Source organism: Eschrichtius robustus, chromosome 4, assembly GCF_028021215.1.
Source record: "Eschrichtius robustus isolate mEscRob2 chromosome 4, mEscRob2.pri, whole genome shotgun sequence".
NCBI classification, from domain to species: Eukaryota; Metazoa; Chordata; class Mammalia; order Artiodactyla; family Eschrichtiidae; genus Eschrichtius; species Eschrichtius robustus.
In genome coordinates, this window is record NC_090827.1 from 62,096,012 (window position 1) to 62,156,052 (window position 60,041).

At 36.9% G+C, this 60,041-nt stretch overlaps 2 protein-coding genes across 2 annotated transcripts; both read right to left on the reverse strand.

The window, feature by feature from the left end:
• Window positions 1–1,027: 1,027 nt before the first annotated feature.
• Window positions 1,028–22,867, reverse strand: AFM (afamin). The gene is made up of 15 exons (XM_068542165.1): window positions 22,780–22,867; window positions 20,586–20,634; window positions 20,144–20,276; window positions 18,064–18,275; window positions 17,131–17,263; window positions 16,399–16,496; window positions 15,485–15,614; window positions 12,943–13,157; window positions 9,739–9,871; window positions 7,572–7,669; window positions 6,414–6,546; window positions 5,450–5,673; window positions 4,509–4,641; window positions 2,594–2,655; window positions 1,028–1,900 (listed from the first exon to the last, which is right to left on the reverse strand). The coding sequence occupies exons 1-14, from the start codon at window positions 22,865–22,867 to the stop codon at window positions 2,620–2,622; spliced, it is 1,815 nt and encodes a 604-aa protein (XP_068398266.1). The 3' UTR covers window positions 1,028–1,900; window positions 2,594–2,619.
• An 8,970-nt stretch (window positions 22,868–31,837) lies between these two features.
• AFP (alpha fetoprotein) lies at window positions 31,838–51,996 on the reverse strand. The gene is made up of 15 exons (XM_068542166.1): window positions 51,882–51,996; window positions 51,346–51,397; window positions 50,266–50,398; window positions 47,764–47,975; window positions 46,552–46,684; window positions 45,513–45,610; window positions 42,032–42,161; window positions 39,997–40,214; window positions 38,281–38,413; window positions 37,646–37,743; window positions 36,926–37,064; window positions 35,082–35,305; window positions 33,821–33,953; window positions 32,239–32,293; window positions 31,838–31,872 (listed from the first exon to the last, which is right to left on the reverse strand). The coding sequence occupies exons 1-14, from the start codon at window positions 51,964–51,966 to the stop codon at window positions 32,249–32,251; spliced, it is 1,833 nt and encodes a 610-aa protein (XP_068398267.1). The 5' UTR covers window positions 51,967–51,996; the 3' UTR covers window positions 31,838–31,872; window positions 32,239–32,248.
• Window positions 51,997–60,041: the final 8,045 nt, after the last annotated feature.

Genomic DNA, 60,041 nt, shown 5'->3' on the forward strand with positions numbered 1-60,041 from the left:
CAGGTACGTTCTATTCATTGGTATGGCTTCTGTCTGAGCAATACAGAGTAAGTGTGACTTGCCCTTGTTCCAAATCCTCTCTTCTCCAGCAAAAGCATGACTTCTGAATAAAACATTCCTCTCCTTCCTTTCTTCACATCACACTGGTTACCCGCCTTCTCTCAGTGTGTTCTCTGGCACATCAGTGGAGAGAGTTGCACGGCAATTTCCTCTGTGATAATAGAGTCTTGTGATGGCAGAGTTTCCTGGGTCTCTGGTTTCATATCTGCTGCTCTTAACATAGCACTGGACACATAGCAGAATCCACTACTAGGTACAAAATTGAATTAGCAAACTATTCTCTGTTTCACTTCTGTTTGCTAAACTTATTATTCATGATCTAAGTAAAATTTTCTTCCTTATTATCCTTGTTAACAAACAAGAGTGCTTGGAAAAATGGTAAAAGGACAAAATAGCTTCATGAATTAAACACCTATTATCTGCTGGCCATTGTATTGGATACTTTATATAGTAATTTAATACATTTCTCTAAAGCCTTTGTGACGTGGGGATTATTCTTTCACCCTACACCAAGAAATGGGAGTCTTAGATCGTAGGGTACTTGTGTCTGAGGCCATACAGCAAGTTACTGGCAGAAGGAATATAATCACCCCGCTCCCCACCCATCTGCATCTTCAGCTTAGATTGAGTGCGGGTGTTATGTGCTCCCACAGCAGGGGCTGTTTCCATCCTGCACCTATGACACTGTATGCGATTGCTTACTATCCTTCTCCCCTGCCCAGCAGGACTTAAGAACCATGTCTAATTGCCTCATATTTGCATCTACAATGTCTGACACACAGTAGGATCTAATAAATATTTGTTGATAAATGAATGAGAATCCCAAACACTATGCTCTAAATGTTAAACCAAAAGAACTCTGAATATTTTCATGTATTTATCTCTTCGATGGTCATCATCTTTCATTTCAGACATTGAAATACTAAAAACCTTAAAAGTTTAGAGAACAGCCAGGATCATCAAGCCATGATCCCATGACCAACCTACATTTCCTGGCTTCCCAGTTCCTACCACTCCCTCTCCTTAGATGTCACTGCCAAGCTTACAGCTCCAGCATAATAGCAATTTTGGCATGGAGTGGGGATGTGGGGAGAAAAGAGTCACTGTCACAGATGGCTTGGGCAGTTTTCCCCTTCTTTTAATAACAGATTTTATAAGACACCCACAACACGGCCATACACAGGCAGTGTGTACAGTGGCTAAGAATATTCTTCTGAAATTAGAGGGCTCAAATTCAAACCTTGGTTCTGGCAATTACTAGTCATATGACATTGAACAGATTTGTTTATATCCCCAAGCCTCAGGTTCCCTATCTGTAAAATGGGAATAAAAAAGGTTTACTTCATAGAGTTGTTACAGTTAAATGAGGTAATGCATTAGAAGTACCTACGACAATGTTTTTACATTGAAAACATTCAATCCCAGCTAGTAATAGCAGTAGTAGTAGTAATAGTAGTAGTAGTAGTAGAGGTCATGCAGCATGCCCACAACTCCCCATTTTCTTCCCAGTAGCATCAAGAACAGAATCTGTGAGGATTCTGCCCTCACAGTTGCTATTTCAGAGTCCTGTCTTCCATAAAGTAGTAGATTTAGCCAATGAGCCAAAGATCCTGAAGGAATGAATGACTCTTGATTGTTTAATTTTGTTAACAAGTTGACACATGACAATTAGTCTTTGAGAAATAACTTTATAATGTTGTTGTTTATTGCTTGCTGCAATAACATGATCTCAGATAATGATTACAGGAGAATTTTTTACTGTGTTCTTCTCAGAAAATGAAATTCACCACAGGACAGATAGGAAGCAGGTATGTTGGTCTTCCTCTCTTTTCTCCGAAACCTGGAAAGAAAAATAGTATTTTGTGCAGCAAAAGAATATGAAATGTTATAACTTGGGTGATGGAAAGTCATGTATATAAAAAGAACTGTTAGTGGTAACTATGTTTTGCCTTTTGTAGATCCAAACCTACTCCCTGTGGAGGTCCAGGTCTCTCTTCCTGGACACTGAACATCCTTGCTATACCTACTCAACATTTTGTTCCTAAAGTTTGTGAATTCGTCTTACACAAACTGCAGGGAAGAAGAGATCCTTTATACACTTTTTTGAAATCCCTAACATATCACTTTTCTTTTATGTAAATACTGAAGCAAGAGACTCTTAGAACAGCTTTACTGAGGCCTGTCTGCCCATCCCAACTCCCTCCTCTCCCTGTCAACATTCATAGATTCGGTTGCCTTTCCTTCCTGGTCCAGACATCTGACTGTAGTAGCGGAAGGGCAGAAGAGTGGATACCTTTAGGTATTCAGAAAACTGCTGGGACAGTAAGAGGGTGCTAGCACAAATGCAGCTGTGCCATCCCATAAGGAGTGAATGATACTCAGAGAAACATTACAGGACCAGTACTGGGGTCTGTTAGGTGTAAGGCATGGGGGATGAGCCAGAAATTGACATTGAAGCATGAGAAGGGAAAAGCCAAAATGACCAAATAAGTTACCAATACATTTAACCTTTGATTGAGATAGAAGTTATTACCTTTGGTGAGTTTTACTTGATGTTTTTCAAGCAACCTGACTTTTGGCTGACAATTTTGGACCCTGAGAGAGAAAAAAAAAGAAATAAAAACACATAGGAAGACTTTTGAGAAACCTCCATACTGTTTTCCACTGTGGCTGCACCAATTTACATTCCCACCAACAGTGTATGAGGGTTTTCAAAAACTGAAAATAGAACTACCATACGACCCAGCGATGCTATTCTTGGATATGTGTCCAAAAAAAAAGCACTAATTTGAAAAGATACATGCACCCCAATGTTCATTCATATCAGCATTATTTACAATTGCCAAGATATGGAAGCAACCTAAGTGTCCATCGACAGATGAATGGATAAAGAAGATGTGGCACGTATATACAACATAATACTACTCAGAGATTAAAAAAAAAGAATGAAATTTTGCCATTTGCAGCAATAAGAATGGACTTGGAAGGCATTATGCTTAGTGAAATGTCAGACAAAGAAAGACAAATACTGTATGATATACGCATATGTGAAATCTAAAAAATACAACAAACTAGTGAATATAACAAAAAAGAAGCAGACTCACAGATATAGAGGACAAACTAGTGGTTACCTGTGGGGAGAGGGAAGGGGGGAGGGGCAATATAGGGGTAGGGGATTAAGAAGTACAAACTATTAAATATAAAATAATCTATAAGGATATATTATACAACATGGGGAATATCGTCAGTATTCCATAATAACTATAAATGGAGCATAACCTTTAAAACTTGTGACTCACTATATTATAGACCTGTAACTTATATAATATTGTGCAGCAGCTCTACTCCAATAAAAAAAAATGAAAAGAAAAATTTAAGACATTTTTATCTGAATTTAGAGAAGCATGTTGTCTTGAGTTTTGTAAAGAAAAGTTAAACCACTCCCATGTTGTACAGGAGACAATGAACAATTTCTTCTGGTGAACTTGGAAACAGACACCCCAGCCTTTTACAAACTGCCAGGGAATTCATCTCTCCCTTTATGTGGTCTCAATACATACACTCACCCGGATAAATGCTAGATGTTACTAATACCCTCTAATGAAATCAAGCATGTTTTTCAAAAAAACTAGTAGTCTGTGCCAAAAAAATTTCCCAGACTAAGCACTCACTCAGAAAAACAGAGGGCCCTCAACCAGAATGAAAGCTGTGTGTGTGTGTGTGTGTGTGTGTGTGTGCCTGTGAGTGTGCATGAAGCCTGTGAGTGTGAACGAAGTACGTGTGTGTGCACGAGTTGTGAGTGAGTCTGGAGGGGAGTGGGTGTCACTAGGAAAGAAACAGTGGGCAAGGTGCTTCCAAGGAGTATCCACTGGGGCCGACACTCACAGGTGCCTGAGGTTCCTGGAACAAGAACCAGCAGGGGACACATCTCCTCTCATCTTCTCTGCCACCTCCTCACTTCACACACAGGTATTCTCTAGCAGGGGATGTTGGGACAAGGGCCAGGAAGGTGACACAGACACCCCCTGAAAGACCTCATCACTTCCTGATGTCCTTCCTGCTCCCCTCCCTTTGAGACTGATATGATCTCCTTTGCAAGTCAGATTAACTATTTATTAACCAACTGGACGGTATAATTCAAGGATAATTATTACCGTCCTCATTTAAAGAAGATGAACCACAGTTCAGATTAAGTGACATGACCAAGACTGCTGGCATAGAACCTATGATTTCCTGACACCTTTTCTTACACCATGTTGTCACCAAGGAGATGGTGCCAAAACCCTGTCAGAGAGACGTCTGCATATTTAGTTGTGTAGCGATTGTGCTCTCAGGCCTCAGCCTGGGAGACATTGCAGGGAGGAAGCGGGGTCCTAAGGGGAGTTCTGGTTTCTTTTGTTTGACCAGGAATACCAGTTGGATTTCAGGGGGAAAAGAGCTGGAAGTACCTCTTCCTTGAAGCAGGCTTCAGGCCCCTGGGCCTGACAGCACTTCTTCACCACATTCGTGAAATCCGCCAGCAATGACTGCAGCTCCACCCCTGTAAGTTCAGGCTTCAGTTTCACTAAGTTGACAAGAAACCTGTGACCCAGTGATGTCAAACAGAATTAATTAACGATTTCTTTCTGCAGCCCTCTTCTCCAAAAGGCTAGTTATAGAATCATATGTCTTAGGAATCTCCATTTGGGTGAATGTAAAAAGTTAAAATACTCCACTTTTGAAAGGATGTCCTGAAACTTTCCTGTTAAACACACAGGATGGATTCCATTATAACAATCTTTGGAGAGTTACGTAGTCATGGACAAAATTGTATAAAATATGGGAACATATAGTAAGTCTTCAATATGCACAATACTGTAGAATATGTGACTACGTTTGCTGTCTCTAGAAAATTCATGTCCAAAGCAACATCTATTCCCCCTTTCTCAATAACTGAATTCTGTTTCCACTCCACTTGATACAGACACTGCTTAATCTAAAAAAAAAAAAAAAAGATCTGATTCCTTGGCATTTATAGCATTGCCTGAGAAAACAAAAGCAAAATTCGTGTTCCTTTTTGGCCTCTCTTATCTTCAGACATTAAGAGAGATTCTCAGAGCAAACATCTATGACATTCTCTCAAGAAAATCTGATTCATTATGACCCTTCTATGAGCTTTTTTATGATTACTCTCACCCACCTTTTCAAATACAGTCTTTTGGACACTCCAAGGCTCTAGCAAAGGAAAAGACTAGCTCGGTTTTAACTTATAATTGGACAGGCTGGACAGTTTGACAGAAAGAACAGGATTATAACACCAAAATCACATATCCATTACAATAAACCTTCTCATTAATACATGATATGTCTTCCGGCTGAGAAAAAGGTGAACAGTAGAGAACGTCTGTACCTGTCTTTCTTTCTCTGGAGCTCCTCGTTATGAGCCTGACACAAGTCTGCGTGAAAGATAAATAAACCTTGAGAGGTAGATGGAGGCACATATGTCTTATCGGCTTCCAAGCCCTCAAAGCAGGACCTTCTGAAGGCAAAGTTTGTTTTACAACAGTGGTCCACAGCAGGGTTGATACTTCGATTTTCATTTATTCCACATAACTCTCCAAGAACTAAGTCCACCTATACCAATGAAAGTTGCAATGGAGTTTTGAAATACAGCTAGATGAATTGTTAGTTTGTGCTAATATCACGGTCAACTTAGAAAACCCCATGCACTTGTAACATGAAACGACGTGCAAAGAAAAGTAGAGGCTGGGGTCCTAAATGGCATTATAACAAAAATTAAAGCCATAGCAATTTAAATGCCTAGAGATTAATTCTTGTTAACATATACACAAATTTGTGATTTTGAGCAGAGAGCTGCAAACAGCCAACTGAAAATGGCATCAGGACACTGTGGCCCTTAGATTTAGTCCCCTCTGGGATGTCCCCCGCGTACTGTGCACCCCAGACCTAAAAAGGTACACCCAACCCGAACTGGGCTGGAAGCAGCAATTCTCTTACTGACCTGGTGGGACAAGAGAGAGAATTTATCCCATTACTTAAGATTATGAAGTTTTCTCTATCATTCTGAAACAATTCTATGATTCCAAGTGGTTTGCTCTAACAAATTGCTTCTAATATAAATAAGAAGTAATAAAGATGATTTGGAGAACCCCAAGCAAATATTTAAGACTTCTCTTTTGCTTCTCAGGATTTTGACACAGTAAGCCAAAAATAAAACTTGACCTTCCTTGCTTAACAATCTTGAAAACAATGAAGAGAGGAAGACGGATAATCACTATAAATCAATGAGTGCAAAAGCATCCTTTTTTTTTTTTTTTCTTTTAGGAATAGTCAAGCACATGGGCCAGGCTCACCAAATTATCAACGCAGGCAAACTCTTCACTCAGTGTACAGCAGGTGGTCAAAGCTGTCACCATTTCCTTGCCAAGAAAGGTCAGTTCTTCAGTGGAGAGCTGGGGGGCTAGCTTTGTGAGATTGATGAGGTAGCTGAAAGAACATTTGTCTGTTTGTTCTGGACAAAAGCAGGTACGCATTTTCCCTTGTCTAGCCCCCTGAAGCCCCGACCCTGCCAGGCTAGGGACAACCAATGTAAGGGCAATGCGAACCTCAGCTCTCTCACAAAGTGGTAGAGAACTGTCCCTTCACTCCCTGTGTTCCTGCACCCTGCCTCCTAGATCGCTGTGTTTCAGTTTCCTTCTAATTTCATGATAATTCAGAAACTCTCAGATTTGCCCATCCTTCTTCACCTGTGAGTATAGGAGCTCCTTGGAAGAAAATATCTTGGCTAGTATGTAAAATCCTGCTTGAAATCCCTTGAGCAGTTAATAAATATTTCAAAGGGAAAATTTAATAGATACATGTTGGAAAAGGATAATCTGAGATGGAGGAAACAAAGATATTTAATGGGCTGAGTTGTCAGATAACAGCCTAATTGCAGAAATAGTGAAAATATATTTTTTAAGCTGTGTTTTGTTGTGACTTGAAGATGTTTGGTTTCAACACACAATACATTAGCATGGTAATTAATTAAGAAAATCCAGAACAAACTTCATATTATTCGTGAATGCTCACAAGAATACTTAAAAATGAATATTAAAGTGTTAAGTAAATCCAGAATTATTTTTTTTACTCAATAAGAATTATTTCCTTAAATAATTCTTCCTTGGGAAATTATAACAACCTGAAGTTTTCTCCATCCCACCCCACACTCCTGAAATGGGGTAAAATCCAGAAATTCTGGGCTGGGAGTGAGAAAGTCTAGTCCAAACAAAAACTAATGCATTAGAGAATCAATTTGTCCAGAATCCTGTATGTCTTCAATTTCTAGCCTCATTTCTGGTAAGCGCTTAATATGACAGCTTGATGCGCCTTCTTGACTTTTATGTTTTTATTCTTTCCCAGAGTTTATGAACTTGTCATAACTAAAAGACTGAGCTAAGATTTTGACACTTTGTGGCACTCTTTATTTTATCCTGGTCACCATCGTTAACCTACTTGTGCAAACAACTTACTGGTATTTCAAGTCATCCTTCCCCAAAATCTGAAAATGTTCACATTCTCGCTGTACTATCTTGAGGCTTTTCTCAGTTGTCTCATTGAATTTGTTTTCCTGAAAATACGAACAATCATGTTTATGAACATTTTATCTAAAATTTAATCATAAGCTTCAAGTCAACTTGTCTAATTGCTTTTTTAATTTATATAGCATTTTCAAACTCTCATTATCATACGCTATTCATTAAATTGAAGGTAGTTTTTATATATGTAAGAATTTGAATTTTTAAGTTATAGATATGGTTTTTGCTAAATTTGAAAGCTCAAAATTTTCATTATCATTACCTTGTAGAGGTATCATTACCTTATAGAGCTTTCCAGTCTGCAAAGTGAAATTCAAATCTGATGTTGACAATGATCATATTTTTTTTTTTTTTTTAGAAAGAGGTGACAAGCTGTTTATTTTTTTTATGTATGTATTTATTTAGTTATTTATTTTGGCCGCGTCACGGCATGTGGGATCTTAGTCCCCCGATCAGGGATCGAACCCGTGTTCCCTGCAGTGGAAGCCCAAGTCCTAACCACTGGACCGCCAGGGAATTCCCAGACAATGATCATATTGATTCTCACTTTGAAGTGGCCAGAGAAGTTATCTGGCCCTATGAAGTCAAGTGGCTTGCCTAGAATCACCCAGTGAGAAAGTATTGCTACAGAACATTTTTAATCACGTGTATCTTTTTTATATCTTCTTTTTCATCACTTAGAATTGGAACTTAAAACCTCCAATAATTGTCTTCAAATATTTGACAAACTCTCTCTCACGTGGCATAAAATTGGACATCTACTAAGTGACCACTAGAGAGAAAACTACACACCAGTGGATGAATGCTGTGGGACGAATTGTGTCTCCATATAATAAAGAGAATTTTCTAGCACTATGATTCATTTAAGGGTCAGGAACAAACCTCCTTGTTAGGGACAGTGGTAGAGCTGGATAAAACTTAAGTCTTCTTACTTCTTGCTCAAATATGAATGGGTGTAAACTGGCATTTTTGGCAAGTGGAGGTAATTTTTTAAGTAAAGCAAAAGCAACACTTATCAAATGAATGAGAAACAAATCAAAAATGACAAATAATTAATTTCTATAATACACAAAAAGTGCATATGAACTGATATTAAAAAATGCTAATTTCAACAGGAAAATGGGTAAAAAACGTGAACAAATTGTTCACAGGAAATTTATAACTACAGTAGCTAAAATCATATGGGAAAAGTTTAACTTCATTAAAAAAATTAATTAAATTTTTAAAACGTGCTCACTATTTAGCAAAGTTAATTTCTATGTGCAATGTTGGTGAAGGTGTAGGTAAAATGAGCATTTTCAAGCACTGTTATAGAACTATATGGTGGTAATAACTTTCTAGATAGTAACCTGGCCATTTGTATCAAATATTTTTTATTTTAAAGTCTATATAATTTGACCTAATAATTTTCCTTCTGATAATCTGTCTTAAGAAAATAACCATAAATATGAATAAAGATGAATGGAGTGAGATACTTAGGGTCACTTACAAATAAAATTTTTAAAAAAGCTAAATAAATGTCCAAAATCTCAAACATACAGTATGAGAGAATTTAAATCAATTATTATGATGGAATACCATCATGTAAAATAAAGTACATTTTTTAAAGTCTGTTTAATAACATAAAATGTTTTTTATGCCAATAAATAAAAACAGATCCAAAGTTTTCTTAAGAAAGTATTATTCCAATCTTATTTTTAAACACACATATAAATATATTCATATATGCAGAGAAAAGATGAAAAAATGTTAATTATAGCTATTTCTTGGTGACAGAATCAGAAAATTTTTATTTTTTTCTTTGTAAATTTTGATACTTTCTTAATCAGCTTTAATAATCATTTATCACTTTCACTATAACAAAAAACTGAATTGGCCCAAGAAACTACAGAGTACATAAATAAAAATATAAATGTTTAATGGGAAGAATTTTTTGCATCAACACACAGGATTTGTAGTTCAAAACATTATGAGTAACCCAAACCGATGATGTTGGTCTTCCCAATGATCAACTTACCAGAGTGAAACTGTGATAGTTTTTAAATGTTTGTTGTTTTATTTTGTTTATTTAATTCTCTGAGCCTACTAGGATGGAACTTACCGCATGTCTGTAACAGTCTGGAGGGTTTTTCGTGTTGCAACACTCTCTCAGGAGATCCTCATACACTCCAGCAATTCTTAACAACTCTGGTGTGGACAGTTCTGGATGTCTCCTTGAGTATTGATAAAGAAACCTGCGATGTGTAAAATATTTTGTATATTAGAACTTCGAGAAAGAGCAAAACATCAAATCCTGCTATCTTTTACTCCAGAGAGATCTTCTAATACTGAGTCTGTCTTCAAATGCTAAGTTCCTCCTCTGGTTTGGTCAGGGAGTGATTTAAGAGGACATTTTGACAACAGGAGATCATTTTACAAAGGCTCTCTTCCATATTATGTTTTAAACTAACAACCCGTTTACTTGGAGGGATAGAATGATTAAAGGTATTTAGCATTCACTGTTAGAATGATTTAATCCATAAAGCATCAGAAATAGTAGATCATGCCACCAATACTTTAGAAAATACATATCGAGTATAATTCTGTTGGAAAACGCATTCAGACCTCCATCTTGAGATGGTGGGAATATGGATTTCTCCCCACTCCCGGTGCCAACTTGGGGAGAGATTGTGGAGCAGCCTTTGCTCATTCCTTCATCCTGACACTTGTCAAATATGGGAATAATCACTCCTGCCACCCTAAGTCATTGCGAAGGTTTCCATGGCCTCGGTGAAGTATATGTGGGTGTGATTTAGGGAGAAAGTGAAAAAGGGAGAGAGAAGAGGCTAACAGTTATTAAGCCCTTAGTAGGTGCGAGGCACTGGATCAAGCCTTGTGCATAGGAGACCAAGATAGGCTTCCTACCCTTTATAAAACACTTTCTCATTTAACTTCACTTAACCCTCAAGATAAGCACTATTTTATAGCTGAGGAAACTAAGTCTCAGACCAGTTAAGCACCTGGCTGTTAATGGAAGTATAAAATTTGAACCTAGGTCCCATAGGATGCCTACTTCATTCTTGTTTAAACCAAGCTGACTCTCTTCTCAAAAGAGAGGTGTTTTCTTTAACTACCTCGACTGTGCTGTTTACAATCTTCTTCATAAAAGTATCTTCTCTATTCATTCAAATTAAGTAAAAATGATCTATGTTTTGAGAGAGCAATACCTCACAAGAGTTTTCCGAGTCCAAGGGACTTTTTTTAATCTCTTTTTGTTTTGCAACCTTTTTTTCTTGATTAATCTTGGTTTTTCTGACATCATCTCTCCTGCTTCCCCACCTGCCTTCTCAATCCCATTTGTGGGATACATTCCCATATCCTAAAGCAGTGGTGTTTAACCTTCAGAGAATCAAGTGTTCCCCTTAATATCTCATGTAAGCCATGGACCTTTCTCTAGGAATAAAATTACACCTAAAAACACACCACCAAAATATTGCAAACAAAAACCCCTGGGAGCCGACCCTAGCCTGGCAGATCCACTGAGGTCTTGCATCAAATGTTTGCATCCAGGAAAACTGCACCTGAAACATTTCTGGCTCAGCATGTTCATTGCTGCTCTATCATTTCTCCCCAGGCTTCAAACCCTATTTTAGTTGTCATAGTGATGGTGATGGAGATGATGAGGATGAGGACGAGGCTGAAAATTGCTTCCATTTAGCAAGCATATGTCAGGTACAAGTGAAACGCATTGCATCTATCATTTAGATTAATGTGACTTAGCGTCCATGACTCATGAGAAGCAATAGAGCACAGTGGTTATAAGAGCAGGAGTCTGAAGCCACACTGGTTACATTTGAATCCTGGCTCCACCACATATTAGTTGTGTGACTTTGTAGCAAGTTACTTAACCTCTGTGCCTCAGTTTCCTTGCCTGTAAAATGAGGATAATAAAAGTGTTCTAACCTCAGAAGGTCGTTCTGAAAATTAAATTGGTTAATAGATGGGAAGCACTGAAATTTTGGTGAGTATTCAATAACCTGTATCTTCAATCCAGACCTCCTTCCAGAATTCCATGTTCATATATAAAATTATCTTGTGATATTCCCAATTAATTACCTCACAGGCACCTCAAAGTGAAGGTGGTCAGATTCAAACATATTCTCTTTCCCACAAAACATTCCCCCATTCGTCCCATCTCATTGAGTCTGAAAACTACTTACCAACCACCTAAGCCCCAAACTGGGATTCATTCCAGATGAAGTTTCTAAAAAACAAAAGTGATTTTGTCCTTCCTTATTCTTCAGTGAAAACCCTTCAGTGGCATCTCATTACTTAGCATGCCTGTATGATCTGACCCATCTACCTCTCACTACCCTCCTCTCTCACTGCAGAAACCCTATTCACAACCACATATACACCAAGCAGTTTTACACTTCTATCCATGCTCTACTCCTTCTGTCCAGATTACTAAAATTTCTTCCAGTACCTCCTCCCCATCAAGCCTTTCCAGGGTCCCCAGGAACTTCCTCCCCTGTCCCCACATTACCTATCATCTAGTGCTATCAGAAACCAAAGAGCATTTCTTGCACTCATTTATGAGGCTATCTCTTCTCACATCACACTTCCTAATGATGAAAGCTTTTTGGGGATAAGAACCCTGTCTAACCTAGTAAAGTCCCTGGATTATATTTTATTACCAAAATATTTGGAATGAACAAATATTCTTATATGAATTTTATATATGATTACCTAAAATACAGAGAGGTTAACTTTTGTCCCCCTGAGTCAACCAGGACTCAAATCTAGTCCTTTTGGCTCCAAGTCAACTAGTCTTCCCCTGAACAGCTGGGCAGCTGTGTAGGGGGAGGGATGGCAGGGGAGGGCAGAGCATGACAGGTAAGCCTGCAACTTCTCAGGCCAGACCTCCTGGAGTCTAATCCCTACTCTGCCATATTTTAGCTGTGAAACTTGAACAAGTTACTTAACTTCTGTGTACCTCAGTTTGCTCTTCTGAAAATTGGGAGAAATCACACTTATTTTACATGACTGTATGAGAATTAAAATAAATTATCCATATAAAGTACTCAGCCCATTGTCTGGCACATATCAAGTGCTCAATAAATGTTAGCCATCACATCATGACACAGTTGCATTTTCTTAAAATCATGTAAAAAGACTATAATCGATAGCCATGACTCTTAAAATTATGTGAGACCCAATACTTATGTGATTTAAATGATCCCTATTCCTTCCACCAAGTTAGCCAAAATAGGTCAAATCCAAAGTTTCTATTTGCCTGATAAATGTCAATATAGAGTTATGTTACTCGGCCATGAAGTTCTCTTGGTCAGCATCTCGTTCCTCACACACATTTTCGCTTTCAGTAAACTTTGCTTCTCTTAAGGGTAAGTTGTTTGGTCTATCATCTTTATTTGAGTAAATTATGCACTCGCCGCGCTCTGGTATTTTCTTTTCACAGCACTCTTTGATTTTGCTGGAGATGGAATCTTGTTTTGAACAAATATGGCTCATGACCTTGCTCTGTATCAAATAAGAATGGGAAATGACTTTATTTTCATAATATCTTCAGGGCTGGATTTTCCTTCAAAACTCAACGCAAAATCAACCATGTGCATAACATCTGGACTTGTTTCATCAGCTAATTTGATAGATAATTAAATTTTGTATTGATTGAATACAATGAACTTTCATACTAAGGCAAGCTTTATTTCTCAGGATTTTAGATGATATAATTATGAAAAATAGACTCATAAGTTTACATTCATTGTTAAGTATTAATCTTTTAAATACTTTACCCCTACTCCACTGGTGTATCGGCATTTTAAATTCTAAATGCTGTTTCTTTCCCATAAGAGTTCATCTGTACTTTAATGAGGGCCACCAAAGACATGTTACTGTAATATCTATAATCCTAGATTTCTTCTCTTATGGCCTGAAACCACATTGCCAGGTATATAGTAGAAACTCAAGAAATATTTGATAAGTGAATGAAAGAATGGTAAACAAATGAACCACTATAGCAACTGCCAGATGAAGGCTTCTCAAACATAAGGAGATATTCTGCTCATTGTTGCCATTTTCCTAAGGATATTATTCATTTGAAGCTGTTCAAATTATCAAATAATGTACAAAATAGTAAACCCTACTCTCTCCCCTCTCCCTACTCTCCCTACCCAATTCTGACCTCCATATAAAGTTACGGGAATAAGGGAGAGGGTGAAGCTATCTTGGTTACACATTAGTTGGATAATTTTTTAAAAGCTAGTCTAGCCTCTAGTCCTCTCTCCAGACCCTCCAGAATTAGGCTGTACATTCCTCCTACTCTCTGTCCTAGCGTCCCATGAACTACATTGAGTTCTGTCAAAGCACCAGGCTATTCCAGACTCTCTGACTTTGCTCAAGCTGTTCCCCTGGCCTGGAATCGTCTTCTGGGGAACACTGAGGATAAGGAATGAGATGAAGCTCTAAGCTGAGGTGAGAAATGGAAAGGAGGCTGGCACCATGTTTCCAGCAAACCGCCTAGAACCAGGGAGCCCGTCTTTGCAAACATATATACGTTTCACCTAAGGCCACCATCGTTCTAGGCAACACATCTCTTATTGTCTGAGAATTAATTTCTATTTTGAATAAATTACAATTCTATTCCTCTTATTTCTACAGAAAACCATCAAAGAAAAGGATATTAAGAATATAATATGATCCCTTAGTCTCAGCTCCAAACTTCACGGAAAAATCTTCAATTATATCCTTTCAGTACATTATATTTAATATTATAAAACCAACATCCCCATAAACAATCAAACAGTACAAAAGTAAATAGCGAGTGAGATTGCTTTTCATTGAAATACAGTTAAGGGCAAAATAATTCTTGGTGATATCTACTGTCCGCTACTTGAAATAAAATGTACATATCTTCATATTCTAAAATTCAAGTTGTCTAATTAACATGATGCTTCCTTGTGAATTTAAAGCAGTAAGACTAATTAAAAGTCACTAAGAAAAAGCCTAATTTCAACTAAGAAGTCGGGATATTTTTAATGAAATTGTGTTACCTTCGTATGCATGAATAACTTCAACTAGGTCAACAATATATTTACCAGTATATGTCATTAGAGAATCACTTTAAAGACTAGAGTAAGAGTTATTTTAAATTAACATATTTACTTATCTGGAAAGACTGTTCCTAAATAGCCTGAAGAAACTCAGAGAAAGCAGCTCTTAAAAACATAAAAATGAATCATTTTCTGAGCTTTACTATTAATTTCTAATATAACTAAAGAGTATTTGCAATATTAAAGAAAACTTTAGTCTGGCCTAAATTAATGTCCACAAATTCTAAATTCCTGGAGTTTATGTCATGTGCATTTAGCCATATAAAATAGAATCTTCTGAGTAATCTAAAAACAATCCCCTGTATAAAAAGTTCCAAAGTTTTATTTGGTCTTATTTGTTAGCATTTTATTATTTATTTTATTTATTTTATGTTATTATTTATTTTTTGTTGACGTATAGGTGATTTACAATGTTGTGTTAGTTTCAGGTGTACAGCAAAATGATTCAGTTATATATATAACTGAATATATATGTATATAAAAGAATATATATATATTTTTCAGATTCTTTTCCATTATAGGCTATTACAAGATATTGAATATAGTTCCCTGTGCTATACAGGAGGTCCTTGTTGTTTATCTATTTTATATACAGTAGTGTTATCTGTTAATCCCAACCAATTTATCAACATTCTGATTTTATTGTGGTGAGCAGCCACACATTAGGGCAACTTCAAAATAAAAAATAGCCACCCCAAAAGTCACTATTTTTACTTGGTTTTATAGAATATTTACCCTGCCATGGATGCACTGCACAACATCCCCTTCACAGCATCCATCATATTTGGAAGAAACATCTTCTAGGAGGGAGATAAGTTCCTTAAATTCAATCTTGGGGAATTTTTGACTAAGTACAGCAATGTTTCTGGAAATAGAATTGATAAACCACTAAAACAACTTGAACAACAGGTAAGGCAAGATGGAGCTCTTTGCTAATACAGTATAAATAGCTGCAGTAAGCATGTAGTACCCTTGTTTTTTTCACTGATGGCTTTACCAATATTTATACATTGCATGGCCCACATGATCATTTTGAAAATCCTAGGTTGATATTTAGAGTCCCAGATCAGGACTGGGAAAAAAAGGGCCTGAGAGATGTGCCCCCTTCCATAATTGTTATAGCAAAACACTTCTTTTAAGGACCACAATTTCTTGTTGTGAGCCCATGGCTGGCATAGGTTATTCATCACAGAATCCTTTCCTGCTGATCTATTTGAAATCTCAGAATTTTTCACAAAACATTGCACTAGCATCATTGCTACTTGGCTAGGGTAAGCATGTAAAATAAAATTTATCCCTAGAGGGTAGTCTCCTAGTCATTAAAGTCAAAGATGGATGGATAAGTCATGTCTAAAGCACTTGAATGTTTTAAAACTCAGGTTCAGAACTCCTAGACCCACTCAGATTCCCAACTAACCAAAAACTAACTCAGAAGTAGTCCTCTTTCTCTCTGGGGTCTCCCCACCTTGCAGGTCTTCTCTCAACCGGACCTAATGTCCTGGTCTGAGTAATCCACCCAGACTGAGCCCCACCTCAAAACCCTTGAGGAACTAGGAAGAGTATAAATAAAAAGTCATCAATGATTTAACAAAAATGGGACTTACACAAGAAAATACAAGTAGAAACAAAATACTTATTATGAAACTCACATAGATTTTAAGATTTGTGGTCCAAATTTCATAAGTGCCCCACAGACATTTTTTTGATAAGAAGATAATGCTTTTAAATATTGTATGAAAGTTTCTGCCTGAAGGATAAAGAGAAATTCTGTTGAAGCAAGAACAAAATCCCACTATTCTCTTATTTCTTAACCACATGTCAACCAAACAATTCCAAACTTTGCTCAGAAACAGAAAATTATGGGGTTTTTATCTCAGGAAATGTACATATCAAAATATAAATTTGTGGCTTATTATAAAGGTGGGGCCAGTCTTCCCAATGACTGAATTATACTTGATGGGAAGATGAGTGGTGAAGAGTACTGTGAGCTTGTCCATCTCTACCAGGATGATTCAGTTTCATGGGTAGTCAAAAGAGGACTTTAAAAGAGTTTAAAAGTAGTCAAAAGAGGACTTGTCCAAGAGAGAAGATAAAATGTCATTTTTACCCTGGTTATTTACTCACTAGCATTTCCTTCCAATTCACAAGGAAGACAAAGCCAGAAGAGAGACCCTAGAAATGGGCAATTGTCTTTCAAGGGTCTCAGGTAATAAGAAATTTAGATCAGTAGCAGGTGGCCAATGGGTTGAAAACCCAGTAAAAGTGACAAGAGAATGGTTTTTAAATGGTAAACAACTCTTCTGCTATAATTTAATTTTAAGTAAAGATCTACAGTTTGGGATGAATCCTCGTCCTTTTAAGAAAACAAATGTAATACCCACCTTTGTTCTAAAGCAGTTAGCTTTTTCTTGTTCTTCACAACATATTTTAGTCATCTCCTCAAAACGAGCAGCAGCAGTAAGAAGTGTAGGGACAAAAACAAAGGGGTTCCTTCTGGAAACTTCGTAGATATAACTATAAAAGAAAAAGGAAGGAAGGAGGGAAAGAAAAAAACAGGAAGGTAATGAAGGAATGGTAGACAAGGGAAGGAAAAGAGAAGATTTAAAAAGACGAGAAGAACAAGTTGTGAAAGTAAAGGTGAGAGGAAGAAGGATTTCCCATTACTGAAGGCTTCAATGGAAGGCAGCGTTATCGAGTTTCCAATAAAAGTTGTATCACTGAAGTTGCCAACTCCCAAAGAGGAATGATGATTGCCATTCTAATCATGAACACGGGACTCTGGCTATTCTTTTTCTTCCCCTATCATGCCAGATGGTCGGCATCTCTCCTTTTCAGGTTCAAAGAACAGCTACCTATACACACTCCATCCAAGATTCCGAGATCATAATCACTTATGTTCAAACAAGCTTTGTGGTTTAAGCTTTCCAGAAAAAGTCTCTGCTTCTACAACTACTGCACTACTGAAAACAGATTTTTGCTAAACATCCATTGATGTAATGTTTACCCTTAGTAAAAGCTATCACTCTCCATTGAAAGACTATATTATTTCCTCCAGTAGAACTTTGGTGCCATGCACACCCTTCAGTTCTGGGGCTCATCCCATTAGAAAATACACATCACAATGAAAGGATCTTGAAAGCAGGTTTCATATATTGTTCATCTCCTCAGCAATGACCACAGAATCTGACACACAAATGCATGTTGAATGAACTAAATGATCAAGAAACCCAGCTATGTTCCTTTGGAAGAGATATTGGATTTAGCCTAAGAGTAATTCTTCAATTAAATCATTTTTCTACTAAAATTAAACTTACTTGTTTAGAAAAGATTCTCTGTTATTTTTATAAGTCTGGCATTTCTCTTCAGGATCCAGAGTAGGGAGAGGAGGCAAAAATCCTACATCAGCTTTCTTATTATGGAGGAAACAATGTTTTCTTTCAAAGTCAGCCTTATGGCAGCAGTGTGAAAAATTATGCTTTTGTGGCAGTCCCTCCATAGCACATATATTTTCCAGTAAAACATCATTCTGGACAACAGAAAAGTAAAAGACATTTTTTATTCATTGTGACATTTTTCAATCTTCTGAGATGACACAATGGAGACAATGAGTGGTGAGTGTCACCCTTTGCGAAAGAGATTCCCAAATTTTCCCAATATTACCAGCAGAGCATCTTTACCCACACCCTTGACAACCATCCCACACTTTGGGAAGTTTTCTCTATCCTATCCTGAGGCCCTTCAACCTCTTCCCATTTCTCTACTGTCTACATTTCTCTTACATAATGGCTTTTTCCCTTCTCTTCCAAGGTGACAGGGTCAGAGTGTAATGTGTTGGTGAAGTATTTAGTGGTAATGTTTAGTAATAGTTTTCTAGAGATGCAGATGGTGACTCTCTTGGGAGGAGGCCAAGAAGAGGGGGTGTGACAGCAGAGTACATATTGAGAGAGGCAGGGAAGGAAGGTACCTCTACTTCCGTGCGCTTTGCCAGGCTATTGCCTGTCTTCCTGCCTGTATACTTACGGCGTGGACTGCAAGCTCATAACCAAGTGCTCCTGTGCATCATTACACAGAATTGCATCTCCTAGAAAAGTGCCTTACCCTAAATACTAAAGTCAGGCAAAATAAAAATGAGGGGCCCAGGGACTTCCCTGGTGGCACAGTGGTTAAGAATCTGCCTGCCAATGCAGGGGACACAGGTTCCATCCCTGGTCTGGGAAGATCCCACATGCCACGGAGCAACTAAGTCCGTGTGCCACAACTACTGAGCCCGCGCCCCACAACTACTGAAGCCCATGTGCCTAGAGCCCATGCTCTGCAACAAGAGAAGCCACCGCAATGAGAAGCCCGCTCACCGCAATGAAGAGTAGCCCCCGCTCACCGCAACTAGAGAAAGGCCACGTGCAGCAACGAAGACCCAACACAGACAAACAAAAAAATTAATTAATTAATTTTTTTTTTTTTAAATGAGGGGCCCAGATTTCTCCTTCCTGATGCCAAGAGATGATGCTTTTAGAAATCTAAGATCTGCATTACTCACCTCCCTCACCATGATTTCTGCTATGAGCAGTTCCTATATTAATTGTTTCTCTGGGTTATAGATAAAATTAAAATATACATTTTGAACAGAGACTCTCATTCTGCCCCAAAACCACATTTGAGTGGCGATTTAGTAGAGATGGCGGAAAATAGCACTCCTCAGGCCCCTGTACATTTCAGCTTTTTTAGTTTCCTTCTGGAGACATAAGCTTTTGGCCACTATGTTGGTACATGAAACTAACTCTTCCTTATTCCCAAGTTGGCTTCAAGGTCCAAATTCATTCAGATGGTGGAAGAATTCGTTATTGGAATCTTGTAATGAGACCAGACAGAGACTCATTGTTGTGGGTTGAAAAATGTCCCCCAAAAAGTTATGTTCAATTCCTAATCCCCATACCTGTGTATGGGACCTTATTTGTAAATAGGGTCTCAGCAGATGGAACCAAGTTATTGAGAGGGTCTTATCCAATGTGACTGCTGTCCTTGTAAGGTGAGGAGAAGAGACTCAGAGAGAAGATGGCCATGTGATGACAGAGGCAGAGATTGGAGCGAGGTAATTATAAGTCAAAGAATGCTGAGGATTGCTGGTTATCACAAGAAGTTAAGAGAAAAGCATTCAACAGATTCTCCCCTAGAGCCTCTACAAGGAGCACACCCTACAACACCTTGATTTTAGGCATCTGGCCTCCAGAATTGTAAGAGAATAAATTTCTGTTGTTTTTTTAAAAAAAGTTTTTTTAATTAAAAAATAAAAATGAGGGCCATAGAGCATCTCTCTTTTTATATTTCCAAGGCAAAAATTCTCTCAGTGTTGACAAATAAGCTTGTTTGTTTAGGAAATGCAAACAATTTACTTACAGCTAATTTTGAACACTCTGGGAGTGTCATGTCAGCCAAGCATTTATCTCTGTATTCTGTCATGGCTTTTACCAACATTTCTACTTCTTCAAAGGATGCCTCCTGAATATATTGAGCAAATGCAATGATGGTGCTGCAACAGTCCACACAGAGTACACAATGATGACCTGCAGAATTTCGATTTATGTCCAACCAAAAACTCATAGGAACACCCACTTGCAGACTAACCTCAGGAAATTATCAAAGTGTGAAGGCTATAAGTTTTACAACTTCTTGACAATTCAATTGCCTCATCTGAATTTTATGATTAACACTGTATTTATTTTTTGATATGGTTTTTATTTAATTACATAACTTTTGAGAAGCATTAACATTTCTGGAAGGTACCAGATAAGCTTATAGTAAACACCATCATCATCAAAATGAGTTTAGAGAAACTCACATATATCCAATATTATCCTCTATAAATTTCTGGGTGATACTGACATCATCTGAAAAGCAAAGATATTTAGGTTATTATATATCCTGGTATTTTAACATTTTCCCAATAAATAACTATATGTGATAAATTTATAAAGTATAAAATAGATAACTGATGGTAGAAAATAATTTTGGCGTATTTAACATGAAGAAGAGACATCATATGAACCAAATATTAGATCTTAATCACAGTTGATTACGTGTTCAAAAAATATTCATTAAGTTGAATTGACTTGAATTAATCTCACACTGACCAGACTTTAGATTTACTATTGATGGCTCCCCAGACACAAATGTCAAATACAAGCACCATTTCCCCACTAAGTGTCACGTATGACTAGAAAAGTAGTATGTGGGTTCATTGTTAAGTGATATAATGCTACAACTGTGCCCAACAAGAGATACCAGAGCTTGCTGGTGGTAGTACAGATTGTAGTGCTAGTCAGACACAGATATTTAAGTGTTCTCTGATCTAGTCTAAAATCACTGATTCCCTCCCAGTGAGCATATACTTATCAGAGCACATTTATATTTGTTCACATAGACTATTTTCATGGAGCCCTTACTTTTGCAAAGTATTGTGCTGGATACTATGAGGCAATCAATGATGACGAAAACATCTCCCCCTGGACCTTGGGTTCCTAAGTACTTTCATAGTGCAGGTGACTCATGAACATGACTATAATCCAATGTAGAATCTATATGACATTCTAAAGTAATGTGGGTAAGTCTATGACAGGAATACTTTATGATCTCTGGGTGAGGAACCAGAAAAGGAGTATAGGAGGAGGTGCATATGAGTTGAGTCTGAAAAAAATGTACAAGATTTCAGCTAGCTGAGAAATAAGGAAACTCATATTTCTATGCGGAGAGAATGGTGTGAGTAAAAGCGCAAAGGTAAGAAATCCTGGGATGTCTTTGGGGAAAGTCAATTAATCCACTTTGATGAAAAAGTGGGTCATAAAGAAGAATAATGGAACCTAAGATAGAAAGAAACTGGGTCCAGATTATGTAGATCTTTCATATAAAGCTGAGGAGTTTGGGCTCCAACTGGAAGTCATGAAGAGCCACTGAAAATGTTTATATAGAACAGTAATATCATCATTTCTATATGCTAAGAAATACCAGGCAGGTAGTGGTATGTCTGATATGCTGGGATCTCCCACAGTGCCTGACAAATAGAAAGTGACGAGGACTATTTGTCAAATATATGGATGGAAGAATGAATGGATGAGGTGGAAAAAGGCAAGAAGCCCATTAGGAGACTGCAATTATCCTATTGAGAAATCAGCAGGACATGAATTTTGGTAGGAGTAATGGAAGTGCAAAGGAAAACATGAATGCAAAAGATATTGGAGACAAAAATCAACAGGATTTTTTACTAAGTTGTTACAGGGGCAAAGGATAAGGAAAACTCAAGAATGACTACCCTTCTTCAAGCCCGGTAACTGGGCTCACTAGCAGACACTGTAGGGGGTACCAAATTAAGACACAATCCACATTTTCAGGGCCATGGCAACACTTACAGCACCTTGGTGCAAGGTACAAAAATATGCTCCTTTCAGGCCAGAGGGATTACAAAAAGACACCTCTGAACAGATGAAGTTCAAAATGTTCCCCCTTTGAGCAGAAGAAATATAAAAGTCACCTTTTCCTCCAGGCTGACACTGCATCAGCCAGGCTTGGGGAATGTACAGGCTTGGGGAGATTTACAAACTGTACAGTTGGAAGAAGCAAGGTCCTGCATACTCTTATGGTGTTTACCACCTAGTTGGGAGATACATTGAACAACCAAGTTTCCAAAAAAATCTTAACTCATATCTAATGTTCCACTGTTACCATACACTATACACATCTGCAAGAAATACTAATATTTTCAAATCCAAATTATATCTCCCAGCAACATTTCCTATACTACCATAAGGCCGGTGACCATTTGCTGGGTGTGATAACTGTCTCTGTCTATAGATAGGGTAATATGATCACCAAAATACAATATCTGGGAAGGTTAGTTCAGGATATCTGATCAGTATATGTAAACTAGGGAGAGGGAGAAAAAAGCAAGCAAAAAATTAAATTGAAAGAAAACAAAGTTAAAAAATAGAAATTATCCCAACTTAGTCATTCCTTAGGTGATATACAAGTAAATTTCTTACCTACATCTTGAGGCTTTGTGGGCAGGGTTAAGGATTCAGTCAAAAAGAAAAAGAAAATAGCAAAACCTGTAAGTTTTAACTGTTTCATTTTTTAAGAAATCACATTCACAAAAGAAAGTAACGTGACTGAGGAAAATCAAGTTTTTATATTATTCTTTGACACTATTAGTAAAAAAGTAACTTGTTTAACCTATTTCTCATATACCTCATATTTGATTTTTATTTGATCACTCTGCAGAATTTTTTGCTAATTATTAACTAGGAAAAAATTATCTCAGTGTTTCACTGGAAAAATCTATTGAGTTAGAAAAAAGTCCACAGGTTAAGTATGCACAATGCCTAGCCAAATAGACAACCAAAAAAAGAAAAAAATCTTGAAATATTGCAAATGCTAAAAGAGAAAGGGCAAGAATAAATAATTCACCAAAGAGAAACATAACTAGAAAGACGCTAAATTTTGTTGGTAATCAAAGGAAGTTAAATTTAAAATATATAATTTTTATATACTTGATAGAATTAGAAAAAAGAAAAAAGTAAGATCTAATTCTGGTAAACATATAGCAAAACAAGTACCCACAAAATCAAAGCTTCTGAAAAACAAGTTTATAATAAGAATCAATACACTAAAATGTTCATGTTATTTCAACCAATCACTCAAATTCTGGGAATCTATATTAAGAACATGATCCTAAATATGGAAATATTTTTTAGTACATGATATAAAAGAAGAAATCTATTTCTTAATTATGCCTACTAAAAGGACCTGAAAGCAGTAGCAACCAAGTAGCTACTTGGTGCCCTTGGAGCACATTTTGTGTCCACACCTTGGGTTTTAAACACTCTTCTCTACTATAAGAATCCTGAGCTTCCTAAAGAAATGAATAATTCCAGGGCTGATCCATGAAAACTATAAAATAAGCTGAGAGCACCATGCCAGAAACTAAGGAAATTTTCAAAAACATGTCAAAAGAAGATAGAAACCAATGGGACAATTTGACAGTAAAGTAAATAATGACAAGAATGCATTATAACTCATTAAATTTTGGGGAAAAAAGAATTCATGAATCTATACCAATACTAAATTAAAATAAAAGTCGAGGAAGGAAAAGCTCTTCTCTATATAAGAATGCCAACTGATAAATGTCAATAACCATTCGTAACTCTCATAGTAAAAACTGATTTTAGCCAGTTTCATGAATGGATGCTAAAGTCACTGGTGAGAAATTATCAGGCAATGGCATATTTACAGTTTCAAAGTATAGCTCCACAGATTACTTATTAATTACCAAGGGGAAAAGACATCTTTACAGATGGATAAGTAAACAGCGGTATAGAGAAAGAGAAGAGGTGGGGAGAGAAAGAGAGAGATACAGATAGAGATAAAGGTGGAGAGAGGGGGAGAGAGATAGATAGAGACTGAGATTTATGCAGCTGGTTTGGTCAGCATTTTTGGTTGCAGCCAGTGAATGTTACTGATCTTGCTGACCTCTAATTGGCCTTTTGTCAGGGTATAAAACCTGTTTCTGGGTATATTTCAACTATTAGATCAACTTGCTTTTAATTTTCTTCTCAGGTACGTTACTTATTACTTCTGATATCCATTTCATGCCTGGCAATTGTGAGAGGACAGCTCCGATTCATCCATTTCACAAATCTAATCCTATATCACTGATAAGAATGTGATTTTTTGTGATTATATGAAATAAAATAGCAGTCTGTGCCTAGTTAAAAACTTAATGTATTTAAACCAGTTTTCTTCCTGTCATTTTGAATTTGCCTGGAATTATCTAACTGCTAACTCCCTCATTAATAAGTAATAAACTTTGAAACTTACGCAGATAAATATGCCTAAGAAGTTTTGCTTCAACAATACAGACACATACATACACATAAGGACACTGGGGGAAAAAAAGAGCGAGATAGCCAGCAGAACATTCAAAATCTTGAGAAAATCCTAGAAACTAACACAGATGGGGTCAAGCTGACGGAGAAAATAAATAAGTGGGAAGCAGCCGCATAGCACAGGGAGATCAGCTCAGTGCTTTGTGACCACCTAGAGGAGTGGGATAGGGAGGGTGGGAGGGAGACCCAAGAGGGATGGGATACGGAGATATATGTATACTTATAGCTGATTCACTTTGTGATACAGCAGAAACTAACGCACCATTGTAAAGCAATGATACTGCAATAAAGATGTTAAAAAAAAAAAAAGGAACTTGAGTTCAAAACATGGAAGATGAGACCAACGCTTCCCAAGGGCATTTCAGAGAAGCTCTAAGTCTAAAGATCAGATATAGGCTATAGAGCAATAATCCAGAGAACAAGCTAAAAAGCAACATTCTGAACAGTTAAATTAGAAGGCACCACTTCCCCCTCCCCTTCTGTACCACCACACACACCTATATAGCATACTCAGATCTCAGTGGTCGGTATCGTTAACATCTAGGTCAAAATCTAAAAATGACTCTTTCTTAGTTTGGGTTCCTCAAATGCAGAACTCCAGGCAAAGACTTTTAATTTATTTGGAAGGTGATTCGAGGAGGCACAAGTGAGGAAGTGAGACAGAGAAGAGAAAAAGCTAATAAAGGAGACGTTAATGAGAAGAGTAACAGTGTAGGCAACTGAATGTAATCTTATCTGAGAAGTGGAAGATGATTTCCTAGAATTGTCCTGCCAGAGACTGGGAAGCTGGGGCATTTATGCGCTGACTGAGGTATATATGACCAAGAAGAATAATCATGAAAACCCTAAGGAGAAAAAAAACTACTGGGGTGAGGGGTTGTGCAAAGCAGCACTACCAGATAATAAAACACATTCTAAAACAGCATAGTAATTAAAACAGTGTGTTAATGGCAATCAAGAGAAAGACACATACAACTAAAAATCTAAAATTAGATTCAAATGCCTATCCATGCACTAGGAAAATTCCAAATAGATCAGAGTTCCAAATGTAAAAAGGGGGAAAAAACAGTAAATGTACTGGATGAAACCCAAGGGAAGTGGGGAACTTTTTCCTATGATGCAAAATTCAGAGGTAGTAGTAAATTCAACTACACACAAAGAAATTTTAAGGCTTTACATAGAAAAATACTATAGGCAAAGGAAAAAATGCAGAGGAAAAACTGAGAAAAGATAGCTGCAACCTATACCAGAATATACAAAGAGCTCCTGGAAATCTGAAGGAAAAAAAACGACCAACAATCTGATAGAAAAATAGTAAAATGATATAAATAGATATTACACAAAAAGAAGAAACATAAAAAAGGGCCTTAAACCTAAAAAAGATGCTCATAACAGGAGAAACGAACATCTATGCAACACCACAGCACCACTCCTCACCTATCTGACTGGCAAAAATCTAAGTCTGACAACATACGTTGAGGATAAAACTGTGGGAAATACGTCCTCTCATCCACTGCTGGTGGGAATGCAAAATGGTGATGTAATACCTACTGAGGAGAATTTGGCAATATCTAAAAAAATTATGTATTTGTCCTTCGAGCCAACAAATTTCTAATAGGTACCTATGCTAAAAATACACTAGCAATATTACTAAATGACTAAAGCACTAGGTTATTCATTGTGGCATTATTTGCAATAGCAAAGGATTAGAAATGATCCAAATGTCAATTAAAGGTCAATTAATAAGCTATAACATAATCACACAAAGAAATTCTGTGAAGCTGTTAAAAAATTGAGGAAAAAATTTATGCATAATATGGAGTAATCACCAAGATTGCATTTTTCAGTGTAAGAAGGTATAGAACAATATATGTAAGTATGTAACCCCTTGTGTAATATAGGTAGAATGGTGCAATAGAAATATATATATATATACATTTGCTTAGCTGTTAAAAATAAAGGAGAGGGCTTCCCTGGTGGCGCAGTGGTTGAGAATCTGCCTGCCAATGCAGGGGACACGGGTTCGAGCCCTGGTCTGGGAGGATCCCACATGCCGCGGAGCGACTGGGTCCGTGAGCCACAACTACTGAGCCTGTGCATCTGGAGCCTGTGCTCTGCAACAAGAGAGGCCGCGATAGTGAGAGGCCCGTGCACCGCGATGAAGAGTGGCGCCCACTTCCCGCAACTAAAGAAAGCCCTCACACAGAAACGAAGACCCAACACAGCCAAAAATAATAAAAATAAAATAAATTAATTAATTTTTAAAAAAATAAAATAAAATAAATAAATAAAGGAGAGAATGGGTAACCAAGAACTGAGAGAAGCTGTTATCTATAGAAGAAAGGGAGAACAGAACAGAAGGAATAGTGTCTAAGTCAGTTCAGGCTGCTATAACAAAATGCCATTAAGTGGGGAGCTTAGCAACAACAGAAATTCATTGCTCACAGTTCTGGAGGCCAGGGGTCTGAGATCAGGGTGCCAGCCTGGTCAGGTTCTGGTGAGAGCCCTCCTCTGGGTTGCAGACTGCCAATTTCTGGTCGTGTCCTCACATGGCAGATAGAGGGTATCAGGGTAATGCTGACCTCACAGAATGAACTGGACAATATTCCCTTCTCTTCAATATTTTGGAAGAGTTTGTGTAGAATTAGTATAATTTCTTCCTTAAATGTTTGTTTAGTAGAATTCACCAGTTTTCTGGAGTTTTCTTTATGGTAATGATCTTAACTAAATTTTCCATTTCTTTAATGGATGTAGAAATAATCAGATTATCTATTTTTTTCTTGAATGAGCTTTGGTAGTTTGTATCTTTCAAGGCATTTGCCCATTTCATCTAAGTTGTCAAATTTATTGGCAAAATATTTTTCAAAATATTCCCTTATCATTTTGATATCTGAGGTGATGTCACCTCTCTCATTCCTGATACTAGTAATTTGGTTTTTTCTCTTTTTTTCCCTAAAATCCAGCTAGAGGTTTATCAATAGTATTGATCTTCTCAAAGAACCAGGATTTGGTTTCATTGACTTTTATCTATGTTTTTTCTCTTTTCTATTTTATTAATTTTTATTAGTTCCTTTCTTTGGCTTGCTTTGTTTTAATTTGCTCTTTTTCCCTTAAGGTGAAAGCTGAGTTCATTGTTTTGAGATCTTCCTTCTTTTCTAATCTATGTTAAGTGAAGATAACAGAGTGTTGTAAATTATAAAACAGAGTGACTTTGGTGCTATAAATTTTCTTTAATTACTGTTTTAATGGTATCCCACAAATTCTGATATGCTGTGTTTTCATTTTAATTCAATTTAAAATATTTTTAAGTGTCCTTTTAATTTCTCCTTTGATTCATGAGTTCTTTAGAAGTGTGTTATTTAGTTCATGAACACTTGGGGATTTCCAGATATCTTACTATTATGTATTACCAATTTAATATTATACTCTACCATCAAGCAATTCTCTGGAATCTCCCTTAACTCTTCGAAAGTGGCATAATTGGGAGGAGACGAATTCTTTATATGGTAATCTACCAGTCCAGGGGCAGTAGGGCATGGCAAGGGAGAGGTTGGAAGAGTAATTTTCAAGAGTGGCTGGTCTATATTCACCTGCTTTCAACAGTTTGTTACCGCAGCAGGAGTTTAGTCCTATCCTAATACTATCCTGTAGACACCAGGCTTTTTGGGTTTTGCAGATGTAATTAAGGATCTTGAGATGAGGATTATCCAGGTGGGCCCTTAATCCAATGACAAATGGATTTAAGAGAAGGGCAGGGGGAGATTTGAGACAGAGAAGAGGGAGGAGAAGACGCAGACACACAGAGAGAAGACGATGTGAATATGGAAGCAGAGACCAGAGTAAAGCAGCTCCAGGCCCAGGAATGCTGGCACAGCCACCAGAAGCCGGAAGAGGCGGGGAATGGACTCTCTTCTAGAGCCCCAAGGGGAGCAAGACCCTGGTAGATTTCAGACCGCTGGCCTCCAGAACTGTGAAAGAGAGAGAAAACTGTTGTTTTAAGCAACCAAGTTTGCAGTAGTTTGTTACAGTAGCCACAAGACCACAAGACACCAACACATCCTCATTACACACACACACACACACACACCAAACCTTAGGTCTTGAACCTCCTCAGTGGTTTCTTATGTTTTTGATGTTAATTTCTCAGACCCGTGCTTCTTCTCCCCAGTGTGGCTTTTAGAAGATGAAGCTAACAACCCCTCTAGATCACCACCTTATAATAAAATACAGCCTGTGGCATGTGTGTTCATTTACATATCCATCAAATATTCATATAATGCCTACTATGTTCCAGGCACTGTTCTTATGTTGAGGATAACAGAAGTGAACAAAACAGAAAAAAAATTCCCTCTCCTCATGGGGTTTACAGTAGTGGAGGTAGACAGAAAATAAACAAAATCTACTGTATATGAGATGGTGATAACTGGTGGGGGGATAAGGATAGGTGTATGATTTAAAATAGGACAGTCAAGGAAGACTTTTCATCTAGCAGGTGATAACAAGTAGAAGCCTGAGGAGGTGATGGAGTGAGCCCCACACATATCTGAGGGCACAATTTCCAAGGAAGAAGAATCACAAAGGCAAAACTCTGAGCAGGAAATTAATTGGTAACTTGCAGAACATCAAGGAGGCCACTGTGCCTGAGCAAAGAGACCCAGTGGAAGAAGAAAGAGAAAAGGGCGGAAAGCTATCATCATGTAGAGTCATTGTAGAGACTTTACTCTGAGCGAGATGTGGAAAAAGTAGTATAATGTACTTAGATGTAAAGGAGCACCTCAATTACTGTGTTGAGCCTAGAGCAGGGGGTGAGGCAAGGGTACCTGTAAGGAGACCAGTGAAGCTATTGCAATAATCCCTATGTTGTATGATTGTGGCTTGTACTAGTGGTATTGGGAAAGAGTCAAATTCTGGATGTACACTGAAGGTAGAGCCAACAGGTTTTGCTCATAGATTGAATGTAGGGGTGATATGGAAGAGAGGAACCATAGATGACTCTAAGGTTTCTGGCTTGAGTAAGCAGAAGGAAGAACAAGACAGAGGGAGACACAAATTTGGAATGGGGCGGAGTTCAGTTTAAAATGTGCTAAGTTTGGATTGTCTCTGCATTACCAACATGGAGACGTCAGGGAGGAAGCTGACCCGAGAGCCTGGAAATTAAGGGGAAAAAAAATCCAGGCTGGAGATATAAATACGTGTTGTCAACATCTAGATGGTATCACTGCATCAAGTCTATATGAGATCACCTAGAGGTAAGTTTAGATTCAGGAAGAGCAGCTCTGGGACACTGCAACATTTAGTGGTCAAAGAATTGCAGAAAATGCAGTGAAGAAGATTGAGGAGATTCAGCCAATAAGGTTGGAGGAAAATCCAGAAGCCAAGTAGAAAAATACTTCAAGGAAAAGGGAGTGATCGATTGTGTCAAGTTGTCCCAAGAGAAATCAGGTAAACTAAACACTGAGAGTTGACTACTGGATTTTGCAGCATAGAAGCCACTGGTAACTTTGACTAGAGAAGTTTCTACCTTGAGTTTTTATTTATTGTTTGCTTAACTTGTTTTTTCTGAGAAGCAGAAATGTTCTAAAATCTCCAATTTACTATTGTATTTGTGTCAATTTGTCCTAGTGTTTCCAATCATTTTTTCTTTATACATGTCAATGAAACATCATTTGGCTCATAAATTTTCCAAGCAGTTTTATCTTACTTGAACTCTCCTCTTAACAATAAAAGATTATTTTTCCTGTTAAATCTTATCTTATCTTACTTATCTTAATCTTATCTTACTGTGATCTCTAAGTTAATACTTCTTAGAATTACACCGCAATCAGGCAAAGTCCACAGATGTTCCATCAAAATTGAAAGAAAAATATAAAGGACAAAGTAACTGAGTTAGAACTGAAAGCTCATTTTATTGCTCTGAGCAAACGTTTTCTCCTGCAGCAGACGCCAAAGTATGAATGTGATTTTTAGATTTCTGTTCAAAGCTAATACAATAAACAGCCTCCCTACTGGTGGACTGATCTTTTTGTCACCACTTACTGACCTTGCCCCTCTCTACTCTTTCCCCTGCCCCTACTCCCCATCCTCCATATCTCATGAGTTATCTCCTTAAAAGCTAATCACTCTGCTTAGATATTACTCTGGTCCCCTGTTACCTATAAGACATCATCCAAACCCTTTGGAATAAAACCCATGAGAATCCACTCAATCCTATATAGCTTGAATGTCTTGCTTGATCTTCCATGTCTATAACCTTCTTCCCCACCCTATACTCCCCTAAAATCATTCATCATCGTTTGTCATAGGCCATGTTTTCCTCTTTCATGTGTTTGCCTTCTCCTTTACTTGAACGGATGAATGCCCATTCATCTTCTAAGATGCTTCTTAAATGTTTGTCTCTGCCAATGTGACTTTCCCCAGTCACAATTGGTCTCACCCACCCTTTGATTCTCTCAACGTGTTGTTGCCTCTATAATGGCCATAATCTTGTTGCATTGCTCTTAGTTGCTTCCTTCTCTACTGGAGCAACTAGAGGACAGTGGCTGCACCCAGAACAGGACCTGGGACACAGTGAATGCTCAATAAATACTTGCAGAACAAAAAATAATAATAATTGATGAAAATGTTAACTATATTCAATCAAAACAACTACAGTACAGTTAACATTTATGTTTTAAAAGGTTTATGAACAAGACTAAGAAAAAAGTAGATGTTAAATTTTGAGTAACATCATTCTTGATGGATCCTATCAAAACATGATAATTTCTTTTCTCATCTCCAACTTATCTGTTAGAATACTTAAATGATCATTTAATGAACAGTGTGCCCTAGAAGCACCAAAAAGTGCTTCACTTGGGAACATGTTTTTAGTTCACCACGTAATGTAGCCTTCAATGTCATAAATCCATCCTTGAGGGGCTTTAATCTCCTACAATAACCAATATTCAGTGCTTTGTGACCAGGATCTGCTTCAGACAATGGTATACAAAACTATTTAAAGAAATTATTTATAAGTGTTCATAAATAAGCAGACTAGGAAAAAAGAAACATTTGGAGATACTTTATTTTTATGATAGGGAAATTTCACATAAAAGTCTTCATCGTTTCTTTAATTCACAAAAAGCACAAATCAGTTAGAATTAAAGGGAAAAGTTCACACCAAACAATAAAGACTTTTGGTCTTTTCTCTTCCCCCTGTAACAAGAACAAAAATACAAGTACTAATTAAATTAATAGATGCAGGGTGTAACTGGTTTTATTATTTTATATCATATATATACATATATCAGATCTATATCAGATAAACTGATAGGAAGGCCTTCTAATGACATTCTCTGAAGCTTTTGAAATAACCTTAAAGAATTTTGAGTTAGTTGAATCACTAATTTAACATTGTGGACGTTATTTTGTTCCAGGGTTTTTAAATAAGTTTTTTTTTTACTGAATTGCATTTATTTTTAAGAAAAGTATTTAATGTTAGCTCTTAGGATGTATTTAACTATGGATCAATATTTGGGGAGAATCAACATTATAGTTAGCCTTATCTGAATTTTTTGTTACCTGAAGTAATTTAAACTCCCAAAGCAGCACGAGTTTTTGAAATCAGTGCTGGACCCTGCAAATTAAAAAGAATCATCAACAAACTAGTCAATATAAAAAAAAAAAAAGCAGACTCACAGATATAGAGAACAAACTAGTGGCTACCAGTGGGGAGAGGGAAGGGGGGAGGGGTAATATAGAGGTAGGGGAGCAAGAGGTACAAACTATTAGGTATAAAATAAGCTACAAGGATATATTGTACAACAGAGAATGCAGGCAATATTTCATAATAACTATAAATAGAGTATAATCTTTAAAAACTTGTGAATCACTATATTATAGACCTGTAACATATAATATTGTACATCCACTCTACTTCAATTTAAAAAATAAAAAAATAAAAATAAAATAAATCAGTCAATAAGAATCATCAGATAAAAAAGTAGACCACTGTGCCAGTCATACAGTTAACTCTCCACTAGCTAGGGGTGAATTCATTGGTTTATAGATTAACCAAGTTAAAAATAAAGGTATACAACTCTGATGTCAACGAGCTAGGACAACAGAAGGCAGAAGGAAAACAACTCCATTCTTATCAACAGGAGGTATTGTTTTTCCTATACCAATCTCCAAACTCTTACAAAGCTTCATCCCATCTCTCCGCTTTCTCTACAAATCAGTCACAGAAATTAAAAGGTTTGCAGAGAAAATACTGCTATGCTACTATTTGTTCATGTTCTCTGCATGTAAATGAACGTGTTCTCAAAACAGAGGACATTAATCTTTTTGTATCATATTTAACAGAAATGGTTTACATAAAATCTATTTTATCAGTTTTGTTTTATCTCATTTCATTATCTGTGTCCCACCCCCTCCTACCAAAAACAGACACATACTAATAAGTACACACAAACCCATGTAATTATATTATCTATTGAAAAACTCAACATTTCTAAATATTATCAAATAACAAAACATCTAAGCTTCTACATCATGAGATAGTCAAATAAAATTGGCAAAAAGGCTGAATTATAGAATATCTTTTTAAAATACAGTGATGTTGTATTCAAATATATTTAGTAATACAAACTAGAGGCTTACAAAATGTAGTCAATTTACAAATCCAGCTAAAATTGCTAAATAATTATATTAAGATAATACCTAATTACTACTCTGTTAATTTTCAAAGGCTTGCTCCTGAGTTCAGTATATTTTCTATAAATATTCCCCCAATATCCTATGTGCACAATTAATTTGCTATTAAATCCTTTTAATCCATTTAGCTCAATTGATAAATTTTAAGCCAGAAGCTGTCTAAATTATCATCAGTTAATTATATATTCACTTACAGTTTTCTCCACTAGAAAATAAATCAAAATTACTAATTCTCATAATATACTCTAAAGGTACACTTCTCCTAATATTTAGTGAGAAAACTGTGATTATTTTTAAATATTATAAAGTCCTTCAATCAATTTCTAAATTAAATATAAATATTTCTGGCATTATTTTAAAATTATAAATTAGTGGGATACTCTTTTCACTATTCGTTACAAAAAATTCCATACCAAGTATTCTGAGTGTAAACATGAGCTGCACATACCTCTTCCTCAAAGCAGACTTCCTGCCCTTGGCCTTGGCAGCACTTTTCCAGGAGGCCAGAGAAATCTGCAATGACAGCCTCAAGTTGTTCCTCTGTGATTTGTGGCTTTTGCTTCACAAGGTTAATGAGAAACCTATGATTTAAAACAAAACAATATAAAAGAGAAGTCTGCTATGCAATGATATTTTTCTAAAGCCTTCCTAGGAGAGAACTTTCAGAGCCCTGGCAACCCTTACCCTAAACCCTCATTCCATTAACCCGTCACCAGACTCACCACATATATCTTGTCTAATACTTTATTAGAAAGACTGAGGCAAGAAACATGCTAAGTGTTCCATTGGTCTGGACTTGTGCAGGTTATAGATGAAACACTATTTCACAGTTCCACCTTATATGTAGTGAAATAGTCTTTTTCTTACTTGCCTAAAATATTCTTTCCAGTTCTCTCTTCTAAAATATGTCTTATCCATACTCAAAGGCTCCAACTTCCAAACCCTTGTCATTCACAATTATCACACCCCTAACCTGAGCACCGTCTGTCCTAATTGCCTGTAATACTCATTTGGCAATACATTCAGGCTGGAATTAATGTTGACCCAGGGAATAGGGGAGGCTTGCCAGGCGGCATTCATACTGTACCTAGAAACATGCCTCAGATTGTGACAGAGAAAAAAAGGATGAACAAGTTTTCCAAAATGAAGGAAGACCTTTTACAAAGTATGGGAGTATGAAAATGCATGGGAATTTGGAGAACATGAGTTACATTGACTTGCATTACTATCATCATTACAGAATGCCTCCCACAATGAACTGAAATGTGTATTCCACTTCATAACACCCATATTGCATGGTTGAGTTAAATGTTACGGTTATTCTCTTCAAAGAGTAAACAGTGTGGAAAAAAATTCAAAGGTGTTTCTTCAGTGCTTGGAATGGAAGTACCCAAGACTTACTGCAAAGATATATCCTAATTACCTGAAATAGATTGCCCCTTTTCCCTCGATCCCAAGATGCATCACAACAATAGTTTAAAAGGAGATTATTTTTACAAACAGGAAATTATCTGCCCCAGTGAATTTTTCCAGACTAGAGGCTATGAAGACTCTGAGACAAGACTATTCTGAAAGTCACTTTAAGTGCTTTGGAGTAATAATCTTCTCCTGGTGAGCCCAAGGGTGTTGGGTGGGTGTGTGAAGTAGAAATCTCAACCACTATTTAGTGTTGTCAGTCTTCTCCACGCTAGCAAATACCCATTTCTTACTGTTGTTTCATTGTTTGCAGTGCTACACCCTGAGCTTGGCACAGATCCCTATGGAAGATGAACTTGTCGTCAGAGAATGGCGGAGAAACGTATGTCTCATCCACCACCAAGCTGCTGAAACATGGCCTCCTGTTGGCGTATGAAGAGGTGCAGCACTGGCCAACGCCAGGGTTTACAGGAGTCTCTTCATGTCTGATGCATAACAGTCCAATAATAAGGTCAGCCTAATTAGGAGGATGAGAAAGAAGAAAGCAAGGAGATGAAGCATCAGCCATAGAATTGATTCAGGAAAATTGTTGCAATAGTGTTTAATGCCCAGTAACTTATAATTAATTTACAGGAAAATTTGCTGTCTGTGTAGGGATCATGTGCTGCCATATTGTAGATTCTTATTTACCCATTTGTTTGGGATAAACTTCAGCATTTAGTGACCAATGTTCCACAAGTGATGTTGAAGACAGCCACTTCAGCTATTTGTGTCAGCGATTTGAAACACATTTTCAGTTACATACATACTTCTGAAGGGGAAAAATCTCTGAAATCAATACATGGCCTACATTTTCCATGTATATTTAGTTGAGCTTTCCATTTTATTTTTGGGATTCAGAGAATCACTTTCTGAAGGTAAGAATAGCACAAACCTAACCCTTTCACATATGTACATACATACATACATACAGCTAATATGTAGTCCTAATTGTAAAGAAATAAGATGTGTATGTGTGTGTGAGTCTGTGTGTCCTTAAGGCTTTCCTAATGTAGAATTCGCCTACCTTCCACACTTCAGAGATATTTCTTAAACACCTAATAATAACTTGTAATAAGGGCCAACATATTTTGTGTGCATACTATGTATCAGGCTAGTACTGAGGGACTCACACAGATTACCTCGTTTAAGACAGCCATCCTAACTTTATTCTCAAATGTCAGATGAAAATTCTCAAGCTTAGTGAGATAACTAGCTTTCCCAGTGTGACAAGACTCACAAGTGGTGACAGTGGGATGGGAGTGTAGGCAGGAGGCCCCCAGAACCTATACTCCTGAACCATTACACCATCCTGTACCCCTGCATCCTCCCAACATGTGGGATTCAATAAATGACAAAGATGTTGCTTACTCACAGGAAATTTTCTTTTCACTTCTAACCTTTGACAAAAAATTCCAGGACATGAAGACTGATTAGCAAATGACTCCCCATCATCAAAAAGAGGAAAAGTGAAAAAAAAAAAAGATACACAATTTTATTCACAATTGTGACTTCAAGGGGAAAAATAATTTAAAAAATTCAACCTGTAATCATATGTATGACACTAGTGACATTAAGAAGATTATTGGCATTACCAACTGGAAAGTCATTTTACTATTCAGAACGTGGGACTTACCTGTTCTGTACCCTGTACCCTGTCAAGGGGAATAAACTGTCCCTAATATCATCATAAAAAATTAAACTATAAAAGACAAAAACATAGGCATGGCTAAAAACAAAATAGCAAATTTTAATCTGTCAAAGTTGAAGCTTTTTCTGTTTTAACATTAAAGTAGGTATTTGGTGAAATCATGAATTGAGTGACGTGTCAGTCTTTCTGTCTCCCCTGTACATAAAGCTTGCTTGTTTGTTGAATAAACTCACTGCACTTCTACCAGCCATTCTAGAAGGACAGGAAGCTTGCCCACATGCCAACCACTCAGAGCCGAGTTCTTACACCCCTTCAACTGCAACTAATCCAACAAGTCCAGGAAAGCCATCTCCACACTGGTTTTTCCCATTTCCCCTAAATGGGAATTATAAGGCTATTTCAAGCCCAACAGGGCAGAAACAGGATGGGACTAAACAAAACACTCACCGCTCCCTCACCACAGGCCAATTGTTTGTCCTCACTGAGATGGCAACAAGTGGCTCCCGCGGTCGCCATTTTTCTGGTCAAGGTCATCAGCTCAGCTGGGGTCAGCTGAGGGGCCTTCTTTGTGTAAGCAACAAGAAACCTGAAAGAAGCATTTTTGACCAAAACTTGCTGAGTCCTTCACGAGTCTCTGGACCCTCATTCCTTCTCAAAGACCCTCTTTTGGCATCAGCGGACATGAAATCAGCTCATTTGTTTCACCCACATGGTACCTGGACCAACGCTGGAGGTGCATTTACTCTGATAAGCATTCCCTACCCTCTTCTTTCACCAACAGATCACAACGGGAAAGTAAACGCTGGACAGCAGGCTGACTCCTACTCCCAACCTCAGAAGTTTCCTCGATACGCACTTTGATCTTTTGGCGCTTTAACTACGACAGGCTATGACAGAATGGGTATCTTTACTGCAAAACTCTGCACGGTTTGGGGAACCCAAAGCCAGTACCACAGATCAGGCTTCACAGGCCATCTGTTGCTCCTAAAGAGAGAGAACTGGGGAAGGCCACCTTCTGGAACTGGAAACTGGGTGATCAGATTACAAGACCTCCAGTACAACACAGGGGCTGGAATTAGGGTAGCCATGGGTGATTAATTTAGATGGGTCTTTCCCTCACTAGTTAATGATCTTAAATCACTCAAAATACTGTTTAAAAAAGCATACGCATTTTGTAAGTAATATTCTCCTAATTTCTGGAAGAGGCCGCAGCTTCGCTTTGCCAGCGCTTGGCTCTCCTGGATATATTTCTCTAACTCTTCTTCCTGAAAATACAAGCATTATTACATACATTTTTTTTCTCTTTCTGCACACATAACTTTGTATGTAAAAATTGGCCAGTAATAGTTTATTCTATTATGATACCAATCTTAGAGAAACCACTTTTAGAGGGTTTTTTAATATTAAAGATGAATTGTGAGAATTAAGGCAAATGAACTTTAGGGAGATTAAGTTTAAAACTTTGTGAATCACCAAGTTATTTGATGGCAGAACTCAAACTTTGGGTAAAAAGTTACAATTCTTTCTGTACAAGATTCTTGCCTTTCTGGAGTGGAGCTATTCAAAAATGAATATTATTTTTATTCTGTGCATCAAAGAACTTTTGGTTAAAACATTCTTATTTCTAAAATAAGCCAATAGTTGTTGACTACTAGTTAATCACTACATAATAGCTAGATAGCTAGTTAGTAGACATAACTAACTGCTCATTAGTAACCAGATGTTTTCAAACAAACAGCACTTTTAATGCATGATATCCATCTAGTTTTCCAGATTTTCCTTAAAAAACTAGAGAATTTTACCCCTTTATCCTGGCATTCAGGAGGGTTTTCAGACTGGGAACATTTCTCCAATAACTCCTGATATCCTTTAGCAACTCTTAGAATTATTGGGACAGCAAGCTTAGTATGTCTTCTTGAATATTCGTAAGTAAATCTGAAATATGTGTGAAAAAATCATGTTATTGGAATTAAGAGACAAATTATTCCTGTGTTATATGGCATGCAGAAGTTAAAATGCAAATAAATAAACCTAGAAATCAAATATTATTTCAACTATATGATGGCAAAGCTATTAATAAAAATTATAATCCGTCAAATTGTTCTAAAATGGTATTTTGTTTTCTTTTGCACTATTCACTTTCAATTATGGATGTGAAATCTATCCATAAAACAAATATTTTTCCACTGCCAAGTCTGTGCAAACAATTTCTTTAAGCAGTAAGGATTCAATAATGTATAAGATAAAATGTCTGACCTCTCAAAAGCAGGCATTATAAGGAGACAGAAACAAATAAGAAATAGGTCATCCAATCTTAGGTAGTGATAAATCAATGAAGAGAAATAAAGGAAGATAGACAAGAAGGAAAGGGGTGACAATTTAGAGTGTGTGGTCAAGAAAAGTCTCTTTGAGTAGCTTTTTCAGGAGAAAAACCTGGGTGAAGGAAGCCACACAAAGTGTCTGGGGGAAGATCATTCTCGGCTGAGAAAATTTCTACTGAAAAGAACCTTTCCAATTGAAGAACTGCTTCTATTAAATAAACAGTTACCTTCAGAATGTATGAATGGGTAAATTTAAAGAGAATTCTTGAATTTACTAATTGTATTCCCAGGTTGTAGAAATAGGTCGTATTAGTTCTTCCTCCAATAATGTCATTATGGGTTTCTGAAATCTGGACTTTGTTCTTGTTTGCATAATTTAATTTAATGGTGCAAACAATGTGTACATGTCTAATTTTAATCAACAATAGAGTAATATCCTCCAGGAATATTAAAAAGAAAATTGCACCATTCTTTTCATTACTACATTAAAAGCAGACTCAAATTTAGAAGGACCTTTGGAGATCATTAAGTATAGTGTCCTAAGAACTGCACAAATCCCTCCTCTAATAGTGTCCACTGATACACACTGTACAATAAAGGAAAATGTGTTAACTGCTTGCTCCCCTTAAAAGCAAATAGAATGAGAACATGTCTTGTCAATTACAACTACCATACTGCAAATGTCTCTAAATGTGTTTTCATTTCCTTAAAAAAATAAAACATGTATTCAATAAATAGCAAATAAACTGCTACAATGAAAGCCCTTGTATCTAGCATTATCTATTAAGTTACATTTGGGGGAAAAAGTTTTTAAAACATGCACAATGAAAAAGCACATTCTTAATTATGAGCCCTTCTTATTACAAAAATATCCATATCCTATTCGGAAGTCCAATGGTGGTCTTTACATGAGTAATCCATACAGGGATGACAATGCTTCTGATTCCAGAGAAACTGATACAAAACAAAATGCATCCTCATAAGCAAGCCAGTTAATAACAGCAGTGGTGAAAGTCTCATCAGTATAAGATAGACCCTATTCCTTATTTCCTAGTTATTTCCTCCTAACTATATTTTGGCTTAGAACATTCTAACATTATCCTCACATACTGAGTTCAGAAACCATTTCAACAACACAAGCTGTCAGTCACATCATAATTTTTACTTGTGTGAACATACATTTACAGAGTGTGTTACCTTGCCATGTAGAGATCTTTTTCCCTTGAAGAAAGTTGGTTGAAATCTGTCTCTCCTAAAAACCTATTTAGAGTTGAAGATAAGCCTTCAGGCTTGTCATCATTTTCTGCATGAATTATGCAATGACCAAGTTCAAGTGTGGTGGGTAATTTGCAGCATTCTGCTATTTTGCTTGACAGAATATCGTGCTGAGAACATATGTAGGACATAATTTTTTCCTGTAATAGAAAAATAAAGTCTAAGTTTTAAACATTTATTCTTTAATTCAGGACCTCATGGCCAGTCCTAGGAAGGAAAGAAGGAAGGAAGAAGACATTTACCTTGTCTCGCATTTTAGTGCTTTCTCCCTACTCTACGTTTCCTCACTCCTTTCCACCTAGCCTTGTTTGTTCAATTCTTCTTTTCATAGTTGTCAGCTAAAATCTGCTATTGTATTCTAATAGCAAGCTTTTAAAAACAAAAGACAAATGTACTCCTCAAACCAAATGACATGCACGTTGATGCGTATCTTTCTATTAGTATTGAAATTTGGTAGTAAATATTTGCTGTTTATATAACCCTGCAGTAACCCATTATGACCTCCAGAGGGCAGTCTATAGATAATGAAAGGCACGTAAGTGGCCAGAAAGAAGCCGAGCTTACATGTACCTGTCAAAGGACTGAAAATTCTGTGCATTCTCAGCAGGAACAATTAGAACCCATTATTCAGCCATTAAAATCCAACGTATATACCATACTTAAATTATTTTTTCACTTTAATGGAAAAGGGTGGTTATGAAGTCCAAAAATTGAAAAAACTAAACTTTAAAAAATGTGCATACAGATTAGTAAAATAGTCAACTAAAACTGATACAACTCACATCAAAGAAAAATAAAATCATTCTTATTACCATTCCTAACGTGAAGGCAAATGCTTCTAAAAGGAAAAATAAGTGATATAGGAAAATCTGTCTTGGAGGCAGCCCCCTCAGTCCACTTTCCCCAACTCCTGACACCAGGATTCTCTGCCTGGGCCCAAAGACTCCCCTACAGCCTTGGCTTCTTGCTGGTTTTCAACTGTATCTCAGCCAAATTGCCGTGGACTGGCTGAAAGGAGCATTTTACCCTCACTTTCAACCTTCTGGAAACCATATTCCAGCCCTGGTTTCAAGCCACCGGAATATCTAGGAGCAATGATTCTAAGCCTCCTTGAAGAAGAAGGTGTATCACAGGGGACCAGAGAGGGAATAATTTGGGGATAGACAGGTCTCCAACATCTAGGAAGCCTAGGGTGGCCCGAAATAGACCAATGCCACACTGCTTAAATCGCAACTGACTATGGCATGCTTGAGGATTCTGTTTTTGGGGTATTTGTTTTTGGTTTTTAATTCCTCTAGAGCCCTTATTCACACCTCTCCGTGATGGCTAGCTTTTTACCTTGTAGAATAATATCTTGTGTTATTTTTTATGTTTCTTTTATTATTTTGTTGTATTCATGTAATAGCTCTATATATATAATATAGAGTGGCTTCCATGTGCCAGGCATTGTGCTGATGGCCTATGGAAATAACAGTAAACCAAAGACAGTCTCTAACCCCAATGAGGTCACATGTCTTATCTCTCTTATCAAACTATACATTTCTTGAAACCAGCTTGTGCCTTCCTAACAGGTATGCCCGACAGTGGCTAGCACATAGAAAGTATTCAATATATATTTATCAAATGAAAGCACAAATGGATGAGAAACAAATATATTAAAAATAGAGTTTTCCCCCCAAAATCCTGTGTGGAGACCTCCAGAGACGTTACCATCTCCTTTAGAAGTAAGAATGAATGGGCACTGGTCTAGGAAGAGGAACGCATCCCTTAAGTGAAAAGCAGAGTCAACAAAAGAGATTCAAGTTTTACTCTTAAGAAGTCTGTAACTTCACTCAGTCAGCTAGTTTCCACATTCTATGACCAACTCATGACAGACACCCTTCTCCCATTTAGAATGAGAGCAAAAGAAAGAAAAGGGAGTGGGAATATCTCTTCCATAGGAGGCAAGACTCCTCACCCCATCCTGCAGACACTCCAGCACATTTCCTCTGCAGCACTCCTCGTGTACGTGGGCCACATCCACGACCAGTTTCTGAATTTCAGTAAAATTCGCTTTGGGAAACTTTTGACTCAGTTTAGTAACAGTTCTAAGGGGAAAAAAAAGAATTGGAAATCAATCTTGGTTATCTATCAAAATTAAATAACGACAGGAATAAAGACGCAGACGCAGGGAATGGACTTGTGGACATGGGAGGGGTAAGGGTAAGCTGGGACGAAGTGAGAGAGTGGCATGGACATATATACACTACCAAATGTAAAATAGATAGCTAGTGGGAAGCAGCCGCATAGCACAGGGAGATCAGCTCGGTGCTTTGTGACCACCTAGAGGGGTGGGATAGGGAGAGTGGGATAGAGAGGGTAGGTGGGAGGTGCCAGAGGGAGGAGATATATGTGTATACATATAGCTGATTCACTTTGTTATACAGCAGAAGCTAACACAACATTGTAAAGCAATTATACTCCACAATAAAGATGTTAAGAAAACTTAAATAACATTTATAGAGTATTAGTATAGTTACAGCTCCAAGGATAAAAAACCAATATGTTCTTGTTTAAAAAGAAAAGGAAAAGTGTTATGTCTTGTTAATTCTAGCCCAGTCTTTCAAGGCAGTGGCTCTATAAACTGTGATCTGGCCCTACAAAAGGTTTAGAAGTGATTTATCTTTTCCTAAAACCTTTCCTGTGAATTTTAATGATATCTATCTTTTTGCTGTTCAACCCTGAGGCTGAGTATTGGGGATCATTGTTGTGAGAGGGTGGGAAAAAATTAAAAAGGATAAACAATTAAGAAACGGAAAATTCCATGAGAACAATAATCATTCTTTTACCTGGGAGAAAAAATTACTTCTTAGAATATAGGGAAGGGTGCATGTGTGCATAGCAATGGGACAAGAAAGTGGTGCATACTGAGCACTCAAATGTGTCATCATGCCAAGACATGTAGTGTGACCCAAAAAGGAAGTAAGAAATAAAAATTCTCATTTCTTCTGCATAGTTCATGTAAATTTTAAGAGATGTCTTGGTGAGACCACTGTGCCCTAGAGCAACTGGTATTGTTGCTGCTACTGATAAAGACGGATTTTCTTTTTAAATTGAGAACATTTAAATTTAATTACTTATGGATAGCAAATGATAAATAATGTCATTATAATAAAATCTTAACTTACATTGTATTTCTAAGATAAATTTAACTAAAGCAAATCATCAATCAATCTTTAAGTTTCTAATAGAGTTGGAGGGTGGTTAAAGCATAATCTGACCTCTTCCAAGAAGAATCAGTCAGTCTTGGAACTAAATCCATGACTAAAAACTTTAATCTAAGTCTCCACTATGTACAATATTTTTAAATGTGTCATTTAACAAACAAACAAATAAATAAACTTTAAATGCATGCACTTAATACTCTTCAATTAGCAGGTCAGATGCTTTTCTAGACTAGAAATGTTTCAGCATAAAAGTTGAAGAGTACTTTAAACCAGTTATGTAATTTAAAATTTCCTAGTAACCATATTAAAATGTAAAAAGGAACAAGTTAAATTTACTTTAATAATATGTTTTTTAACCCAATATATCAAAAATAATATCATTTCAATATGTAATCAACATTAAAACTTATTTTTTAACCATTTTTTATTGAAGTATAGTTAATTTACAGTGTTGTGTTAGTTTCAGGTGTGCAGCAAAGTGATTCAGTTATATATATATATATATATATATATATATATATATATATATATATATATATTCTTTTTCAGATTCTTTTCCATTATAGGTTATTACAAGATACTGAATATAGTTTCCTGTGTTATACAGTAGGTCCTTGTTGTTTATAACATTAAAACCTATTAATGAGATATTGTACATTTTCTTTTTCATACTAAGTCTTTGAAATCAGGTTTTACACTTAGAACACAGTTCCTCACTTGCACTAGCCATATTTCAAACGCTCAGGAGCTTCATGTGGCTAGTGGCTGCCATACTGGCTAGTGGAGCTCTAAACCACTGGTAATTCTGATTCCTATACTTGACCTCAAAGTCTCAGTTGTCAGGACACAGACAATTAGAGATCACTGACATAGCAGACAAGTAGGTGTAATGGAAATAAATGATGACAAGGATCACCAGCTGTATAAAAACAAATAAATAAAATAAAATGAAAAAAAAAAGAAAGAAAAGTCATGACAAGGATCTAGAAAAACTTGGTTCTGATGACCAGTAGTGTGGTCTTGGGTAAACTGCTTTAATCTGTCTGGACCTCGGGTTACTCATGTGTAAAAATGAAGAGGTTGAACTACCTGATTCAATTGTTTGGGCTTTTATTTTTGTTTTTTCTTTTTAAATATTCCTCTCATCCTAACAACAAAGATAGATAGATGAGATAGAGATAAATTAGATAGATGAAAGATAGATGATAGATGAGATAAATAGATAGATAGATAGATAGATAGATGATAGATACAATCAAGGAAAAAGAGAAAAGGCAAATATGCGAAGTGTAAGAGTTAATGCAGTCAGTTGAAAAACTCCAAATTTGCCTCTGAGCTTTTTAGCAGCTGGGACAAGAAAACAGACTTCAGTGAGTTACATGCTTTCATCAGTTAGGAAAATACATGCCAGTTCTTCAGAAATTACAATTTTGTTTTCCTCTGGACAATGGATTCTAATATTATTGCCTCAAGTGAATATTTTCATAAAAAGCAACAACTGACATAATGGACTTTTATAGCAGATTAGGAAGCAGAGTTAATGTAAAGAATTTCTTGTTAAACCAGAAATTTTAAATGATACTTAGAGAAGGCTAATTTACCCTGTAGAGAATCTAGGAAAATGTGGTATATCTGCTTAAGATCATTCCATCAACTTAAAAAAAAAAACAGTTTAATAACATCTGGAGATCATAGATCAAAACCATTGTGTCGGATACTGGGAAGAAAGCAAACTTGTTACCACAAGAACCTTAAAATCTCTTGCAGATATAAAGCATACAAACAAGCACAAATGAAAAGAGAAACAACTGGAATTTTTGAGCACTTCTTTTAGACCATAACACACATCAAAAAGCATATATCTCAATGAACTAATGCATAAAAAGTAATAAAAGGTAATACTTCTCTCCTCTAAAAAAAAAAAAAAAAAGTGTAGTATAATTATGAGGTGTAAATTGATTGCAGTCCAGAACTTGAGTATCTAGAAGAATAGGTAAAAAGCATAAATCTCCAAAGTCTTCTCAAGTGTTATCTCATGTAGACTTTAATAAGTGTTAAACAGCAGACTGATCTGTTCCTCCCAATCCTAGGATTTCATGATTCTAATCACGTTAGCTCTCATCAAAGGAAACTTCATTCTCTACAACAGTAACAATGTGAAAAATGAACTCAGACTGCAAAATGGGAGTTTTGCAGATCTCACCTTCTTCCCCAGATAGAGCTTAAACTTACATGGCTTGGAAGGTTCGGGGTCCAAACTTTCTCATTACTGCACATATGTGTTGATTTAACAAGCTGCTTTCTCTTAATTCTTTTGTAATTGATGCTGCCTAGATAGAAAAACAAGGTGCCAAGAAAGGATGTATTTTCCTTTATAGGCTCTAATAATTAGAAAAACAACAGATACAACTAAAACATGAAACTCTAAAAATTTTTGCTAAAAATTATAAATGCCATATATCTTTGCAGAACTTTATTCATTCTTTCTTTTAGATGGGTTTATATACATCTATGCCAGGTAGATTTATTAAAGCTATCTTGAAACAGAAACACTTGTAACTTTCATACTTGAGATAATGAATAAACAACTGTAATTTTGAACAAATTGAAGCCTGATAATTTCTTAAATGTCTTCTCAGTAACAAAAAGTAAGATTGCATCACAGCCTGACATTCTGGGAATAGTCACTGTTCTTAGAAATTTTGTTATAGGACTTCAGGCAGCAAGTAATTAATCGTGGATGTTGTTCCAGCTCTCCAAAACCAAAACCTAAGAAAACTATTTGCGTCTCTAAACCTAAGTTTCCTTGTTTGTTAAATGACAATAACACTTACACCTCAAATTTGTTCTAAGGTTTAAAAGAAATAATAAATATAAAACACTTATCATACTTCTCGTTCACCTTTTTTCTCTTCTTCTGCTCCTCTTTTTCTCCTCCTACTTCTGCCCCATCTTTCTTCACTTGCTTCCTTCACCTCTTACTCTTCTCTCTTTCATTTATGTTATCACCTCTACCTCTGTCTTTCTTCATCCCACCAAACTCACTTCCTTAATAATAAAATGATTGTTGGCTGAATGAATGGATAAAGGAATGAATAAAAAAAAGAGCAAACCCAGCTCTTTTAGCCCAAAGAATAGCAGAGTGCTGAAATATGCTCTATTCTGAAAATGATACTCTACCCACAGAGCATATTTCCATTTTTAACTTTGGTTTTAGTAAGTCATAGCCAGATTGAAGTTATTGGTTCAGATATCCACACAAATACAATACCTTTGTTTGGAAGCATTCAACTGCATTTTCTGCTTTGCAGCAAGGTGGAATTATTTTGTCATACTGTGCAGCCAAAGAAAGAATTGTAGGTGCATATAGGAAGGGGTGCCTTCTTGCTATCTCATAGACATATCTGTGAAATGAAAAGGAGCGGTAAGATTTACAAACACATTAAAATAGGACTGCTACTGCTTGGAACTGGCTCTGGAATTGTTTAAAGATTCAGAAAATAGTCATTTTTTTTCCACTTGCTGTCAAAATTTTCCTTGCTAAAGATCCTCCAAGAAAAGGAAAAATCTATTATAAGAACAAACTAGGCAAAAACACTGACTATGATTCTTATGTAAGTATCCTTTTCAATAAACCTACTCAGATATGTTTCGGGGTCAACAAGGCCAGACCTCCACTAAGTAAGAGAGAAAGGTGGAGTCTTTTTTCTCATCAGTGCAGAACAAGATTATCCACCCTGGCAGTCAACATAGCAGAGATGTTCTAAGGGCAGGCTCTATATTTCTCTGGATTAGGCAGCAACGTGGAAGGTAGAAGTGATTAAGAGTTAAACACAGGCTTCCCCAACAGAGAATCTGGGTTCAAATCCCAGCTTGGGAATGTACTAGCGGTCTGCCCCCCTCCAATTGTCTTAACCGACTAAGCTTCAATTTCTTCATCTCCAAAATAGGAAGAAGAAAAGGAATGAAGAGGAAGAGGACAAGGAGACGCTAGGCTGTTTGTGAGCATTAATATGATCATACGTGCCAAGCACATGTTCCTAAAACATCCTAAGTGCTCAATAAATGTTAGACATGCTTATGTACCTTAAACATTCCTGGATCTCTAACATTTTCTATTTTCAGGCAATTTGGTGAGCACAAAACACCAAATATTTGGCTCTGGAAGGAGTCATTTTGTGCCACACTAATATATTCTTGGGCAAGCTAAAATTAGAGAGAAAAAACAAGGTGTATCTAAGAGACTAAAGGAAAAACTGGTGGGTCTCCTGTGTGGTCTATACCCATCGATCTACGTGCTGTGGAGACAAAGTTACACTTAATGTTTCTCACCTAATCTCGTAGGGCAGGAGCTCAGCAGGTGCCACACCAAACATTATTTCTCCATGTTTTAGAATACAGCCACAAATTGCAGAATTTGTAGATTCTGCTTGGTACTGCACTCTTTCTGGGGTCTTATCTACCTTTAAAATTGGATCCTTACCGGTTCATAAACAGCTCCCTGTCTTCTTCATATGCTTTACAACTTGTGACAGGTTCTGGAACTTGGAAAGGTGGGATGGATTCTGGAGCGGCCTTTTTGTGTGCTAGAAAACAGTCATGTCTTTCCTCTCCACTTTGGCTGCAGCAGTCTGAAAGCCCATACTTTTCAGGAATTTCCTTTTCATGGCAAATTTCTTCCAGGAAGGCAGATACCTATAAGATTTATTTTTAATGAAAGACAACTAACTTTACCTAAAAATGCTGTAAAACACATGAAAAGTTTTCTAATATTTAAAATCAGAATGGTAGATTAGGAAAATAATTCCCCCTACAAATTCCAATAGATTTAGTTTCAGCCTGATGGGATAGCTTTCTATTATGTGTTTGGAAAATGGAATTTAGTTTTCAACCTTAAATAATACACATGCCTATTAGACAAAATTATTTTATCTTAAAAGGAGGACATAGATACTCCATCTGGCATTCTTATTATGAGACACTGATATAAAATTGGATATTATTTTCACATAAAAATCAAAATATTTTGAAACTGAATAAAAATAGCTTCAAATACTTTTAATGGGTCTAATTATAGATTTAGCTAAAATGTTTTAGGGAATTCCCTGGCAGTCCAGTGGTTAGGACTTGGCGCTTTCACTGCTGTGGCCTGGGTTCAATCCCTGGTTGGGGAACTAAGATCAAAAAAAAAAAAAAAAAAAAAAAAAAAAAAAAAAGGTTTTAAAATGTACATTGTGGGGCTTCCCTGGTGGCGCAGTGGTTGAGAATCTGCCTGCCAATGCAGGGGACACGGGTTCGAGCCCTGGTCTGGGAAGATCCCACATGCCACGGAGCAACTGGGCCCGTGAGCCACAACTACTGAGCCTGCACGTCTGGAGCCTGTGCTCCGCAACAAGAGAGGCCGCGATAGTGAGAGGCCCGCGCACCGCGATGAAGAGTGGCCCCCGCTTGCTGCCAAGTAGAGAAAGCCCTCGCACAGAAACGAAGACCCAACACAGCCAAAAATAAATAAATAAATAAATAAATTTTTAAAAAAAATGTACATTGTAAATGCTTAAACTCCTTCTTGTTTGCCTTAGCTTTACCAAAATCAGGTGATGACACCACTAGTCTGGTGAATGACTCTGAGGAATACGTGTGTTTCGTTCATCTCAGGAAACTTTTAATTTAGCTTTTATAACTGCTAATATTTAGAGAATCCTGGAAATCTTAACTAAGACTTCCAGTTCCCAATCCACCTAAAAATCATGCCTTTAAGTTTACAATAGTAAATCACTAATCTGTAACATCACCTTGGATGTCTCATTGGATGTAAAGTTGCAAAATAAAATGTGTTTTGCTTATTTCACAGGTCAAGCTAAAAATAGAGATGCCTATCAGGGATTTTAATTTAAGTCATCAATTTCAGAGTCCTAAAGTACTTTATATCTTTAAAAGGGCATCTCCTTTACAATATTTCAGATACATAATTTTTTGGCTACTTCACTAGCTCCATCATGACAGAGGATTCTCAGGGCATTTTGTCCCAGAACTGGTAGCTCTAATCATTTTAAAGTTCTTAATTCTTTTCTATATTGAGATAATAATAAACACTAATAACTGTTATTTATTAATCTTCTACATTTGGATATCCTATAATAAAAAAAGTAGTCACTGTTTATCTTAAATTCAAATTTAAGAGGGCTTCATATTTTGTTGCTGTTTATTTGTTAAATCTGTCAACCCTAATCTGCGCTATGCACCTCACATTCACTATAGTGTATAGTATAATGAAGTCACTAAGGGTGTTAGTTCTGGAGCCAGATGACATAATTTAAATCCTGGTTCTGGGCTCCCTTAAGAAAGTTGTTTAACCTCTCTGTGCCTCATCTTCTCCAACTGGAATATTAGCATCTATCTCCTAGGATTATGGTAAAGATTTAATAAATTAATATTTGCAAGCAAAGCTGATATTCTACCAATAAGCCCCAGCCAGGGTCTCTTGGCTCACTGGACATTCATTCTGATTCATCAATGCTATGCTCCGTGTCACAAAGTATTTTGATTATCAATGGATATGTAACACTCCTGAGAATAATGCCTGTCACATTGTGTGCTTAATAAAAATTAACCCCTACTACCATTATCATATCCATCTCCATGACAACCCAGAAATGGAAGCTATTATTATTCCTCACTTTATATATAAGGAAACTAAAGCTCAATGAAGTTAAGTAATATGCCCATGGTCACCCAGATACTCTGATTTCAGAATCTTAGCTCTTAGTCACCATGCTTATATTGTCTCTTTACAATAGACACCCATTGTTTTCTCCTGTGCTCTCTCCAGCAAATCAGAATTAACCTAAACCTCCTTTCATAAAACAGGTCTTGAGATATTTAAATGTATTTATCTCTTATGCAGTCCCTGCATCTTCTCTTCTGCATGCTGAGTTTTGGTCAAATATCACAGTGCTTTTTCAAAAAATTATTATTATTCACTCACCTGGTTTTCTAAACACCCTGCAGGCTGCTCACTGCCAGTGGATTTCTCTATTACAGTCAATACATCTTTCACCATTTGACTTACTTCCTTGTAAGTGGCCTCTTGAACAAACTGGGCAAAGAATATGGTAGCTCTGAAACAAAAATACATATGAATGCTTAAGGAACAGACATATCAATCTTTTTCTCAAGGTTAGTTTTTGTTTGTTTTTATTGTCTGTTATGTTGTGACCTGTTTAGGGGATGACTTTTGCTAAAAAAGTATGTGAAATTTTAGCCATCCAGGAAGAAATGTCTGTCTTCTTCTCGTCCCCTTCCCCCATAAATATACATATATCTGTTAACAATGAAAAGAAGTGGATTTCCCCTAAGAGTAGTTCCTCCTTTTGTGGTCATCTACCCGCTGCAATGTCTCCATAATTGAGGGTATTTATATCCTTTGTAGTTTTTTTTTGTTTTTTTTTTTTAAGCAAAGAATTGGTCATTAGACCTCTACCTGTGTCTACTACCAGCATGATCAAGGTCTGATCATGGATTGACCCAAAGCATTGCTTTTGCAGGTTTCTGTGTGCAACCAGTACCTGTAACACACGACTTTAAATTCCTTATTAGAAACTTCAGAAGTGTGGGACAGAAAGACAGCATTCAAGAGAACAACATACCTTCTACAAATAACCAAAAATAGAACATTTTACCTCCAACTATTTGCTACTAGGATTAAATAGTATTCAGAATAGAGAATATGGTAATGTCATCCTATTGGTATTGATGAGAAAAATTCCTGAATTCATATATAGTTGCCATCAATCAGACATTATTCTTCAGTTTCTAAAATCTGATTTTGTTTGTCCCATCTCTTTACAAGGAATCTAGAGTTTGGGGTTAACATCTAAGGCATGGGGTAACAGTTCAACCTCTTCAATATCAATTTGATATTCAACATAAATAACTTTTCTTAGCATTGTCTAGTTTGCTTTCACACTTTTAAAAACTCATAGGGCTATCCAAATTTATTCAATTACCCAACTAAAATTTCCATTGCTTTGCATATTTAAAGTGCATTTATACAAGCAAAACTTACAGGTCAACTAAATTCATCTCTGCAGAACATGGGGAAGAATCCAATATGGAAGCTGGAAAACAAGATAAACATCATGAGAAATGATGTTTTCAACTGCAATCAGGAAAGTAATCATTGTTAGATGTAAATGTTTGTGTCTAAGTTAAGACTATACAATTTTAGAACTGAGAGGACATTAGGAATCATGTATCCAAGCATCTTAATTTTGTACTTCAGAAAACTAGGAAACTAAGGAATAAAGTTAATGAGAATAATTTATAGTAGACTTAACACTAAAATTCAGATTTTATATCTTCCAATTTCTTGGAACCATTGAACCATTCACAGGTAATGTTAAGCACTGCCATGATTTTGTAAAACTCTTGTACTCTTATAATTATACAAGTTTATCATTCATTTAATGATATTCACCAATTAAATATTTTTCCTCTGTGTCGAACAGTAAGTATGATAAATAAATCAAGGCAAATGAATAAAAGCAAATTTAAGAATTTTCATATAGGAAAAAGACAAAAGAAAAGCACAAAATATCTTACCTATTCCATATGCATTTTTCTGCATTGTTCTGGATTCAGAAAAATTTAGTAGAAAAATTAAAAAAATTGATACCTCCCACTTCATGGTTGCTAGTTATTTCGTTGTTGATGATGATGATGGGGGCAGAATATTGAAAATCATGCTGAAATTCTTTTATAGTCTTCTCTAGCAATGCCTGTTAACTAGTAATCTTCTGTTGGTATATCTGTTACTTTATTTCCTTATGTTCCAAATGGGATGACTTGCTAATAATTAACAGCACAGGGATTATTTGTGTTTTATGTTCAAGGACACAGGCCTCTTTTGGGTGGAAGAAGGGGGGAAAACTTGCAAATTCATTCCATTTTGCAAATATAACAAATATTCTTCTCAAACTAAGAGTATTCAAGGAGGTGACTTTTCCCTAAATTGCACAACAGAAGTTAACAGGGCCATAGACAAAAGATATCAGATTTTGTATGAAATTCAAATAATTGCACTAACTCATTACTGCCATATTATCAGTAGTGCAGTACAGTGTCATGGTGCAACATGAGGGCTTGGGGACCAGGGTTGAATTTTTGCCCTACCACTTATTAGCTACATAACTTTGGATGAGTTGTTTAATTTTTCTGAGCTTTATTTTCATCATCTATAAAATAATGAGAGTGACAGAATTCTTTCAAAATTAAATAAATTAATGAGTGGAAATGGCTAAGAATAGGGCCTTTTGCAGAATGGCACTTAATAGATGGGAGTTTTATTTATTCACTCAACGAAAGAGGAAGTCTGCATACCAGGCACTGTTCTTTGATGGAAATAATCAGCAACAAGAAACAGGCACCACCCCTGTTCTCACTGAATTTACCATATAACAGGAGAGACAGCCAGCTATTATCAGCAATCACAACACGGTGTGATAGATGCAGTGATAAGTAGAGTAAGAAGAGGAACACCTGACATCTTTGGAGGGAGTCAGGGTAGGCTTCCTGGAGGAAGCAACCTCTTAGTGGGGACCAGTAGAAAAACTGAAGGTGGGCCAAACAAAGAGGGAGGGAAGTGTCCAAAGCAAATTTAGAAAGCCGTGGAAAGGCCCACTAGTGAGGGCCAGCACAGTGTATTTAAGGAACTGGAAGAAATGCAACTGCAATTAGATACAAAGTTTAAAGATGAGGAAACTTACTCTATAAAGGGAATTTCTGGCAAAGTGAGCAGGGCCACATCTCAAAGACCTTTTAAATCAAGTTTACACTTCATCTTAAAATAACGGAGACTACAAAAGGGAGCTAATAAAAATCACATTTGTGCTTTGAAACCATCTCTTTGTTATAGAAGGAGACAAGATTGTGATAAGGAGAACTGTTAGGAAGTTTTTATAATAATATGGTCCAATAAGTGCCCTGGATGAGGGTAGTGCTAATAGGAATGAGAGTTGTGGATGAATGTAAGTGATATGAATGAGTTAAAATCAAAAGGACTTACTTATTGAATGTGTGTTCAGTTTTGCATATATCGAAGCTTAAGACAGAGTCACCAGTTCACTCTGGTTTATGCCTGTTAACTTAGTGTAATTATTAAGCAAAACACCATGGTTTGCAAGTTTGAAGTAAGACCTCCACTAGAGAAGCTGATGGGCAGTTGAATAGTACTTCTTAACCTCTGCAACAAGATCAAAGCTGGAGATGGAGATTCAGGAATCATCAGCTTTTAGATAGTTATTATAGCCACGTGATGGGATGAGAAAGAGAGATGGTAGTGGAAAGTGGTACCCTGAGGAACATCCAATTTTAAAAGACAAGCAATAAAGAGGAGTTGTGAACCAGAGTTTGTCTCCTAACTGCAAACAACCCATGATATATACGTGTCATTGCTCAAAGTGTTGTCCAAAGTGCACAGTTTACATCAAATGTGTTTCCCTTTCTGACTTACTTCACTCTGTATGACAGACTCTCTGTGACCACCTAGAGGGGTGGGATAGGGAGGGTGGTGGGAGGGAGGGAGACGCAAGAGGGAAGAGATATGGGAACATATGTATATGTATAGCTGATTCACGTTGTTATAAAGCAGAAACTAACACACCATTGTAAAGCAATTATACTCCGATAAAGATGTTTAAAAAAAATGTGTTTCCATTGCTCTAATTCTGATTGTTTACTTTTTAATAAATCTATGAAACTGCTCAGAAACAGCTTAGCATGGTAAACTGGACTTTTGTATCAGGCAGATGCTAATCTTGGCTGTAACAATTGTTAGCCATATGACTTTGGGCAAATAATTTAATCTCTTTGATTCTTAATTTTCTCAAGTATATAATGAAAATGATAATATTCACCTGAAGATTTTTGTGTATAGATGGAATAATGTATTTAAACCATTTGATACCTAACAGACATTTTTAAAAGATAATAATTTTTATTATCATGTTAGCATTGTTATTAGTGTTAAATATTAGAGGTACTTTTCTTCAAAGCAATTAAGCTATACATGTGGTTGCTAGAAAATGCTTTCTCTTCAGACGATACTGGACTCCTTATTCCTTCTGGGCTCTATTTTGTTCTTTGTTGGGTTGAGTGATTGGTTGTTTGAAAGTTTGGTGGGGAGGAGGACAGTGGTTAATCTCTCTTCCCCTTCCTCAACAATGCTTGTAAAAATTTTATCCATCCTTTAAGGTCTATATCAAATAATTTTCCATGACTGTATCTCTGATTACTCCCTAACTAGAGAAGAACGCTCTCACTTTTGGCGACCTATAACACCTTTTAGATTTTTTTCTCTTGGTACTTCTCATTTGAACTTACATCACAGTCATTTGCAAGCTTAGGCAGTTCTTCCTAAATAGTTGACTTCTTGGATTCAAGGACTCGCCTTCACGACTCCTGCAGTGCCTAGCACAATGTCTGGCACAAAGCAGAACCTTTATAATTAGAAATTGAGTGGCACTGAATCAGATGTTTGCAGTCAGGATTCATGCACTCACTGTCCTCACTCACTCATTTGACATATATGAATGACACATCTCTCATACCCTTCTAACCAGAGATCACTACTGAAATGTTTACATTCATATTTTCTCTGATAGTCAGGGTCTAGAGGCCCTGAGATAGATATGAGAAGAGGACAGTACCTAGGATCACGGTTAGGTGATCCTCATGGGAGATGATGAGTTTGCTTGCAAGCCATAACACTTAAAAACACACGCCATAGAGCACATATAAGCCAAATTCTAGCAGGAAGAACGTTTCCAAAGTCCTCCAGTCCAATAGAGTCTTCTTGTCACTTAAGATCTAATTACATTTAGCCCAATGCTGATGCCACCTACGGAAAGCCACCAGAATTACCACCACCACCCTCTCCAGATTTCTAAGAATTAAGGAGTAGGGAAGGACTACTTGCATTTATCCTTGACACCTCTAGCTCTTATTTTCTTGGCCTGCTGGGTTCTCTTTACCTGTGCTTTATCTTCTCTCCTATATATGCTATCTCTTATCCTGAACCTTATGTTGGATACCCCTCAGTCACTTTTGTAAAGAACCCCCCAACACAAGTGTGTATCCAGATATTTGAAATCAAACATGAAAAGTCCTTCTCAGGTTGTAGCAACACCACCTGACATCTCATGTAGAGTGCTGACCAACCCCTTCCTTTCCTGGTTTCTCTTCCCTCCTCCTTTCTTATCTTTTCTCAGCTGGCCTCAGCCCCTCCACTCCTCTTCCTATTACTGTTTTCAGGCAGAGAAAACCATCTCTCCCTTTGTTTAATGTGAGCCTATCTAAATCATACTCCAGGGCAGAAGCCACTTTTTACATTTGCTAGCCTCCAAAATTTATCGACGTATTTTGCAAAGGAAGGAAGGAAGGAAAGAAGGAAGGAAGGGAGGGAGGGAGGGAGGAAGGAAGAGGAAGAGAGAGAAAGAGAAAGGGAACAGTTTTCCTTCATCAAAGGGATTTTGCCTCTTTGGGCGGGGGGAGGCATTTTTTCCTCTCATCCACACCAGGAACAAAATGAGAGGGATCAGAGTCAGAGAAGACAACAATCTGCCTGCCAAACTTGAAAGGACCGAGTGCCTCAAAGTTGACAAGGTGAAGTAAAACATCAATATAGGTCAAGCAGAGATACAGCAAAGTAAGTCAGGGGCCAATCATAAATAAATGTCACAAAAATCTATGTTCTGTTTACATCATCTCTCCTTATATGGGTGGACTGCTCCTGCTGGCCTAAGCATGGGTCCTTAAAACAGCAGAACTGGTCCACATACCCAAATAGATTATAGACTATTTCAGGGAGACATACTTTGAGAGCATCTCCCAAAAGTCCTAGAACAATAAATTACACAGAAAAAAAAAGCACTTTCTAAATACTTTGTTGTAATGACATATACTTTCTCTGATGAGGAAATACTTACGACTCCCCTCTTCCCAGGTGCTATAGCCAAGGCAGAATATGAGAAATAACAAAGGGGTTCTCTGGCCTTATGCCATCATCAGCATAACTGCCGGACACTCCCTTTCCTTAGCAAGGTGGAGAGATGGCTGATCATCATAGGAGATTCAGAAAAATCCCCTACATGGTCCAGAGGTTTCACACACACTTATGGACTGAATGTTTGTGTCCTTTCAAAACTCATATGTTGGAGGCCTAACCCCAGTGTGATGGTATTTGGAGACTGGGCCTTTGGCAAGTAATTAGGCATAGATGAGGTCATGAGCAAGGGCCCCAGGATGGAATTAGTGTCCTTATAAGAAGAGACACCAGAGAGCACTCTTGCATTTGTGTTCTCTCTCTCTCTCTCTCTCTCGCCTGTGAGGACACAGTGAGAAGGTGGCCATCTGCAAGCCACCTAGTGAACACTCACCTGAAACTGAACCCTACTAGATACTTATCTTGGACTTTCCAGCATCCAGAACTATGAGAAAAATAAATTTCTGTTGTTTAAGCCACCTAGTCTATGGTATTTTGTTATGGCAGCCCAAGCTGTCTAAAGCACACACACACATACACACACACTCATACACACACTCGCACACCTGTAAACATGCATTATTTTCATGAGAAATATATAGAATTAAAAAAAAGAATTATTATCTATTGTTCTTAAGCCAATCACAGTGCACCCCAGAACATAAACTACCTCATTCTAAACAGGTTCTGTTTATTTAGAGAAATGTGGCTTGCTTTTGATGTTCCTGAAAAAGAATGAGAACATATGTGCTCTCCAGTATTCCGTGGGAGGAAAGAAATTTGTGAGTGGATTGTACTGTGGCCTCACAATTTCTGTCATGAGAAAGGTAATAAAATGGGTCAGAGCACATCTCCATTCCCATCCTCAATACCTCATAATCGTTCTTGCACTGAATCAGTTTTACCTCAAGCAATGCATCTGTCGTTCACCCCGTCACAAAGTTAGGGAGGCCAGCTCTCTCATCCAAGATGGTTCTGAACGTAGAAGAGCCAATCCTTCAGCACTGGGAAGAAGCAGTGGAGTGAATATCTGAATATGGCTGCGGAGTTCTACATTTTTTTTTCCTTGTTGCAATTTACAATAAAAAAGAAATCAAGGAAGTATCTTTCCCACAGTGCAGAGGCGTTCTTAGTTTGGGCACACATTCTTCTTACCAGCTGCTGGAGCTAACTCTGCACTCTGCTCCCTTATAACTTCTGCCTCAGTGCCCTAGAGCTGAGCCCAATAACATGGGCTAAACTTATCTGAAACTTTAGGGTGTTCATCTGCCTTGTTGATGCCCCCTTCCATCACTGGAAGATGTTTGTGACTCCTGATACTCAACTGTGTGGCTTCTCAAATCACCAACCGAATTATTCCATCTGAGGTGGGTGAGGATTCAGCCCACCCAAACAGGATGGACTTCCTCTCTCTGTCACTTACAACACCCTCAGTGGTCCTACTCCTTATTCTCCAGGAATAGTGCTCCTTAATTCAATTCTTCTCTTGAGATTCTTAAGTTCAGCTTTTTTAGGGAACCAGTTCCTAGAGTCTAGGTATCAACTGAATGAATGAAGAAATTTGCAACAAACTGAACTGAGTAAGACCTGCAAGGAGATAAAGAATAAATATTCTAAAAGTGATCTGTTCATTTGATGCAGCATTTTTCAGAAATTGTCCAAGTAATTGCTTATAGTCTAGTGCTGAAGAAATTACACAAGTTTCACATGAATTAAATAAAATGGAAAAAAATGGTTATTAATCCACATATATCAACCATCATATGTAACATTTTATGGATATAAAATTTTTCATTAGTCAGAAAAAGGTCTTACCCTTCCCAAAAGATAGATCTCAAAGTGCTAAAGCACTTTCTTTGGTGTCATGCAAATATTCATGTATTTATTCAGCAGTTACTCACATAAGAGAGATAATTTGGATACTTTTGGATTAGTTGGACTGATGCAAAAGTGACACCATCATATGGAACATTGCCAGGTCTATCAGGTCTAAATATGCAACTCTTGATTATTTTAATTTGAGGGAATTTTCATTATTTAATATTTTACAAATAAAATGTATCATTATTATTATCTTAAAACATAAACTTGCATGATTCAAATTAACATAAAGTTCAATTTACTATATCTACTATTTTGGAAGCCCAGGAAATTGTTGTAAGTCAGGATTCTGTGATTTGTAGTTTAGAATATTTACACCCCATAGCAATTTATTCATGTAATTTTTATTGACTATCCATTATATATCAGGTTATGCTTAGTGCCAAATGAGATGCATAGACTTCTAATTCATGGTCCCCTCTGGTGAGAAACAATATCTAGTTGAAGAGAGAGACATATAAATGAATTGATACTATTAAATGGACCTGCTCCCAGGAGTCAGAACCATGTGTGTTTAAATTCCAGCTCTAGGACTCAGATTTCACATATTTAAAATGGTTATAAAATCTACCATAATTATAATAAAATATAAATCCTGTAATAAATCAAGTTCAAAGAATGAATGGGGCATCAGAGAAGGAAATAACTAACTCTATGCAGGGAAATTTCCTCAGAGAAGGTGACTTTTGAGTTGAATTAAGAGAATAAACAAGAGAGAGAAAGACATACCAGGTAGAAGGGAAAAGCATGCATGAAAAAGCATGGTGTGTTCATGAATAGTATGAAGTGGAAACTGATTAGAGTATCAAAGGAAAGGTGAAAAAAATATTGAAACGATAGTGAGTCACTTTATAAAGTGACTAAGAGGAGCAAAGAGAGTTGTTAGATGAGACGGTAAGGTAGAAATGATGTGATTCATGTGTAATTCCCATATATCCAACACATCAGTTATAAAACAGCAGTCTTATCACACTCTCAGCTGCCCCTTCATACACCAAATCTCTAAAATATTAGCAATAGTAATAAAAATAACTGAGCTCATGTTGTTCAACTCCGGAAGGCACCCTTCACACTTTATTCTACAGTAATGATGTCCTCTGGATTTATGCAGCACCAGCATGGGCCTATGTGAAGTAATTTATCAATTAAGATTTAGAATAATCAGTAGAGAAGTGATAATTACATACTTCCTCATTGTCTGCTCAGTGAACATGAAGATTCTTCCTAATGTCCTGGCACCATATCTTCCCGTTCAGGTCCAGGTACCACCTCTGTTTTGGTACTATCTTCTGTATTGTCAAATGCATCTCCTTCCTGGCTAATTCTATATCTACCATCTTAACAAAAAAGGTAGAAATGTTGCTATTTCTCATGATGTGATGGCTCCTTGGAGCTTATTTGCATTGAAACAAATAAATCCTCTTGCCACTATAGTTCTCAATTCATTTATTTAATTTAATCTGGTTACATCATTATTCATGATGATTTAGCATCCAGCATATCACCATGAATTCTGGCTTCCAATGACTCTCTTAAATGTTATTATTGTGCTTCACTGACGATAACCACCAATGCAGGTCTCTGGTTATCTTAAACTCACCATTACAACTTTCTTAGCATACATATAGATCAACACATCTTCCAACCATGTTTTCTCCTGAACTCTTAGATCATAATCACTGCATTTTTAGAATGTGATCTCTTTCAATGTTAACTGCACTCCTGGCGTCCACACACAACCACCAACTGGGAGGATGGGTGAGAGACCTGGGGTGAAGCAAGAAGAGTGACCCTATTCTTGCAAGGGGTGTTTGGCAGGGCTCAAGACCAACCCAGAGGAG

Bases quoted from the DNA above. Each gene is read 5' to 3' on its own strand.
- AFP (XM_068542166.1), bottom strand. From the start codon at position 51,966: ATGAAGTGGGAGGTATCAATTTTTTTAATTTTTCTACTAAATTTTTCT. The intron at 47,976-50,265 runs GTGAGTGAATAA...TAAATCTTATAG, and splicing joins CAGGGTGTTTAGAAAACCAG to GTATCTGCCTTCCTGGAAGA. The intron at 42,162-45,512 runs GTAAGTTTAAGC...TTTTCCCCTTAG, and splicing joins CCCCGAACCTTCCAAGCCAT to AACTGTTACTAAACTGAGTC.
- AFM (XM_068542165.1), bottom strand. From the start codon at position 22,867: ATGAAACAGTTAAAACTTACAGGTTTTGCTATTTTCTTTTTCTTTTTG. The intron at 16,497-17,130 runs GTGGGTATTACA...TTTATCCTTCAG, and splicing joins CTAACTGCTTTAGAACAAAG to GCAGAAACTTTCATACAATA. The intron at 2,656-4,508 runs GTACTTCCAGCT...TTTCTCTCTCAG, and splicing joins AAGCCTGCTTCAAGGAAGAG to GGTCCAAAATTGTCAGCCAA.